We start from the raw sequence: 72,089 nt of genomic DNA on the forward strand, positions 1-72,089 counted from the left end.
ACCTAATGAAACTTAAAAGCTTTTGCGCAGCAAAGGAAACCATAAAGAAGACCAAAAGACAACCCTCAGAATGGGAGAAAATATTTGCAAATGAAGCAACTGACAAAGGATTAATCTCCAAAATTTATAAGCAGCTCGTGCAGCTTAATAACAAAAGAACAAACAACCCAATCCAAAAATGGGCAGAAGACCTAAATAGACATTTCTCCAAAGAAGATATACAGAGTGCCAACAAACACATGAAAGAATGCTCAACATCACTAATCATTAGAGAAATGCAAATCAAAACTACAATGAGATATCATCTCACACCAGTCAGAATGGCCATCATCAAAAAATCTAGAAACAATAAATGCTGGAGAGGGTGTGGAGAAAAGGGAACCCTCTTACACTGTTGGTGGGAATGTAAATTGATACAGCCACTGTGGAGAACAGTATGGAGGTTCCTTAAAAAGCTACAAATAGAACTACCATATGACCCAGCAATCCCACTACTGGGCATATACCCTGAGAAAACCATAATTCGAAAAGAGTCATGTACCAAAATGTTCATTGCAGCTCTATTTACAATAGCCCAGAGATGGAAACAACCTAAGTGTCCATCATCGGATGAATGGATAAAGAAGATGTGGCACATATATACAATGGAGTATTACTCAGCCATAAAAAGAGACGAAATTGAGCTATTTGTAATGAGGTGGATAGACCTAGAGTCTGTCATACAGAGTGAAGTAAGTCAGAAAGAGAGAGACAAATACCGTATGCTAACACATATATATGGAATTTAAGAAAAAAAAAATGTCATGAAAAACCTAGGGGTGAAACAGGAATAAAGACACAGACTTACTAGAGAATGGACTTGAGGCTATGGGGAGGGGGAAGGGTAAACGGTGACAAAGCAATAAAGAGGCATGGACATGTATACACTACCAAACGTAAGGTAGATAGCTAGTGGGAAGCAGCCGCATAGCACAGGGAGATCAGCTCGGTGCTGTGTGACCGCCTGGAGGGGTGGGATAGGGAGGGTGGGAGGGAGGGAGACGCAAGCGGGAAGAGATATGGGAACATATGTATATATATAACTGATTCATTTTGTTGTGAAGCTGAAACTAACATACCATTGTAAAGCAATTATGCTCCAATAAAGATGTTTAAAAAAAAAAAAAAAAAATTTTATCTACAGTATGATCATATTCAAAGAGCATAAGGGAACTTTTTAAAATTGTGTTAAATTAATTCCAGTTTCAAAAGCAGTGACTGCAATATGGACTATGCATGCAATTTTGTGTGATGAATTAGGAAAGGGTGTGGAGATATTTTCAGCTACAAAATGATTAGATTGCTTATAATGCATTAAGATTGTTTTTCTATGGAAATTGTCAAGCTTGATATGATTTGTTTCAACAGGTCAGTATATATATACCTAGCCAAAATTAGAATATATATTTTATGTTTATTTTGTAAAGCAAAAATAGGGAAGTATGATTCCAGCACATTCACTGGGGATGAATGTTAATAGAGTTAATCTCAAAGCAAAGATCTTCATGGTAAAGGAGAAGATACCTGCAGTTGTCAGTGAAGGTGCATGCCTGTGTCTAGGTGCACGTGTATGTGTAGTTTTCCCGTGATTGAGTGAGGGTGGTAAGAAACTAAAGGATAGGACTTCCCTGGTGGCACAGTGGTTAAGAATCCGCCTGCCAATGCAAGGGACACGGGTTGAAGTCTGGTCTGGGAAGATCCCACGTGCTGAGGAGCAACTAAGCCCTAGCGCCACAACTACTGAGCCTGCGCTCTAGAGCCCGCAACCCACAACTACTGAACCCGTGTGCCACAGTTACTGAAGCCCGCATGCCCAGAGCCCGGGCTCTGCAACAAAAGAAGCCACCGCAATGAGAAGCACGTGCACCGTAACGAAGAGTAGCCTCCACTCGCCGCAACTAGAGAAAGCCCACGTGCAGCAACGAAGACCCAGTGCAGCCAAAAATAAATAAATAGATAGATAGATTTATTAAAAAAAAGAAACTTAAGGATATTACAAAGTTCTCAGCATAGCTGGTGGAAGGGACAAGATGGTGCTAACGGAAAGTACATGAGAAGATGACAGCGGGATCCATTGAGAGAGCTGAAATCGCAAAAGCATTTTTCTTGGAACCTTTATTACAAACGAAATAAAATACAACGATTAAGAAATTGATGATGAAGGCATCGAATATATAGAATGGTTCTGAGCTTTAAAAAGAATGGTACAGACCTCCTATGATCAGTTCACGCCTATTCACCAGTCCCCCATTTTCTCTCAATTAATGGTGAGTTTTATGATTTGCACATTACAACAAGGATGTAATGAGATACTTAGCCTTGACATATAACCCGTATTTGTAATAAATTAAAAATGGCTGAGAATTTGTCAGAATGTTGAATCTGATTTCTTTAGAAACCAGGTGAATATAGAATATCAGAAGCCCAAAATGAAGACAGGAGTTGAACTATGTGTTTTTAATCTTTAATAAAAATTTTTGAGTATCAATTCAGGCAGATTGTTGAAGGGATTAAATAATCTGTATTCAAAGATAAGACACAGACACAGTATCTGGGGACTGGTAGATATTTCATAAATTTTAGTGATTATAATTATTAATTATAAGAAGCATAAATATAATTCCCTTCGCCACCAGAGTCACTGTCTAAGGACATTAGGGGAAATGTAGCTTTCCTAAATGTAGCTTTCAGCTTTGCATGCCTGATTCCAGCATTGAGTTCTTGTCTTATTATATATTGAGTTTTATTTCTTATTTAGTAATAAGAATCCTAGTTTCTTAAAACTGAGACCCTATATTGATCTTTTCATTTTTTTGGATCTCTCTCACACCAAAGTTGGAGTTCAGCCCCAAGGCAGGGTCCTGCTGCCAGCTGTTGATTAATTCTTCCTGAACTTTCACAAGATGCCTACTTCCAAACTCCCCTGCTCCTGCTTGAGTATCCACACTCTAGCTCACACTTGACCTCTCTCTGGATGACATGATCTGAATAACAATGTAATGGGAAGAAATGTAAACAAACAAATGAAAAAAACAGAAACAACGGAAGAGATGCTTGTTGCCTTTCTCTGTATTGCAGAGAATGCTGGATAAAAAACTGTTCAAAATGTCAATATAAGCCATAGAAAAGGAATCCCCGTAATTACATTGTTAAAAATTCTATTCCATGAACTAAATGAAAATTAACCGTTTTTAAATAACTCTCATTTTCTTTAGTCCCTGTTCTCTTTCTTTTCTGTAATAAATTGTTGTTTTCTGACATTTGGGACTTTAGGCTCTTTTTTTTCATTTTGTTTGTTTCCTAGAGGCATATTTCTTATATTCATGTCATTTAGACTGCACTTTAATTTTCCTTATGTCAAAGGAGTGATCACAAGTGTTTCTACTGGTCACCTGCAATCCAAAGGAAATCTTTACGAACCAAGACAATCTAAAGAAACTGTCCATCTCAGTGGGGACCCTAATCACCTTTATAAGGCCAAGTTTGCTTTACAGCTCTATGCCCAGGTGGGAATAAAGAGAAGTGATATCTAAATGTAGCTCTCTTACTTATACTGGCTAGACAGTCAGTGTGAATAAATTAATGTACCTAAGCCTGTCTTCCCATTTATATATCATGTCATATTATAGCTCATTAGAAAACATATGCACGCATATTTAAAGTTGTCCTTTGCTTCACTGCACCTCTGGAAGTGACATGGGTCACCTGCAGCTCTCCTGGAGCCAGTCACAAATATATGGCCAGGGGACTCTCTCTTGCAGCATCTACTCAAATCAGCATGATCTGATCTGGAAATATGTCCTCAATATGTGCCCTTAGTGTTTCTGTAAGTAAGAGAAGGATAGAGTCTTCATCAAGTTGGACTAAGTAATCTTCCTCAAATGAATCATCCAGGACATCTACCCAACAACAGAAACAATGCTAGCTCTTTGTACATTAAAAAACCCAAACAAACAAACAACTCCCATCTCCAAAACCCTTCAATTATGAGTATTTTAATGCAAATAGAATATTTAATTAGCTATAGAAATCTCCTTTCAAAATTTAATATTATCTTCTCCACGGATTCATCTTTAAAATGTGTGGCTTATTTTCCCTCATTTATATAAAAGTAGTTATGCTAAAAAAATAAAGATCAGATCCCTTTTGTTCCTCATATGCGATGTTATGTAAATTCAATGTATTACCATCCACCAAAGACCTAGGGCCTACCAACTGGCTAATATCAACCAAAGATCATCAAATTGCTAGATTATTCTTATTCTTTTGCCTTATACTTACTGGCCTTTCAATCATTTTCAATAAAAATTTTATTATTCTGACCATAAAATTAATGCATACTCCTTGCAGAAAAAGTTCAAAGAGAATAAAGAAGAAAAACGTAAGCCTGGTACTAACCAGTAACCAACGTTAACAAATACTTTAACTGATTTTTCAAGCTGCGAAATTCTATTTGCAAGTTGTAAAATGATAGATTGTTTTTTGACTTTTATTTATCCTAAGGCTTATTGACTTTGAAACTTATCTTTGAATATTAATTGTTTCTAATGAGAATACAAAACATTTATAAAATAAACCATTTAGTTGTAAGAGTTAATTTAGTTTCAACCTGTGATCCCAGTGAATACTGACAGACTTTAGCCATGACACATATTACATATAATAAATGTAAATATAAGCTATGATAAAATGTCTCAGAAGTTACAAAACTAAGAAATAACTTATATTCGACAATGTTTTCCTTCACTGTAATTTTACCTACAATTCATTATATTGTTTACCTTCTAACTTTTGTCCCTTTTGATGTTTTCCAAACACTTATTGTTAATTTAGAATCTTAGCCTCACTCCCTCACTTTACAGAGGAGGAAATTAAGACTTAGAGAAGTTTAGTAATATATAAAGGATTAGCAGGACAGTAAGAAAAACAGAACCCAATTCTATTCACTCCTGGTTTACTGCATCACAGCCTTTTGGCCATATCATGCAGGGGAAAATGAAATGCATTTTAATTCACTTGAAACTGAATTTGTTTAATGCTTTTTCCCTCCAGCAGATTTGCAAGGAAGCTTCCTAATTATATTTTATGCAGGCTAAAACTCAAATAAGTTTGCATTCTAAAAGTACACATGAATTAGGTGAATGGATGTGAAGGGAGATAAAGATAGAGAGGATTCTTGTCTGGAAGCCTGCAGATATTTTGGGAAAAGGCCTAGAAACAAGATTAAAGATTCACCATGGGTGATCCATATATATTGCAGACATTCTTGCCTGGCTTTTGTTAATACTTCCTACCTTCACCATATGCCCTTGCTCCCTTCCTTAAACACCCTTTCTCTCAGACTGGATGATAGTCCATGTCTGCAACAGGATGGCCATGCAGATTGTTAATAATTTGTATTGGTTGATTTATAGCTTCACTCCTGAGCCCCCAGGTGCCATTCCCTCATACCTAGCCCCTCTACAGTACTGCTCCATGATCCAGCAACTAAAGGGTTAATGCCTCATGGAAGGGGAACTTCAGTGTTTGCATCTATTTTCATTGTCTGATGCCATATCACATCGCTGTTAGATATATATATATATATTTTTTAGATATTTTTAATATCTCCCTCTATACACCAATATCTGTTTGTCTTCAGTCATTTCATTAGAACTTCTGGGGGAAAAGAAAAATGGATGGAAGGGAAGGTCAAAAAGGAAAGAGGAAGGATGGAGAGGTGGAATGGAGTCTGCCAGGTGGAGAGAGAGGTAAGACAGAAGCTAATGATATTTTTCTAAGGGACTTCGTGTGCTTGTGGGCAAAAGCAGGGCTGCTTCAAGGACCTGGTTACAGAAAAGGCACAAACTTGGGGATGAGGGGCCTTCTCTCAGTCCATGCATAGAACCCTTGACCACTTGTGCCACTGGAAGATTAGAAGTTAAGGGAATTCTTCTTCGCACTTCACCACGATTCTTCTACCACGGGTAAATACCTATTTTGGACAGTGCTAACTCTGCCCTTCCTAAATTGGGTGAGAGAGCAGGGGAGCATCTTTTGTCACAGCTCTATATCAGGTATCTGGTGCAGATCCACGTTCTTCAGGAACACGGCGGCACTTGTTAACTGTCCGCTCAAGCTGCACTGAAGTTCCCCTGTCCCTCTGGACTCTAAGTGACACTGCCTCACACTCAACCACTGAATACTCTGCCAAGCTGACGGGCCCACTAATGAATATCCTGAAGGCTGGTGGTGATAACACTACCCCAGGTAAAGTCAGTGTATTTGAGAAGTAGAAGCCCTGCGCAAACCCAAACTGCACACACCCGTACTCTGGCCACACGTCCCAACCCATGTTTACCTATTCATAGTCATGCAACTAATGTTGCAAAATGGGCCACATTTTTGTTGGGAAGATCCCCTCTCACTCCAGATAAGGGCCACAATCCCCCCCAGCATCTTTACTGAGATACAACTGACATATAACATTGTGTAAGATTAAGGTGTTGATTTGATATCTCTGTATATTGCCAGATGATTACCACCGTAACATTAGCTGACACCTTCATCATATCACATAACTGCTATTTCATTTTAGTGGTGAGAACCCTGAAGATCTACTCTTAGCAACTTTCAACTATATAATACAGTATTATTAACTATAATCACCACGCTGTATATTAGATCCCCAGAACTTACTAATCTTATAACTGGAAGTTTATACTCTTTGGCCAACATCTCTCCATTTCCCTCACCACCACCCCAGTCCCTGGTAACCAAACTGAAATTTCTCTTCTTATACCTTCCACCGGTTGGTCCTATTTTCATTCTTTGGGGTTTTACAGAGAAATCTAATCCTTCTTTAAAGTAATTCTTCCGACAATTAAAAAGTATAGTCCTGTGTCCACAAACTCCTCCCTTGTGGGGAAACACTGTCTAGTTCTTCCATTATTTCATATATGCCATGGTTTCCAGTGCCTTTTTCCTCCTATATCTTGGTTTTGAATTTCCTTTGAATTCCTCTTAAAATGCGGTACACAGAACGTGGCACCATACCACTTAAAATGGCCAGCTCAGAATAGAAACCACCATGACAATCGCTATGTTTTTCAAATGCTGTTTGTCTTGCTCTCTCCCCATACACCTTTCCTTAATTAAACTTTTTATTTTGAGATAATTGTAGATTCATATGCAGTTGTAAAAAATAACACAGAGAAATTTGTGGATTCACATGCAGTTGTAAAAAATAATACAGAGAGATCGTGTGCACTCAACCCAGTTTTCTTCAATGGTAACATCACAACCAGGATATTGACACTAATACAGTGAAAATACAGAACACTTTTATCACAAGGATCCCACATGTTGCCCTTTTATAGCCACATCTGCTTCCTTCGTATCCCCAACTTCTTCTTAAGCCCCGGTAACCACTAAACTAACCACTAAACTGTTTTCCATTTTGGGAGTGTTGTCATTTCAAGAATGTTATATATAAACAGAAACATATAGCATGCAGTATTTTGGGAATTTTTTTTTTTTAATACAAATTTATTTATGGCTGTGTTGGGTCTTTGTTGCTGTGCGCGGGTTTTCTTTAGTTGCGGCGAGCGGGGGCTGCTCTTCGTTGTGGTGCGTGGGTTTCTCATTGGGTGGCTTCTCTTGTTGCGGAGCATGGGCTCTAGGCATGCAGGCTTCAGTAGTTGTGGCTCACGTGCTCTAGAGCGTAGGCTCAGTAGTTGTGGCGCACGGGCTTAGTTGCTCCGCAGCATGTGGGATCTTCCCGGACAAGGGCTCGAACCCGTGTCCCCTGCATTGGAGGGTGGACTCTTAACCACTGCGTCACCAGAGAAGCCGCAGGAATTTTTTACACGCAGCAAAATTTCCTAAAAATTTGTCAGGTTGTTGCATGAATCAATAGATTATTCTTTCTTTTACTGCTGAGTAGTACTCCATGGGATGGATGTATCACAGTTTATTTAGCCATTCACCCACTGAAGGACATCTGTATTGCTTCTAGTTTGGAGCTATTATGAATAAATCTGCCATAAACATTTGTGCACAGGTTTTCGTGTAAATATAAGTTTTCATTTTCCTGGGATAAATGCCCACAAGTGCAATTGCTAGGTTGTATGATAGTTGCATGCCTAATTAAACAAAAATTTTGTTTTATTGGCAGTACCATTTTACATTCCCATCAGCAATGCTGGAGTGATCCTGCTTCTCTGCATCCTCACCAACATTTCGTGATATCACTATTTATTATTTTAGCCATTCTAATAATATGTAGTAATATCACATTGTGGCTTTAATCCACTTTCCCCTACTGGTTAATGTTGTTGAACTTCTTTTCATGTGCTTATTTGCCATCTGTATATCCTCTTTGGTGAAATGTTTCTTCATGTCTTTTACCCATTTTCTAATTGGATTGTTTGTTTTTACTATTGAAGTTTTAATATATTCTATGAATTAGTCCTTTGTTGAGTAAATGGTTTGCAAATATTTTCTCCCAATCTGTAGCTTGTTTTTCATCCTCTTAACAGGATCATTCACAGAGGAAACATTTTTAGTTTTCATGAAGTCTAATCTGCCAGTTGTTTTCTTTATGGATAGTGCTTTTGGTGTCAAGTCTAATAACTCTTTGTCGAGTTCTAAGTCCCTTAGATTTTCTTGTATTTTTTCATTTTATAGTTTTCTGTTTTATATTTAAGTGTGTAAGTTTTAGGTTGAGGGCCTTCTTTGGTTTGTTTGGTTTATATTTATTTTTTGCCTATGACTTTCAAATTGCTAAAGCACTATTTATTGAAAAGATTATCTTTCCTCAATTTAATACCTTTTGCATCTCTGTCAAAAATCAGTTGGGGGGCTTCCCTGGTGGCGCAGTGGTTGAGAGTCTGCCTGCCGATGCAGGGGACACGGGTTCGTGCCCCAGTCCGGGAAGAGCCCACATGCCGCGGAGCGGCTGGGCCCGTGAGCCATGGCCGCTGAGCCTGCGCGTCCGGAGCCTGTGCTCCGCAATGGGAGAGGCCACAACAGTGAGAGGCCCGTGTACTGCAAAAAAAAAAAAAAATCAGTTGGGCATATTTGTGTGGCTCTGTTTCTGGGTTCTCAATTCTAGTCCATTTATCTGAGTATCTATACCTTTAGGAAAACTGCACTGTCTTGATTATTGTACGTATATAATAGCTGATTATACAGCTGATGGGCAGGAGAAGTCCTCCCATTTTAATCTTGTTTTTCAAAATGTTTCAGCTATTCTACTTCCTTTCCCATCTTATATAAGTTTTAGCATAATCTTGTCTTTATAAACATTCTTGCTGGAATTTTGGTAGACACTGTGGTTTTTGTTTTTTGGGGTTTTTTTTTGCGGTACGCGGGCCTCTCACTGTTGTGGCCTCTCCCGTTGCGGAGCACAGGCTCCAGACGCACAGGCTCAGCGGCCATGGCTCACGGGCCTAGCTGCTCCACGGCATGTGGGCTCATCCCAGACTGGGGCACGAACCCGTGTCCCCTGCATCGGCAGGCAGACTCTCAACCACTGCGCCACCAGGGAAGCCCTAGACATTGTATTTTACATGTATATCTTTAGCCTGTTGAGTTAAAGGTTTGAGTTAAACCTTTGATTTCTTTCATCAGCATTTTGTAGTTTTCAGCTTATAAATACTGTACACATTTGTTTATTAGATTTACACTTATTTCATTTTTTTAAAATTTGTAAATGGTATTATTATTATTATATATATATATTTTTTGCGGTACGCAGGCCTCTCACTGTTGTGGCCTCTCCCTCTGCGGAGCACAGGCTCCGGACGCGCAGGCTCAGCGGCCATGGCTCACGGGCCCAGCCGCTCCACGCATGTGGGATCCTCCCGGACCGGGGCACGAACCCGTGTCCCCTGCAACGGCAGGCGGACTCTCAACCACTGCTCCACCAGGGAAGCCCAGTGGTATTATATTTTTAATTTAATTTTTAAAAATTTCAGTATCTACATTCTTATTGCTAGTCTATAGAAATACAATTGATTTTTTGTATGTTTCTCTTATATTCTGTGTTTAGTGAGGGCCTGCAGTAGTCCCTGCCCCCCTGTGTCATGGAAGAGGTCTCTCTCTACTTTTTGTCCCTCCCCCAGGGGGAGACCACTGTTGATCCTGCTAGGCCCTTCCTATCCGTCTACCAGAGGCAGGATGGTTCCCCTTCTCTCCTTTACCTTGGTGGCCTTGGGTGCCAGAGGGACTGCTGCCCCTCCCCTGGTGGCTTCTATGAGTAAACTGCCTGGGGACGTGGGTGATGTTTCACACTTGTGAGCAACTGATCACCTCCTTCCTGTAAGGCACTAGTGGAGACCCACGGAAAAGTGTACGAGAGTGAGTACAAATTCCCTTTCTATCTGGGCTCCCGGATAGTCTAAAATGATATACCAGCTCATGCTCAATGCCTAAGAATTTGTTAAAATTTCAGATGATTTCTTCACATTTGCTTCTGCCTCTTCCTCTTGGGCTGTGTCAGACCTGAAAAAAATTTGAGCTTCCTGGTTTTATTCAAAGAGGCTTGTCACTCTGAAATTAAGTTCATCTGACTGTTGTGCAACCTTAGATCTCTGATGGGTTGAAGAAAGTATATGATTTTGTTAATTATTCAGTTAGCACGGGGGCAGTGTTATCTTGAAGATTTCTAGCTGCTAAGTGGGAGTAGAACTTCTCAGGAAATATAATCAGTTCACAAATCACACTAACCAGAAAAAAAGGGGAAAAAAGATACCAGACTTTATAATTAAAGATGCTTATTTTTGGCAGACACGTTAATAGCATGAATAAACAAGCCAAAGAGTGGGAGATGATATCTCCTACATATATAACCAACAAAGGGCTCAAACCCAAAATATATAAAGAAATCCCACAAATTTATAACAAAAAGAAACAAAAACAAGAGGAATATGGACACGAGTGAATAAGCACTTTACAAATGAGGATATCCAAATAGCCAGTAAACATTTTAAAGCTACATAACCTTATTTGTTATCAGGAAGATGCAAAAGAAAACCACAGTGACGTACCACTATACACACAGAATTGTGAAAGTTAGGAACATTGCATATTGGTATAGCCACTTCAGAAAAGGACTGACATCATCTACTAATGCTGAACATATGACTCCACTATAATCCAATAATTTATCTCCCAGGCATATAACAAATAAAAATGTGGGGGTCAGAGGGTGGTAGGATGAGGGGGGTGTGTGGAAATTCATAGCAGCATTATTCTTAACAGCCAAACTCTGAAAACAAACCAAATGTACCACAGTAGAAAGAATAAATAGACTGTGGTAAATTCATTCTATTGAATATGGTGCACCAGTGAGACTGAACTACATCTATACTTGACAATATAATGTTGAGCAAAAAAGTCAAGCAGAAATGAATATGCCCTGTATAATTCCAATTATATAGTGAAAACTAGGCAAAACTAGTCTAGGAGATCAGAAGTCAGGATAAGAGATAGCAAATGGGAGTGGAGTGGGCCCTGTGGAGGACGGGGGCCTAGGGTGGCTTCTGTTGCACAGGTGCTGACCTATTCATTGAATTGGGAGCCGGCTACATGGGTGTATTCACTTTGTAATATTTAATGAGCTTATCATCTGTGCACTTTTCTCAATGTAAGTTATGCTAACAAACACGTTACTTAAAAAAATTACCCTATTTCTCCCCTTCTTCTGCCCACAACCAGGGATAAATGGCTTTCCACGATGGCCAACTGAAAGAGGAGATTTTTCTGAGCCTCACTTTTGACATATATCCCTGAGATTTTATCAGTGTGCACTGACCATGTACTGAATTCAGTTATTTTCGAGGTGCACTCTGTGATAGCTTTAGCTAGTCGTCCTCTTACGCTGTTGTAAAAATCACATCAAGAGCTGTATCATTTTCATAACACCTTGAGAGTAGCATTTTAAAATTTATTTTCCTCAATTCAAAGTAAATTTCTCAATATTGTGGTTCTAGCAACATACTTCTCCAATTTTATTAACATATTAATGTCCTTGGCATTCAAGCCTGATAAGAGCACAACTTGCCAGTAGGCAGTAAAACATCCAATAAGAATCGCTGCCAGACATTAAAGAGCTCTGGATGAAAGCACTAGGTCACTAGACTCAGGATTTGAGCTACGTATCTGTTTATGAGGTGAGGGAAACCCGAAGTCTGCTCACCCAAATACCCACAGCCCTAAAGGTTTACAGCATGGCTACACTCAGCCAGGGTGCATTTAGTTTTTAAAAAGTTACATTTACATCATATTGGGTGTTCATCATTCTACTTTTCCAATTTAGAAAATCAGCTTAATGTTTCTCTCTCATCTTAAAATCCTCTGTAATATGCCCATGAATGGTGTCATTTAAGTGAAGAAACTTCGAAGATTTGTTACTGGCAATTTGTGTTGTCTTCTCTAAATTATTATCACCGTGTATAATTTGGGGGAGAGTGGTGGGAAAATAGCAAACTCCATTGTATGTGTAAATTTCAATTCAAAACATAATAATATTCATAGCTCCACTTTTTTTTCCAGTTACTGTACTCCAAAAAACAACAGTCAAACTTAAAATTTTTTTTCTACATTTGTTACTTTTTTTTCATCTCCCTTTCCATCCTCAATTTACTTCAATATGACTTTGCTCCCAGGGCACAATCAAAAATTCACTTGTTAATGTGACGAATGACTAGTCACTCACTCTTCTCCTTACTTGCTTGACTTCTAGCAGTTTTTCCTCCATTTGAGCCTTCCTTCCTTCTTGAAACCCTCCCATCTTTTGCATCCCAGAACACTATACTCCTTTAGTCTTCCTCTTACCATACTGTCTGCTCCTTAATTATCTCCTTAGCTGATGCCTTCTTCTCTATCCAAAGTTATATATACACAGCCCATTTTCTCTCCTGAAGACTCAACAAGTTCCCTTAAGTCCAGCTCCTAAATATCTTTGCAATCTGTCTGTTTCTCTCCCTTGCTACTTCTGTCACATCAGTAAAACTAACGTACCCTCCTACCCAGGCAATCTGGGCTTCTGGGCTTCCAGGCTTCCTTACGGTCCCTCCACATCGTTTAGTCCTCTCCAATCCATTCTTCACATTATTACTCAATTGAATTATAAAATGTCGATCTGATGATGCCGCTCCTATTCTTAAAGTCTTTCAGTTACATCCCTGTGTCCTTTAGAATTCCAAAATCCCCAACATAACACACCAGATACTCCATGATACTCCAGATACTCTCTTTCTTCACCTTTGATTGGTTATCTGCACTTGCTATTTAGTATACATGCTTAAAAAATAATAAAGTGCAGGAGATAAGTATTTTCAGATAGAAAGACCACACCATATGTCAAATCCTTGTGGCGAGAGAACAATTTCACATAAGGAAATGACGATTAAAAGTATCACCTTTCGGGCTTCCCTGGTGGCGCAGTGGTTGAGAGTCCGCCTGCCGATGCAGGGGACACGGGTTCGTGCCCCGGTCCGGAAGGATCCCACATACCGCGGAGCGGCTGGGCCCGTGAGCCATGGCCGCTGAGCCTGCGCGTCCGGAGCCTGTGCTCCGCAACAGGAGAGGCCACAACAGTGAGAGGCCCACGTACCGCAAAAAAAAAAAAAAAAAAGTATCAGCTTTCAAATGCCAGGCTTGTGGAGCATTTGACACTTGAGCCTAGAATCATGTTAAGGCTACTGGATGAAGCTTCTAAGCCACCAAGCTTTGGGGTCATGGGAAATTACAGGCTGGGTTTATGCAAAGCATAGGTAGTATGATGGTTAATCTTGTCAATTTGACCTGGCCATGTGGTATGCAGGTATTTGGCCAAACATTATTCTGGCTATGTTTGCCAGGGTGTTTTTGGATGAGATAAATATTTGAAACCACCCAATTTGGAGGGTCCTTATCCAATCAATTAAAGACCAACAGAGAAGAAAATGGTTGACTGGTAGAAAATTCCTTCTGCCTGACTGCTCAGCTTAGGATATTGGTCTTTTCCTACCTTTGGACTCAAGCTGAGTCATTGGTTTTTCTTGAGTTTTGAGCCTGTTGCCTTTTGCACTAAAATTTACACCATTGGTTCTCCTGGTCTATAGGCCTTTGGACTTGGACTGGAGCTATACCATTGGCCTTTCAAGCTCTCCATCCTGTGAACTGCAGACCTTGGGACTTCTCAGCCTCCATGACTGTGTGAGTCATTCCTTATAATACCTCTCTAGATCTCTTGCTCTGTCTCTCTCTCTCTGTTTCTCTTCTGTTGGTTCTGTTTGTCTGGAGAACCTTAATACAAATTTTGGTATAAAGAAATGGGGTGTTTCTGTAACAGATACCTAAACACGTGGAAGAAATTTTGGAACTAGATAATGGGTAGAGGCTGGAAGAGTTTTGAGGTACAGACTAGAAATATGGATGTTAAGGGTGATTCTGAGGAGAACTCAGACAGAAATGAGGAACATGTCATTGGAAACTGGAGTAAAGACAATCTTTGTTATAATGTCACAAAGAACTTGAATTAACTATGTTCTAGTGCTTTGTGGAAGATAGAACTGTGAGCTATAAAATTAGATATTTAGCTGAGGAGATTTCTAAGCAAAGTATTGAAGGGGAAGCTTTGTTCCTCCTGACTTCTTATAATAAAATGAAAAAGGAGAGAGAGGAATTGAAGAAAAAAATGTGAAGCAAAAAGGAACCAGAAGCTGAAGATTTGGAAATTTCTCAGCCTATCCATATTACAAAAAATGAGAATGCTTGTTCTGAAGAGAACATTAAGATTTGTCCAAACAACCATTTGATAAAGAGATCATGGATGTGACTCACTGATTTAGTCAGTAATCTCAGCAGAAGCCAGGAATACAGACTGGATTATGTCAGCAAATGCATTGCTGGTTTGAACTAAAGAAGACAAAGGAAGTGGGATGGAATGAAGTAGGGCTGTTGAACTTCTTGGAGTCTACAGAACTGGACCATAGAACTATTCGGCTGCAAATGTGCACTATTTTTCAAGGAAAGGGAAAAATAACTCTGAAGGCAATTCAGAGATCATCAGGGCTGCCACTGCCACCACACGCCTAAGGGGGCAAGTCTATTTCCTCCTTGGTTCCAAAGGGTGGAGCTGAGGGGATAGGGCCACCCCTCAGAGTTTTGTGAGTGATGCTGCCACACCATTGGGCCTGGATAACAGAGCATCAAATCAAAGAGGATTATTCTTGAGCCTTAAAATCTACTGAGATTTGCCTTTTTAGGTTTTGGACTTGCTTGGGACCCATCACCCCCTCCTTCCTTCTAATTCACATCCTTTCAAAATTCAACGCTGAATGAAACACGTCTTTTCATCTAAATCAAATTGCCTCATGTGCCTCTATCTCTAGACAGGGTGTGTAAGCTAGAAGAAAACTCTACAGAGCCTGGCCATGCTAGCACCCTGATCTGGGACTTCCAGCTTCCAGAACTGTAAGAAAATAAGTTTCTGTTGTTTCAGCCATCCAGTCTATGCTATTTCATTTTGGCTGCCCGAGTAGAGTAAGACATGCAGGAAACAGAGGCTGAACAGTACTGCCATAGTGCTTACATGGAGGAATCTGAAAGCACTTGCTAGAGTTGTTTTGTCCTTTATTGGTTATAAATAGTAAATCTACAGTTACTATTTTTTATTGTCTTACAATGCTTGTTTAAAATTTTGCAATAAATTCTTTTGGCAGCAATAAACTCAAAATGAGAGTGCACGTTTAAAGAAAAATTAAATACTGAATTTCCATTTCTCAAGATAACTAATGATGAATGTGTAACTTGCAAAAAATTTTTGTTGACATTTACTATTTACTGTGATGGATGGTACAGAAGCAGCTACAGAAAGTGTATTTACATACCAATCCACAAAACACGTCTTTTCATCCAAATTAAATTGCCTGTTATTCTAAATTAATGATGTTTCTTTTGATTCCAAGTTTCCTTGAACACACTTGAAACCTAAAGTGATAGTAGTTAATGTCTGGCTTTGTGATCAAAAGACCATCACAGACAGTTAAATGATGCCAGGCTTACATCAGGGTCATTAAATGTTTCAAGGAGAAAATAAGTGAATTCCAATAATAGATTTTTTTTGTGCAATTCATGAAGTCAAAGAAAAGCTTTTGGAGGTCATTCTGTTGAAAGTGAAACATCTGATACTACTGTGAATGCTATTGTAAACTTGATTAAGTTCAAGATTGAACAAAAAATTATTTGTTGTGGAAATAATATGAACATAATACATGTGTGGTGGAGCACAGCATTTTGGTGAAAACAATATGCTTACTAAATTAAGGAACTTATGGGGTAGAAATTTTCCTCTATCTGCTGTGGTGTACATATAAGTAATAATTACATCCAAACAAATAGCAATATCTACTAATCAAAATAGAACCTGTAGATGTCACATTTTACAATTTTGTTATATATATGCACAGATAAACTAACTGGACTATAAAATTGTTGCAATGAGGCAGAAGTTGAATTAATTAGAAAAACCTTCAGCAGAACTGTACATACTTTCCCACGTTGCTGCTCAGCATTGTTTGGGTTTTAGAAATGTTTTAACTTATGAACTACTTTGAAGTCAACCTAAGTGTCCTACAACAATAATAAACCTTTTGTAAATTAAATCATCCCTCTAAATTTTGGTTGCATTTGTTGAAACTCACTTGACTATCTTTAATTAAAGTGTTTAACCAAAGGGCTATAAAAATTCTAATTTTCAAGCTTTTAAAATTTGCAATTATTACAGCCAGGAAGATATTGACAATATCTGTCATACAGAGTGAAGTAAGTCAGAAAGAGAAAAACAAATACCGTATGCTAACATATATATGGAATCTAAAAAAAAAAAAAAAAAAAAAACGGTCATGAAGAACCTAGGGGCAAGAATAAAGATGGGAATAAAGATGCAGACCTACTAGAGAATGGACTTGAGGATACGGGGAGAGGGAAGGGTAAGCTGTGACAAAGTGAGAGAGTGGCACAGACATATATACACTACCAAGGGTAAAATAGATAGCTAGTGGGAAGCAGCCGCATAGCACAGGGAGATCAGCTTGGTGCTTTGTGACCACCTAGAGGGGTGGGATAGGGAGGGTGGGAGGGAGGGAGATACAAGAGGGAAGAGATATGGGGACATATGTATATGTATAAATGATTCACTTTGTTGTAAAGCAGAAACTAACACACCATTGTAAAGCCATTATACTTCAATAAAGATGTTAAAAAAAAATCCATATAATTATTTTGTCAAATGACCCACGTCAATATATAGCATTTTCTTTCTTCCAGGGCAGGATTGAGGATCCAGTGTAGTAGTATTATATTGTATTATTTGTTGCATTAATTATCTATTTCTGCATAACAAGTTAACCCAAAACTGGATGGCTTAACACAATAAACATTTACTATCTATAGTTTCTGTAGGTCAGGAATTTGGAAGTAGCTTGGCTGAGTCGCTCTTGAGGTTCCCGTCAAGGTACTGATGGAGCTGCATGCATCTCTAATGGCTTGACTGGGGCTGGAGGATCCACTTCCTGGAGGATCCACTCACATGATTTGTAAGTTAGTGCTGGTTGTTGGCAAAAGGTCTCATTTTCTCCCCACACATGTCTCCTCTGAGGCTATTTGAGTGGCCACTGGCTTCCTCCAGAGAAAGCAATTCAAGAGAGCAAGGAAGAAGTGACAATGCCTTCTGTGATCTAGTCTTGAAAATTTCACACTGTCCCTTCTGCCATATTCTGTAGTCACACAGACCAACCCTGATTCAGTGTGAGTTGGGACTTTACAAGGATGTTTACATCAGGAGGTGAGGCTAATCGAAGGTCATCTTGAAGGCTGGCTACCAAACTTGCTATGTTTCTTTTTATCTCTTTGAAATGAAAAGACTTACTTAAAAAAATGTTTCAAAGATCTGTTGTATAAGCCCATCAATACAATAAAATAAAATACTCAGTGAAATAAATTATTTAATTATGTTTATTGCCACTTTTTACTCTCAAATATGTCCCAGTTGGGACCGTAACTTATGTGGTCATTTCTAGAAACCATCTCTTCCTAGGGTGTTTTCTGAACTTACCCCAGAATCAATTAATTTCTCCCTTTACAGTCTCCTCTTTTGCCTTGAACTCTTTACACAACACTTATTCAACATTCTCTTCCCCTCTAGAATGTGACTACTACAAAGGCAAAAAGTAGGTTTAAAATGAATAAATGGATTAAATACTATACTAATTATCAAGATTGTTTTAGTATTTGATCATTATACTCAAACATAACTGTACTCCAGGGAAATGCAGCCATATAACAAAATATGAAAGTAAATTTAGCCAATTAAAATGCCAACTACAAACTATTTATGCATTTATTCACTCAACACATGTTTACTGAGCACCTCTACTGTGTGCTATAAGGCTCTTCTAGACACTAGGGATTCAGTGCCTGGGTGTATGTAAGGTTCTTTTTCTCATGAAGCTTCCATTCAGGAAGAGGAACTCAGAATGAGGCAAACAAACTAATAAATAAAAAAAATTCCAGATTGTGATGCGTGCCACATACAATAAAAGACCTTAATGTGATAGGTAGGTGCTGGGAGCAGCAGTAAGAAAAGGCTGCTTTAGACAGGGGTTTAGGGTGACTGCCCTGAGGAGGTGGCATTTGAGCTGAGATTGGGAGAGGAAGGAGCTATGCATTCCAGAAACAGCAAGCTCTTTCTACAGGAAGGGATTGTGTCTGAAATGTAAAGAATCTAATTTAGAAATTGCCTATATACAAGAACAACTAGATATTAAGAAATAGACCCACAGACATAGAAAACAAACTAATGGTTACCAAAGGGGCAGGGGAGGAGGGTTAAACTAGGAGGACTGGATTAACATACACACGCTACTATAATAGATAACCAACAAGGACCTGCTGTATAGCACAGGGAACTATACTCAGTATTTTGCAATAACCTATAAGGGGAAGAATCTGAAAAAGAATATATATATACACATATATATGTGTGTGTGTGTGTGTGTGTGTGTGTATGTATATATAATCTGAATCACTATGCTGTATACCTGAAACTAACACAATATTGTAAATCAACTATACTTCAATTAAAAACAAGAATCTATTTTAGAAGTGCCTATATACAAGAACAACTAGATATTAAGTCATAGGCCATGATGAGAAATTTTCTCAAAGTGCATTTAATTTCCTTAAATGGAAAAGTATTTCTCTGGGTTATTACTGTTACTGTTATTATTACAATATTATTACCTCCTCTATGCAGTTGCTGTTGTCTGGTGAATACAAATGTGGTTACATGATTTACTCATCATATACTTTGTAAATTTAAGCCATCTGTGAGTGCTTAATAACATGTTAATACATGCACCTGGTTGTGTCTCAGCTCATAATAGAGTATGAATCATCATTCCTGGGTTTGAGGGTTTGCAGAAATCCTGTCCTTTTCCTTGAAGTCATTCTGATGTATTCAACCTACTCAAGCAAATAAGATTCTGATATGAAAATACAGCCATAACTCATTCAATTCAGGTCATGTCCCTAAGATGATGCTTTTGACACATGGTGTTCCTTAGCAGTGGTGGACACATTTACTTTATAAACCAATTCTGACATGGATTTTTGTATCAGAATAAGCAAACACTGGAATTTCAGATTGCTGAGTATGCACTTGGGTTTATAAATCTTGATCATGACAGTATATTTTTCCTTATTCTACACTGTATATAATCAAAAGAAACTATCTGGTTGCATTGGGTTGTGCGTCTGATTTTATTATTCCAAATTATTTGCTCTTTGATCCTCTCTAAATATTACATTTATGGAAGTACATTTACACTTGGCTTATGGTATTTTGTGCAACGCATATACTCCTGAGAAATCTTATGCAAATCCAACTATCGTAAATGAAATTGTTTCTAGAAGCATTAGAAGAGCTTGGATTTTAAAAGAATCCTGCAGAATCATTTTTCTCAGTAAGAATCTTTTTATAAAATGATCATCACTTCTTATTAAATCTATAGAAAGGTCAGATTTTCATGGGTTATGTTTTCTTAGAGTACATCTATATACATCACATTTCTTATTCACAGACACTGCTGTACTTTAAGAAACACTTTAATATCTGCATGTAATCTATAAGCATGCAGTCTATTTTAGAAATGATCAAAGATGATGACAAACAGACCCTGTATCTATGGTATTCATGAAACAATGTCCACAATATTGCTCTTTGATCTCTGGCCTTTTCTAATTGATTTTGCATCTGGATGGCCTCAGTACTGCATTCCAAGAAAGTCTGCATGCTATATGGATTCTTTCCCAGCATTTTATAACTATATGTTTCTTGAAGTTGAACTTTAGAGTGTCCTAAGAGTATCATTTTGTTCATATTGGGGTTTTCTTTTGGTCATAGTGCTTTTATTTGACATAAAACAGGTAGTTCTTGATAGCACATAATAGTGCAAAGAACATTGATTTTAGACTCAAAAAGTCCTATGTTTTAATAATGGCTCTTTTTCTTTTAAACTGTATGGTCTTCAGCAGTTTATTTACATTCCCTGGACTCTGATCCCTCATCTGAAAGTCAGGTAATGAAAGCTCATAGGGATTTTTTGTTGATTCAAGGAACTAAGTGGTAACTATCATTGATATTAACAAGAGGTACTATTACTTGAGAGATATTTTTAAAAAACATTCTCCCTTCATATATATGTATGTATGTAAATGTACATACACATATATGTATGTACATCAACGTATATACATGCCTACATTTCTCCCGAAACATGATCACCGGGGGAGAAAGATACCAGATAGTGTCACACCAGAAATTCAACCTTCAATCACCTTTAAACATTTTTTTCTTGATACTTAAAAAAAACTGATGCATTAAAAGAAACATAATTTTAAAATGAGATAATCTTAGAGAGGGTACACACTCTGCATCCTAAATGCTTTAGCAATCTCTCATCAGTTACCAGGATCACTGAGACACTCCATCTTTCTTGGACATAGTTTTATTTCATTAGGATGAAACAAGACATTTGTGGCCATCTACCTCAGCATAACTTACTTTAACCCCTTGCCCTGTGAGTTTATAAATGTCAAGATACTGCCAAAAATTCCCTACACAATGTTTCATCAAATATTTGCCTTAGCTTGTTGAAAGGAGTCTTATAACCATTTTTAAGAGCTACATTCTGCATACAAATTAGAACTTATAAAATGATGCTAAAGGCAACTTTTCCTGTTGTCTCTCTTTCATATCAAATAGAAGAGACTTTAAGACTAAAGTATTACTAGAGAACATAAAGGGCATTTCATAGTGATAAAAAGATAAGTTCTCCACTTTCATAATAACCTTGCATGTAGCTATTAACATAGCCTCGAATATATAAAGCAAAAAGAAGAAACTAAAAAGAAAAATAGACAAAATCACAACTATAAGTGGAAGGTTTTAGCACCAATTTCTCAGTAACCAAAAAATTTAGTAAGGATATAGATGATTTTTAACTATGCAATTAATGTTTTACCTTAATAGACCTTAATAGAATACTGCACACAACAATCTCAGAATACACATCTTTTTCAATTTATTAAAGACTCCTAAGTCTCAATAAGTTGCAAAAGACTACAATATAATAACTTAGAAACTGATAATAATAACTAGAAAATCCCAATACGGACTTTCATTATGGAATTATGGAAAATTATAAATAAAATTCAAAATAATACTGGGTAAAAGAAGACATTAAAATGAAAAACAGAAATAGTTCTGCACTGAATGAAAATAAATTTGAATATATAGATTAAATGGGCAAATTCCTAAGAAAAGCACAACCAACAAAAAACAACCCAAGAATAAATAGGAAATCTCAATAATGTTAAAACTCTGAAAGAAGAATATTTCATTAAAACCTTCTATAAAGAAAACTCCCAGTGGATAATGTCTTTTATATTGAAATATATAGTTTTAAAATTATTGTCTGGTTTAAAACACAACAGTTTAAAATTTGATCCTTTAATTGCAGTCTGATGCAATACTATTCTATGTAAATAATTTTCTAGTAGTAATTGTCCATTACTACTAAAAAGTAATTGTTTTTAATTTTTTTAAAAAACAAATGCCCATAAAAGGCACAGTTACAACTACTACTAAATCATATTACTGATATATTCTTGAATTGTTCAGTTTTGTGAAACTTCACTTAGTCACTAGATATTTACATAGAATATTATTACATCAGTGTGAAACAAACCGAAGTTCAAACAGTTAGGTACCTATAAAAACTACTGAATAGATAGTTGTGTTCTTTTTGTCCTGAAATTATTTGCACTTTTTTTTGGAGAAATCAGTAATTTTGTAGAGAAATCTGTAAAGAAATTTTGTAAGGAATTTCAAGTGAGGTACTAATATCATCAAAAAATAATATTGAGGGACGACTTCCCTGGAGGTCCAGTGGTTAAGACTCTGCAAGTCCACTGCAGGGACCACCAGTCTGATCCCTGGTCGGGGAACTAAGATCCCACATGCCGTGCAGCCAAAATAAATAAAACAAAATAGAACAAAATAGAACAAAATAAAATTATATCCAGCATTTAAAAAATAATAATAATATTGACTCGGTACAATAGCAACAAGAAAATATCCCAAACATAAAGTAGTATAATTAAAAATATTCACATATTAACTTTTTTACTTTTGAAAGGTAATATTTCTTTTGCTCTTATTTTCTTATTTTACTTTTTTCAGCCTTTTATTTTATTTTAAAATTTTTCCCCATTCTCTCTCTCTTTTTTTAACTGAAGTATGATTGATTTACAATGTTATATTAGTTTCTGGTATACAACATAGTGATTTGACATTTTTATTGATTATATTCCATTTTAAAGTTATTATAAAATATTGGCTATTGTCCCTGTGCTATACATTACATCTTTATATCTTATTTATTTTATACACAGTACTTGTACCTCTTAATCCCTTTCCCCTATCTTGTCTCTCCTCCCACCCCTCTCCTCACTGGTAACCACTAGTCTCTTTTCTGTATCTATGAGTCTGTTTCTGTTTTGTTACATTCATTCATTTTATTTTTTAGATTCCAAATATACGTAATATCGTACAGTATCTGTCTTTCTCTGTCTGACTTACTTCACTAAACATAATACCCTCCAGGTCCATCCATGTGGTTGCAAATGGCAAAATTTTATCTTTTTTATGGCTGAGTAGTATTCCATTGTGTATATGTACCACATCTTTATCCATTTGTCTGTTGATGGACACAGGCTGCTTCCATATCTTGGCTACTGTAAATAGTGCTTCTATGGACACTGGGGTGCATGTATCTTTTCTAACTAGTGCTTTTGTTTTCTTCAACTATATACCCAGGGGCGGAACTGCTGGATCATATGGTAGTTCTGTTTTTAGTTTTTTGAGGACCCTCCCTACTGTGCTGGCAGCAATCGCCTTGGTGGGAGATACAGCTGTAGCTGGAGGGGCTAGAGCGAGAGCCAGAGCCAGGTGCAAGCTGGGCCTTTTCCTGTGCTCAATGGCCACCGCCACCCTACTGGGGGCAGGGGTGGGGAGGGGCCTGAGGCGATGGAGCAGGAACCCCAAGGGAATTGAGTGTGATGGCAGTCTCCACCTTGGGTGGGGACGGGCCAAAGCTTGAGGACTTGGGGGTGGTACGTCTGTGCTGGTTTCACTTTTTCCCTCAGGTGCGTACACCTCGGATAGAGGCTGGGTTGGGGCCGGAGGGGTCGGTGCCACACCACTGAACTGGCCTCACCCCTTTCAAGTGTGTGAACCAGAGAGCACGCTGGCAAAGACTGCCTCGGCCCTGATCAGGGGCAGGGCTGGGGTCTGAGCCAGCTCAGGTGCCCCCATGCGTGGGCACTCTCCTTGGCAACGGCAGCCTTCGCCTTAGTGGGGAGCATCTCCAGAGAGAGAGCGGGTGTAGCAGCTGGGGGCGCACTGGGTGGGTTATGGCAAAAGCCAGCCAGAGCCCCAGGTGGTTTTCGACCTGCTGTCTCCGTACTGTGTGCCCTTTTCAAGAGCAGAGTCTTGGTTTCTTAGAGCCTTCTGGTAAGTCCCACTGGTTTTCAAACCAGCTAAGGGGGCTCATCGTCCCGGTGTTGGACCCAAGGGCTGGGGTACCTAAGACGTGGCTCAAACTCGTTGCTCCCCAGGGAGGAACCGTGATCCTGCGATATACCCCTCTTCTTCCCTGTCCCCCAGTAGGTGTGCGGTCCAGACCAGATTGCTTGTCCTCCCTTTCTGCCAGACTCCATGCAGATCTTCCTTTACAGCCTTGGTTTTAGAAGAGCTCTCCTGCTTGTCCCCAGTTGGGTTTCAGTGAGAGTCACTCTATATGCAGTTGTAGTCTGATGTCTTCATGGCGGGAGGTAAGCCCAGCATCCTCCAACTCCACCATCGTGATCTCCCCTTGTATTTTACTTTAATTTTTTTATAGCACAATTATTTATCAAAGTTCAATAAAGGAATATTTTCATGGTCTCATTACGTAAGTTCTTTGAATTACTGATTTTTACTGAAAATAGTTTAGTTTATAGAGGAAGGAAGGGGTGTCAAATGCACTGAGTAAAGGACTGATAATTTTGAGTAATTAATAAGGCCTGCTCTTCCCAAAGATACCATGAAGACAGTGTAAGGTGAGCCATAGACTGGGAAGGGATATTTACAACATGTATAACTGATAGGGGGCCTATATTCAGAATAATAGGGAACTCCTAAAATTCAACAAGAAAAGAACAACTCACAAAGGAAGCTGGCAAAAGACTTACCGCCGCCTAAAAAGGGTATCCGAATGGTCAAATACCATGTAAAATTAATACCAATTACATTCACAGTGAGAATCCCACCACTATCACTAAATTCGAAGAACTGACCATTCCAAGAGTTGATGTGGATATACAGCCAAAAGGAACTTTAATATAATACATTGCTATTGGCAGAGTAAATTGGTGTAACCGCTCAGGAAAAGTTCCGAAGTTGAAGACATGCAGTTTCTATGACCCAGAAATTCCACTCCTAGGTATACTAATACAAATGTGTACCAGATGTTCATAAGAATACCCAAAGTATATTCACAGCAATATCATGCATAGCAGCAGAAAGCTGGGATCAACTTAAGTGTTCATCAACAGTGAATGTAATAAATTGGGATACAAGAGAATACTATATAGGTCTATAAATGAATGAAGTGCAGCTACAAAGAGCGTGGAGGCATGTTGCGATCACAATGATTAACAAAATAAATGAGAAATGGAACAAATCATGATGTGTGACTCTTCTCATAAAAGCAGATGAAATTAAACTGTGGTCCTTAATGATTCCTATTTAGGTAGTAATTTGAATGAAGAAAAGCAAGAGAAGCTTCACTCCTAAAGTCAGGGTAGTGTTTATCCTTGAGGAGAATGAGAGGCTTTGGACAGGGAAGGAACACGTGCGGAGAATGGCACGCTCGTGGTCTTTTAGCCTAGGTGTTTACTTTATAATAATTCAATGAGCTGTATGTTTTTAATTTGTGCACTTTATATGTGTTTTATTTCACAGTAAAATGTGTTTTTTTTCCTTTTAAAGGAAAGAGCTCTTGCTAATATTTTTTGGTTCCTATTTCTTGGTGTTTTTTTTTAATTCATTTTTATTGGAGTATAGTTGCTTTACAATGTTGTGTTAGTTTCTGCTGTACAGCGAAGTGAATCAGTTATACATAGACATATATCCACTCTTTCTTAGATTCTTTTCCCATATAGGTCATTACAGAGTATTGAGTAGAGTTCCCTGTGCTATACAGTGGGTCCTTGTTGGTTATCTTTTTTTTTTTAACATCTTTATTGGAGTATAATTGCTTTACAATGGTGTGTTAGTTTCTGCTTTATAACAAAGTGAATCAGTTATACACATACATATGTTCCCATATCTCTTCCCTCTTGCATCTCACTCCCTCCCACCCTCCCTATCCCACCCCTCCAGGTGGTCGCAAAGCACCAAGCTGATCTCCCTGTGCTATGCAGCTGCTTCCCACTAGCTATCTATTTTATATTTGGTAGTGTATATATGTCCATGCCACTCTCTCACTTTGTCCCAGCTTACCCGTCTCCCTCCCCGTGTCCTCAAGTCCATTCTCCATGTCTGCGTCTTTATTCCTGTCCTGCCCCTAGGTTCTTCAGAACCTTCTTTTTTGTTTTAGATTCCAGATATATGTGTTAGCATACGGTATTTGTTTTCCTCTTTCTGACTTACTTCACTCTGTATGACAGACTCTAATACTGAGTTATTTGTAGTGAGGTGGAGGGACCTTGGTGTTATTTTTGTATCCCTGTCTGAAAGGTAGAGTGACTCTAGCAGCCAAGAAGAGGAGAGTTTTCATGAAAACAATAATTAACTTATCAGTCAACAAAACACCAAACCACAACATCTGGAAGACAGAAACGAACAAATCGGCTCTACAGCTCCTTCTTGTAGAATGCATGAGACCTAGAACAGACCTAAATATTACAGGCATCTACAACCTACTGTGTAAGGTACTGGGGGCATTTGGGGAAAAGATTATAAAAGGTTTCACCTCAAAGCATCCTAGCATCCTAGCTAAACTGGTGTGTCTTGTGAGTCCCTTGGCTGGGTCTGAAGCTCCGTACACATAGCTATGTATAACTACAATCCCCAGTAGTAGAATCTGATGCTCTTTGCAAGTGTTAAACACTGCCCTGGTGGAATAGTTTCCTTATAGGGCCTTTTAGTGAACCATGAAAAAGTTGTTGCTTCCATTCCAATTTAATTTTGTAAAGGCATTTGTATCACTGCTGCAGGACAAATATTATTCTAGAAAGTGGACTCTGGATTATTCTGTGTCCCTTCTTATCTCCAATAGCTTTTTCCTTTATTAATAAAGAACCATTTTCTATGTTTACAAACAGCAGCCCTGGCATTCCTAAACATATTCTGCTTTCCATAATGAAAAAGTAAGAACAATATAAATAATTTTAAAATTTAACAATCAAATTATGGATAGTCATATGGAAAACAAATTAGGGAACTTGGAAAATGATTACACCTTAAATAACATTTAATTTTTTAACGATAGAAAAAACCAAAGAGGGCTTCCCTGGTGGCGCAGTGGTTGAGAGTCCGCCGTGCCCCGGTCCGGGAAGATCCCACATGCTACGGAGCGGCTGGGCCCGTGAGTGATGGCCGCTGAGCCTGCGCGTCCGGAGCCTGTGCTCCACAACGGGAGAGGCCACAACAGTGAGAAGCCCGCGTACCGCCAAAAAAAAAAAAAAAAAAACGAAAGAACGTATAAAAATAATCAGGGCTACAAAATGAAAAAAAAAAACCATAAACATTCTACAAATATCAAGCTCAGAACAAAGATATTTTCTACATCATACTTCAAAGTTTTCTGTAAGCTAATAGTCCACTTCAATATTTCTAGACAAAGCCTTTGATTTACAACCAACGATGGGACAAAATTTTTGAAGAGAGAAAATAGGGATAGCTGCAATAGGAAAGAAATCACTTGCCAAGTAAATGGACAAGTTATTTTTTAAATAAAGGTCCTTTGAAAATAATGACATAAGCTGAATTTTGTTTCAATATTTAAAAACATAAAGAGTCAGTCCTAATATGAAAAATATATACTGTTTTACTATCATAGGCTAAGTAACAGATAAAACAGCAGAGAGAGTCAACAGGATCCAAAGTATTCTCTCCTACTTGATAAAAGTGGTTCCGTTTGCCCACAGTCTGCCAGGATCTCCCTCGTTCCAGGGGCTGAACTCTTGCTCTCCCTCTTCTGTGTGCTTCCTGTGAGTACGGCTTACGTCCCTCACTCATAGAATTTCCATGGTATCCAAATAAAAAACATTTTTCATGAAATAGGAAGATCCCATTTATTTTCTTTTACCTTTGTTCAATATAAAGGGCACATTAAATCTATACATTCTTTCACTATAAACGGTCTTGATCATAAAAAATCAACATGATTGTATTATTTTTATGCCTGTTAGGCCTCAACCGATATTTCTAGCGTGATATTTTCTCCATTTGCAGCTTTGGAAATATATTATCACTCAACCTAAGTGGGTTACTAGCCCAGTCATCTTCCACTCTTGCATTTAAGTGACTATTAGGACATACTTTATAAAGTTTGAAGTGACCCTCTATTCCTTCTCATATAAAGTATCTATAAGATAGCAGCGACAGTCAGATACCATTTCTAGGGAAAAGCTACTGTATTTTCTCCAAGGTCACAATTGTACTAAAGCATCCAAGGGCAATGTTTTCAGACTGAATCCTATTTTTCCCTGAGACATATAAAAGAGGATTGATAAGCCTATAATTCAGAACCCACTTACAGACTTACAGGAAAATTATATATTTATAACATTCTTGATGAAAGAACATAGGTCAAGGCAAAAAGGAAACGGGTAAGAAAAATACAAAGTAGGAAAAAAATCCCTGAGTCTTTCTTGACTGTAGAATACCTTTCTGGGAATGCTAAAGTGCTCTTTTAAAAAATACCGAGGACCGGGACTACCCTGGTGGCTCAGTGGTTAAGAATCCGCCTGCCAATGCAGAGGACGCGGGTTCCATCCCCGCTTAGGGAAGATCCACATGCCGCGGAGCAACAAAGCCCGTGCATCACAGCTATTGACCCTGCACTCTAGAGCCCGAGAGCCACAACTACTGAGCTCACATGCCACAACTACTGAAGCCTGCGAGCCTAGAGCCCGTGCTCCGCAACAAGAGAAGCCATAGCAATGAGAAGCCCGTGCACCGCAACGAAGAGTAGCCCGCGCTCGCCGCAACTAGAGAAAGCCCGCGCGCAGCAACGAAGACCCAACGCAGCCACAAATAAATTAATTAATTAAAAAAAAAAACCAACCAACTGAGGACCTGCCTCAACAGGCGAGCACATGCTGTAACTGAGCATCAGGGTAAGCACTCTATGAGCACTGAATGGACTGGATTTCAAGAATGAAATAAATTGATGAGCTGTGCAAACTAGATTTCAAAATGATATTGCCACAATGTCCATCTTACTGGTCTTAATATAAGTGTCTAGCATTGGAGTTTTCCTGAAAAACTGTTGGTTTGGACACAGAGTTCTCTGTGAATATCATTTCATCTTGCATGCCATACTCTAAATCATTGGAAGTACAAGGACCTGAGTTCATTTCAACTCTTTGGGGGAAGGAGGAGTTCCCTCAAAAGACTTTTATCAGGCTTCTGGTGGCGCAGTGGTTGGGAGTCCGCCTGCTGATGCAGGGAACGCGGGTTCGTGCCCCGGTCCGGGAGGATCCCACGTGCCGCGGAGCGGATGGGCCCGTGAGCCATGGCCGCTGGGCCTGCGCGTCCGGAGTCTGTGCTCCGCAGAGGGAGAGGCCACAACATTGAGAGGCCCACGTACTGCAAAAAAAAGAAAAAAAAAAAAAAAAAAAAAGACTTTTATCACCTTTCTCCATTTCACTCAAGATACCTTTAATATGAGAAAAATTAAGCCATCTATTGTTCAAGATCTTGATTAGGATGATAGTTTCATGGGTGTATACACATGTCAAAGCTTACCTAACTGTATACTTCTTAATGTGCAGTTTATTTTATGTCTGTTTTATTTTATGTCATTTTAATAAAGCTCTTTAAAAAAAAATTAAGCCGGGCTTCCCTGGTGGCGCAGTGGTTGAGAGTCTGCCTGCCGATGCAGGGAACGTGGGTTTGTGCCCCTGTCCGGGAAGATCCCACATGCCGCGGAGCGGCTGGGCCCGTGAGCCATGGCCGCTGAGCCTGCGCGTCCGGAGCCTGTGCTCCGCAACGGGAGAGGCCACAACAGTGAGAGGCCCGCGTACAGCCAAAAAAAAAAAAAAAATTAAGCCATCAAGTGTAAACATTACCTAGTGTCCATCCCTTTGCCTTAATCCGCGCCAACACCATACCTTTCCTCTTTATCCTGGTCACCTTCCTCCAAACTGAAGGTGGTTAGCCCTTCTCCTTGCCAAAGCCAATCCCTCCATCTTTCCCCTTGATTACATCCATTCCCGACTCTTTAGGAATCTTACCCCATCAAGTGTCCTCTCTGGCTCCTCAATTTGCCCCTTTCCAACTCTGCTTTCACTTTTCTTTGTGCTTTCAAAGGGCTCAAGTTTCTCTCACCCTAAAAAGAATTCTCTAGCTGTTGATATATTCTTCAACACACTGCACTGTCTTCCTCATCTTCTTCTGATTTAAATTCTCGAGAAAATGGTGTCTACCTATTGTTTCCCTTTACTTTTTACTTTCAAATTGTGTTGTCCAGCTTCTTGCTCTTAAAAAATTAATCAATTGCTTCCTAATTACCCAACCTATTGGCCATTTTTTACTCAATTTTTAAAAAACACTAATAATGTATTTGACTACCTTTCTGAAACCACCTTCTCTTTGTTCAAACCTTGTATTCTTCTGTCACCTTTCACAGGCAGTTTCTTTTCATGCACTGTAAATTTTCCCTTTAGGAAGACAGAATTAGGTAAGATATCTTCCAAACTCATTTGAAAACTGCAATTTTCTATGAATGACTGACATTTTAGAAGATGTGGAAATGAGACCCTTTGGGGAGAAGAAATTATCAGATAGAATGAGGTGTTTCTGTAAAACAATTATACTTATTTCCCTGAGGAAAGTTACCTGATAGATGCCAATTTCAACAGGTAGTTGAGCAACTGTCACCTGGATGTGAACTTTGATGCTTTGAACTATAGCAATTATCATACTGTTTCTTATTATCACTTAGCTACAGCTCCTACTTTCCCATTGGAGTTTAAAATGAGCCCTATTTCCTAGGAAAGAACCTGAAAAAGTATTTTAATAGTTTTTCGGAATGCCGATAGGACCAGTGAGTAATATTTCTGTGCTCACAACCCAAAAGCTCCATGTTCCTCAGCTGAGATCATTCCATTAGATGCAATTGCTTTCCCGAGCTGTTGCCTTCTGCAGGGAGAAAGAGGCTGACCAAAGTTCGTCTACTAGATTCATTCCTAATGCAAGGCTAAAAAGAGCACTTTAATTGCACACCACAAAGCTAGTCAATATTTTGACCTGCTCTGGAAATTAGCCAAGATATATGTACAAAACTGGAGCTAGTCAGAAAGCCACAACAATGAAGGCCTACACCTTTGGCAGTCCTACAGCAGTTTTTTTTGCTGGTTTCAGTGTCACTCATTTCCATGGACCTTTACCTCCATCCATACATTAGGGATGGAACACCCTGCACTGAAAATCAGTAACACCAAGAAAAGTGCCAACTTAAAGCTTCCAGTAGTTTCATGCTTTGCAAACATCGTTTTTGTTGATGATCTCATATTTGCACAGAAAGAGTTCATATTAATCTTAGTAGTCATATCCAAACCATGAGTTTTAACTAATGTTAGATGCTCTTTCACATGATGGTGTGCCGAGTTAAATTATTTCACTGAATAAGTTAATCAATAAGTGATAACATATAAATAAAATATTACATTTAATATAAAGTGAAATATATATTACAATATAAAGAAATATATATTGAAATAAATACTATATATGTATTTAATGTGTATATGTATATATGATATACTTTAAATAAATTGGAATTATTATGTGAAAAAAGAAAACCAGATATCTGCCACATTTTTATCTGAAGAAAGTACTTGGTTTACAAGAAATTTATGCTCCAGCAGCCTTGTAATAATAAATAAAAATCTGAGGGTTAGAATGTGATTCAGAGATATTCAGGACCTATAATTTATTCCCAAACAGAAGGAGTCAATATAAATCCTGTGAATTTCATTGCTGCCAGATCACCTATTTAATTATGAATAAGAAATGCTTAGAAATGTTGCCTCTTTAGGGATCACAGTCCTTATTCGGAACACAAGACCTTGTAAGCCCTTTAAAAATTACCCATCATAAGTACAACACTGTCATTTTAGTTCAGCATGAGGGAACTCTGCACTGGAGTAACCCCAGGGCTCCTTAGTCTGTTGGAAAAGATGGTCATGAGAGCGCATTGAGGCTTTCTAACATTCTAAGAGATTTTGGTTACTGGACCTGTCTTTAGTTATTTTTTTTTTCACTTGAGTTGACTTGGTGTGATTTCCATACTATGAATTGAATCCAGCTGTTCAAATAGTAAGTGAGACAACACTTCACAGTTGTTTTTTGTTTGTTTTTTACTGCAAAGATATGTCCTGTATACGTTAGCCTACCATAATATGCAAAAGCCATTCAATTAAAATGATGGTATGAGTACAAAGATGTCAATCTCTTTCTGACCCAACTCTCCCAGGTATATTCCAAAAGATGAAGACGTTTCCAAGCTCTGTCCAAGTTTGGAAGATCACGGAAGAGTACAAACATGAGCCTACTTTTATCAGACATTATCTGATGGGTCGGTTTCCCGTCGGTTTCCATGATGGGAAATATTTTCCATGGGTTTAAATCTGTGCTTAGTGTGTATCATAATCAGGATGTATTCAGTCCCAAATTACAGAACATGTCCAAAACTAGAACTTCTCAACTAGTGTGTGACAGTGTGCCATGAATGGGTGGCAGGTGGTTGAGATGCTGATCTTGGGCGCTGTTACAGTGGCCAGGACAGGCAGCCTGAAGCAGCTGAACTCCTTGAGCAACCTGTCCTTTGTGAGGATTCTTACCTGTTTACTCCAGTGCACCATACAAATAGGATCTTATATGTTGCCATGATGTGTAAAGGTTGAAGAGCACTGGCTCAATAACAGACATTTAGTTTTCACTGAAGTAAGACATTTGGAGGTAAGCTTTCCAGGATTGGTTCCAGAATTGATTTCATGGCTCAATAATGTCATCAAAGACCTAATCTCATGTCTTTCTTCTATTGTACCTCACTTTCTCAGCATGTTGACACTTATCTTCAGGCTTATCACCCTGAACGGTTACAAGGGCTGGCAAAGCCCTAGAATTCACATCCTCAAATAAAAATATCCAAAGCAGGAAGGAGAGAAGAGGTCAAAAGCAATCTTTTTTGCATGTGGCCCTCTGTTTTATAAAGGAGAAAACACCTTTCCCTAAAGTGCCCCGCTATACTCCCCTTTACATCTTTACATTGTTTTGACCAGGGGTTACTTTCATATGGATATTGGCGAAGCCATACCATGAATGGCTTGGACAATCGTGATTCATTCATAGGGGTGGGCATAGAATAAATGAGGACTGCAGTTAGCGAGGAATATAGGAGAATAACTGCTAGTTAAGCAACAGTGTCTGTTGCTGAGAGATTAATCAAAAGAAGAAACAGTGTTGCTTATAATTCTAAGAGTGATAACCCATTTGAAGCTAAAGGGAATATGTAATTTCTTAAGTCTAACTGGTCTTTTCTCTAACCTTCAAATCTACCTGCTTCAAGTTTTTACAGCCAATTTAGCATTTTCATTAATTATAAAATATGTTTTAATATATTATTGTAGTCACAGCAATATTTACGAAAATATTTCAAAACAGATATCTGATAAAAGATTTGTGTCTAAAATATACTCTTAGAACTCAACAATAAGAAAGCAAACAACTCAATTTTTTAAAACGGGCCAAGGCTCTGAAAAGACCTCTCACCAAAATAGGTATATGAATGGCAAATAAACACATGAAAAGATGCTCACGCCATTTGTCATCGGGGAAACTAAAACAATGAGATACCACTACACAACTATTAAAGTGGCAAAAATCCCCAAACCTGACAATATCAGCAGCCAGTGATGATAGGGAACAATAGGAACTCTCATTCTGCTATTGGGAATGAAAAATGGTAAAACCACTTTGGAAAACAACTTGAAAATGTCTTAAAAATCTAAATATAGTCCAAAACCCAACAACCATGTTCGTGGGTATTTAAACAACCAATCTGAAAACTTATATCCACACAAAACTCTGCATGCAGACGTTTATAGCACCTTTATTTATAATCACCAAAAACTGGAAGCAACCAAGATGTCCTTCAATAAGGGAATGGATAAACAAGCTGTGGCACATCCATAGAATGAAATACTATTCAGTAATACAAAGGAATCAAGCCGTGTAAAAAAAAAATATGAATGCATTTTAGATGCATATTACTAAGTGAAATAAGTCATCCTGAAAATGCTATAGAGATGGTCATCCAATTAGTGGTTGCCAGTGGTTAGGAGAGGTGAGAGGGTTAAATAGGAGAAGCAGAGAAGATTTTTTTTAGAGTGGTGAAATTATCCTGTATGGTAGTGCAATGGTGGATAAATGACAATATGCATTTGTTAAAACCTATGGAACTTTATAGCACCAAGAGTGAACCTTGCTCCGCAACATATGGAGAAAGGGAAATACAAATTAAAACAATGAGACATCACTATACATCTATTAGAATGGCCAAAATAGAGACACATGCAACCCCAAATGCTGGTAAGGATATGCAGCAACAGGAACTCTCATTCACTGCTGGTGGGAAAGCAAAGTGGTACAGTCACTTGGAAGTTTGGTGGTTTCTTACAAAACTAAACATACTCTTACCATATGATCCAGCAATCACGCTCCTTAGTATTTATCCAAAGGACCTGAAAACTTATGCTCATGTAAAAACCTGCACACAGATGTTTACAGCAGCTTTATTCATAATTGCCCAATCTTGGAAGCAACTGAAATGTTCTTTCCTTCAGATGAATGGATAAATGTTAAATAAACTCTGGTATATTCAGATAATGGAATATTACTCAGCACTAAAAGAAATGAGCTATCAAACCATGAAAAGACATGGAGGAACCTTAAATGCATATCACTGAGTGAAAGAAGCTGATCTGAAAAGGTTACATTCTGTATGATCTTAACTATATGACATTCTGAAAAAGGCAAGACTGTGGAGATAGTAGAAAGATCAGTCAGTAGTTGCCAGAGGTTGAGGGACGGGATGAACAGGTGGAGCAGAGAGAAATTTTAGGTCATTGAAAATACTCTGTATGATATCTTAATGATGTCGTTATATATTTGTCATGTCAGTATATATTTGGCCTAACCCTCAGGATTAGTACAACACCAAGAGTGAATTATATGAACCACAAGGTGATTATGATGTGTCAATAATACAGTCCATCAATTTTAATAAACATGCCATTCTGATGTGGGATACTGATACTAGTGGAGGCTATGCATGTGTAGGGGCAGCGGGTATATGGGCAACCTCTGTACCTTCTGTTCAATTTTGCTGAGAACATAAAACTGCTCTTAAAAATTTGTCTGAATTTTTTTCGAAGAGTGAACTTTAGTATATGTAAATTTAAAAAATCAGTCACAAAATCAGGAAGTCCTGGGACAGAATGCAGACCGTGACAAAAAGAATCTGTGTAAGGAATGTATGAAATAATCTCACTAAAAGAGTTGGACAAAAACGTGCCATCCTAGGTAACTTCCAAAGACAAAAGGAACTGTACATAAGGACTATACGTGAGAAAGCTCTTTTTTTCATAGCAGTACAAGTTAACAATTCTGAAAGAACAATACATGTATACTAGAATTGAGCAATTAAGTAAATGCACAGCAGAAAGTGGGGATAGTTTCTCAATGTTGGACTCGGGTTACAGACAAGCAAGAAGAGAAGGCTGGAATCATCCCTGTGGTAATGGATTAGAGTTGGAGGCATCAATATGAATTCATATTTACCTTGATATGTAGACAGGTGGATACATCCAGAAATATTTAAAGGTATGTGCACAATGGAATATTACTCAGCCACAAAAAGGATGAAATAACGCCATTTGCAGCAACATGGATGGACCTAGAGATTATCATACTAAGTGAAGTAAGCCAGACAGAGAAAGATAAGTATCATAGGATATCGCTTATATTGTGGAATCTAAAAAAATAATACGAATGAACTTATTTACAAAACAGACATAGACCCACAGACATAGAAAACTAAATTATGGTTACCAAAGGGGAAAGGGGGAAGGGATAAATTAGGAGTTTGGGATTAAAATATATATACTACTATATATAAAATAGATAACCAACAAGGACCTACTGCATAGCACAGGGAAATGTACTCAGTATCTTTTAATAACCAGTAATGGAAGAGAATTTGAAAAAAGGATATATATATTTATATATATGTATAACTGAATCACTGTGTTGTACATCTGAAATTATCACATTGTAAATCAACTATATTTCAATAAAATTTTTTTAAAAAATTTAAAAAAGCAATCTTAGCCACTTTCCAAGGAAAAAAAAAAAGCATGTGTATAGACACAGTTTAGTATGCACACACATATATTTTCTTTCTTTGCCAACTGAGAGGGCCTTGAAGCAACAACACTCCAGGAGCAACAAGCACACCTAGTGCCCAGATCTTCGTTTCTAATATCACTCTCCAACAAATGAACTAAGACTTCTTGGAGAAGTGGATGATTCTATAGCTGGGGCTGGGACTATACTAGATGAGTCTGGACCATTTGGAAGTGCCAAAAAGTAAGGAAATGCTCAGACACATGTAACCATGACATTAGGGGTATGTCAAAGGGACATAGGAACCCACTGAAAGAGTTCCAATGACCAAAGCCACAACAATTTGAGCTACAAAATAAAGAAAGTAGTATTGGATTATAACCCAAAATATAAACTAAGTATCTGAGTCCATAATGTTATAAATAAATGGTTATATCAATAAACAAATGGCAAAGAATATTCTCCAGTGCAGAAGATTCTAAATAATTATGTAGGTTCTCCTCCCCCAAGGAGATGGACCGCAGCTCCCTAAGTATGGCCTGTTCACAGGGACTTCCTTTCAAAGAAGGTAGTATGGAAATGGGGAGAAAAGAGTAACTTTACAATGGAGAAATGTAACAAACACTACCTCAGCTGGGTGATTATGAGTAACAGCCACAGAGAAAAGTCACGTTGATAATGTGTAGCATTGATATGATGCGATGAGAATGGTACTTTATCTCTGTGGTCTTCATCCCCAGAACCAATAACCCCAGTTTAATCATGAGAACATCAGTCAAACGTCAACTGAGGTATGGTCTACAAAACACCTTACTAGTACTCCTCAAAACTGCCAAGGTCATCAAAGAAAAGGAAAGTCTGAGAACTATCACAGTGGAGAGAGGACTAAGGAGACATGATGACTAAATGTAACGTGGTTCCTGGATGAGACCCTAGAGGGGAAAAGGACATTAGGTACAAACTGAGGAAACCTGAATAAAGTACAGGCTTTAATTAATAATAATGTATCAGTGTCAGTTCATTAATTGTGACAAAGTACTATACTAATAGAAGATGTTGATGCGGTACTCCCTGTACTATTTTCACAATTTTTCTGTAACCTAAAACTATTGCAAAAATTTTTAAGTTTTTATATTAAAAAGTGGAAGAAATTAGTGTTGCTACTTTGAAAAATGGTTACTTACTGAATTAATTATAAAGTGTTAACTACCCCCCCCCAATCAGATTAATGAATACTGGCAGATAGCATAGTGAAGTGAACAAGACCATTGTTCCAGACCTGAGTTCATGTTTGCCCAAGCTACCTATGGGTGTGACACTCAGACACATCCTTTAGTCCCTTAGGACCTTGATGTTTTCTCCTACAAATTATGGAAATTGGATAAATGATATTACAGGGCTCTTCTAAAACAATGCTACAGACAAGCAAAATACATCATCAAAATCAACAAGAATGCCAATGGACTGATTCTATCATATCACACATAATTTGGGAAGTACTTACTGGCTTCTCCCACTGATAAAATACCAGTTTTACTTCTACTTAATGAAGTCTATTTTTGAGATTTGGATGGTAAGTTATACTGGAACATAAAGAAGAAACAACGCTACTTTATCCTGGTGAATAGTAGTATCTCCTTTAAAATTACTCTTTTCTCTTGAAAGCGTACAAGCTAGGGGTAAAAGGGAGACGACTTTACACCTATTATACTCTTCACATATTCTCAAATAATACCACATTTTAAATAATATCACTTTCAGATCCATAAAATGTACTGCACTGAGAAACCATAACTAAGACACAGGGGGTAAGAGCTAAGTGTATCATCCGTTTTCAGTACAAATAAAAGATTAGGTCTGCCTTTTTCTTTCAAAGAGGACCCTGATGGAATGGATTGGATGAAAGTCTTTCATGACTCACCTCTAAATTTTGTGGTCTGTACTCCCAGGGTGATTGCAAGGCCACGGTTAAGAGGCAGGAAGTGGAAGGAAGTAGCACCAGCAGCCCAGAATTGGAGTCAGGACACCTGCGTTCTAATGTTGACCCTTTCATTACTTAACTAGCAGTTTCACTTTGAACAGATAATTTTAATCTTGCTGAGTTTCTTATTCGAAAAACGAGATGTTGGATCAGATGCTACATTAAATGAATGGAACTAAAAAATCCTCTGGATTTGCTCCCTTCTTTTGAAAAGCAAGGGCTAGGGATGGAGCATTGTCTGTTCAGGGCTGGCTGAGCTAACCCCTGACCTCTGTAGTGAGCAGTGTGGTTAACACTGCAGACGTGGAGAGGCCACAGCCCACCTGAAGGGCAGAGGAAATAGTCCAGGAGCAATTGTTTCCATATGCATTTCCAGAGCTGAGACACAGGAGTGCTTTGGAGCTGGCAGGAAAAGGAAGCAATTTATCCCCTTTCACATCCTTCAGAAAGCTTCCTGGGGAGTTCATGACCTTGGTCTATCAAACACCTTACTCAGTATTATTTCTTGAAAGGGAGGCCAGAAGCAACCTTAAGAGTTAAAGACTTTTCATTTTGAATTTTACTATATAAACCTTGTTTAGAAGCCCAGCTTGTAAACCAATCTCTTTGTACACGGGTTTAACAAAATCTGTTTAAACAGAACTTGGAAGAGTAATTTTGTGATGATATTATTAGGCAATGCATATTAATGCCATAAAGAATGAAGTGTGTGTGGTTATTCTATTTTGCTTAGTCACAAGTAATGTTCATTCTGGTAACAATTTTTGAGGCTGTGCCCATTGTATTGTTTAGTTCAGTTGCAAATCAGGTAAAAATTAGCCATGCCTTTGTTTCTTCCATTAATTCCATAAGAATATCCAACCAATGTTATGTCTAACACACACAGAGGAACATTCATTTCCTGACTTTTCCTTATACTCTTTTCCTGGACACATATCAACCCACTCCCTACCAACATAGAGAGGGAAAAAATTGAATTCCCATTAATGATACATATTTTTAAAAAAATTCTCACAATATAAGTATAAATGTACACTGAGAAAAAAATAAGGTAATGGCCAGGGATATCCCATTGCCATCTGATATTTTTCCTCATCCCTCAATTACATTGACTTTTGATCATCATTTGGGAAATTTATTTTCAGTGGTACCTGAAGCCAACAATTATGTGTGTTAAATAGTGTACTTTTTTTTTTTTTTTCGGTACGCAGGCCTCTCACTCCTGTTGCGGAGCACAGGCTCCGGATGCGCAGACTCAGTGGCCATGGCTCACGGGCCCAGCCGCTCCGCGACATGTGGGATCTTCCCGGACCGGGGCACAAACCCGTGTCCCCTGCATCGGCAGACGGACTCTCAACCACTGCGCCACCAGGGAAGCCCAAATTGTGTACTTTTAATACATAGCCCTTCTCCTCACACATCTCAGGCTGCCACCAAGGGTTCTGGCTGTTCCTGTCTCCAGCTTGGTTACATGGGCATAGCATAGGAGCAAAGGACTAACACTACCATTTCCATCTCTGGAAGACATGCCAATATCCCACCTTGCAAATATAACTAGAATGTCCCACTCAGCAGCTCAGTGTGCGAATAAGTGACTGCTACATAACAATACATTATAGATTTTGTATGGATACAATTAAAATTGTGGATTAGTTGTTTTTAAGGCTCAATGCATATACCATAGGGAACACATAAAAAAACAGTGGCTTTGTTTCTTCAATTGCAGCTTAAGAGTAGACTAACTAGTATCATATTTAATACAGGAAGGGGCATTTTCATCGTTTTCATGTACACAAAGATGTGTGTGTATGTATATATACATACATAAACACATTTCATATTTCATATATATATACATTTTCATCATATATATGTTGGAGAGTTAGGAGCTACCTTCCTACTGCGCTTGAACGTCTTTAAGTAGAGGTTACTGAATTTCCATAAAAATTGTTCTTTAGAATGGGAAAGCACTGTAAGCTTAAGCTTCGTGTTACACAAATATAAGAAAAAGGGTATCATGAGAGAGATTACTATAAAACTAAAATTATATAAAAAAGGCAACAAAACCCCCCACAGAGCTGTAGTATTCTAACGGGTAGCACACAGTATTCCAGTGCATTGCACACAGTAAACGTCTTCTGGTACGCGGGCCTCTCACTGTTGTGGCCTCTCCCGTTACGGAGCACAGGCTCCGGACGCACAGGCTCAGCGGCCATGGCTCATGGGCCCAGCCGCTCCGTGGCATGTGGGATCCTCCCGGACCGGGGCACGAACCCGCGTCCCCTGCATCGGCAGGCAGGCGGACTCTCAACCACTGCGCCACCAGGGAAGCCCAAAACGTCTTCTTTTGAACGGGTTCCTGGAATGAATCCCAGAGGGACAAGACATCTCCGGGGAGAGTAGGAACCTGAGAGAGCTTCTGCTTACATCTGGGGAATGATTCTCAGGAGGCTGCAGGTTTGCCACTGAGCTCCTCTTTACTCCTGGGGTTTAGACAGGAGACGTAACCAGGTGTAGTAGCCTACAGTCTTTAATAAAGGAAAACCCAAGTCTTTTAATATATTTTAAACAGGATGTTCCTTTCCTAGACTGAGCATGTCATGTACGGTGAGAGGTACATCTTTCTCTCCTGTAAACAGACTTACACAGCAGGGTTGCTGAGAAAAGAGGTAATAGGGCCTGACAACTGGAGAACTGGATTGCCTTTAGTTACCAGATGTTCAGATTCTTCAGTGTGCTGGTTCTTTAGAAGATCAGAATTATGTCTAAGAATTGGATCATCGTTATGAGAATGGCAACAACCTGATTCTGTTGGAATGGTTCTCAAAAAAAACTGCTGGGCTTCCCTGGTGGCACAGTGGTTGAGAGTCCGCCTGCCGATGCAGGGGACACGGGTTCGTGCCCTGGTCTGGAAAGATCCCACATGCTGCGGACTGGCTGAGCCTGTGAGCCATGGCCGCTGAGCCTGCGCGTCCGGAGCCTGTGCTCCGCAACAGGAGAGGCCACAGCAGTGAGAGGCCCGCATACCGCAAAAAAAAAAAAAAAAAAAATTGTTAGTTATCACCATTTGGGAAGCTTACTAAGTCCTAATAATAAAGGTGAAAGTTAAAAAGTAATGATACAAGATAACATTGAGAGGTGACTATAGGTCAAATATATTGTTATTTGCTTGAAAGATACTCTCAGCGACTTCATCAGCTCCCTACTGAATACCTGGATTCAGGTACTTACATATGATTTCATTAAGTACTCTAATATTCGTCATCTCTCTCTCTCTCTCTCTCTCACACACACACACGCACACGCACACGCACATCCATAAATACATCATAATATGATGCTGAAGCTAGATAAAGGCACTTTCCATTTTTCTAAAGAAATCCAGGAATCTAGGCTCCTACGAACTAAGTAAACTAAATGGTCAGGCTGTGCTATTAGAGACTCTAAATGACTATAAGCATTGAATTCATCATAAATATGTTATGCTTCATTTCTTGAAAAAGAAACAAAATTCCAGTGCATTCATTAATGTGGCAGCTTACTAATACATAAATGCAATCACTATGCAAAACTGCTTCAATGATTTGAAAGGTATAGTTGGAAAAAAACAAACTTGTCTCTGGGTTCTATTTCAAATCAATTGTCGTGATTTAAATATAAATAACCGGGGCAAGTTACTGAGGAATCGAACTGTATAGTATATTTCAAAAAGTGAAAATTCACAGAAAACAATTTCAAAAGCTTCTTTTCTTTATATTTGCCATTTGAGGAAAGATTCCTTTTGTCTGGACAATGTTAATAATTTCTTAGTCTTTACTCTAGTTACATTCATAACTATATTGATCAGGGCATTTTCACTAGCCAATCTCAAAGTTAAACAAAAAACAGATATTATTCAAAAGTACAGAGAAACCAGGTGGGGCTGGGTACTCAAGTTTGCTGCATCAAGTCCCTGAAACTAGCAACTAGCTCTCTCTCTCTCTCTCTCTCTCTCTCACACACACACACGCAGTTCTACTTATCTTTCTATTGACATTATCCTTAGGAAAACTTTCCCAAGGTGGCCAGGCTAGGCTAGCAAAGTGTGTTTCCCAGAACAATTTCCAGATATTATTAACAGGGTGAGGTGTAGTTACAAATAATCAAATAATTTTAGGACATGTTTGGTTTAATCAAAGTTAACTTGCTCCTTTACCACAGGCTTCTCTGAGCCTTTAGTACACTATGACTCTCCAAGAGGGGGTAGAAATCATACCTGCAGCCGTTGCCAAAATCAACTGCCCCCAGAATCTTCTTTTCCCTTTTACTGAGGCAGATCACCTAGCCCTAGTGTGACAGGGAAATAAATCAGGAAGCACATGATAAACTGTCCCAGAAGAGTTGCTCTGCATCTCCGTTCCATGCCTCCATTTTCCTGGTTGCTTGGCTTGTTCTTTGAGGACAGTCATACAGTTTGAAAGGGCCTCATCATTTGAGCCCTGAAGGGGAGCCCTCAGCCCCATCACTCCTTCCATCAGACCCTCCAGGCTTATTTCCTTTTAGGATCTTGTTAGAAGAGTATGGGGTGGGGAAGGGGGGGAGGCGGGGAAGAGGGGAGAAAGGATGTCTGAAGATTAGTGACCCACCTGCTTGATCTCGCTAAGGGAGAGAAACCATTGGATATCAGCTATTGCTCTGACCATGTCCTGCTCACTATGCCAGATTTCTCTCTCTTGGTAAATTTAAAAATTAAATAGAAAATGTATTGCCATACAGATATTTACTTTAGGAACTAGCTAGCATACATACTAAAACTTGTGTCTCTCTCTAAAGGGAAATTGCATAATAATATTTTGTAGGGAAAATCCCAGGATACAAGCTGACATTACAACTCTCCTCCTCACCCAAATTAGATAATCATAAACAGAGTATTAAGAAATTTCCTATGTATGAAGGTGAAAGAAGCTCATTTGAAATAAAACAGGAGTTGGGGAAAATTGGCTTATCTTTCTTCTTAATAGGACCTTTCAATCGCATCAACATTTTCCCAATGAACTCATAGCATTCTATATTATAAGTTGCACGTTGTTTGCATAACTTGTTTTGTATCTCTTGGCAAGCTCCAAGCCATCTCAGTTTTGTGTATTTGCATGTAACTCTGATCACAGGGAATGTGTTTTGAGACAGAAGGTATGGTTCAGTAAATCAAGGTGGGAGGGTTAGGCACAGAATTTACTGTGAGAGTGGCCACTGATTCTAGAATAACTTTCTGTTCTATGCTTAGTAGAATTCCTGGCATTTAGTAGAACTTAAGTTAATATTTATTGAATTAATGGAAGATCATGTAAAAGCAACTGATAATTTTTCAATGTTATAAACTTTGGATTTTTGATTTAAAAAACAGTCTTTCAGTTTGGTTCAGTTGGGTTCAGATTCTAATTTGTCGTGTAAGTCTCCTAATGGGTATTCACTATTGTGGATTACGTACCTTAACTAGTAAGTAAACAAACAAAAACCTAGGTCCCTGGTAAGCTAATGACAGATTCTGAGAACTGAAAAGAAAGGTCTCCGTGTACTTGATACGCTACATAATGCTGGTAGTTAGGTTTTACTTTACAACTAATAAGTGAGACATTAAATATATGCATACCAATTTACGTTTCATTATATGCTTACTGGAGAGAAATGGTTTAACAATGTTTTATCTATGTACCCACTCTCCCAATCGCCATTCAGAATTTTACTTGTGGCCTAAAATCACATTCCAAGCCTACCAATCCTTGGAATCTCACTTTTGTAACATATTTCCCTGATATTTATTCTCTGTAGCATATTTATTTCAAATTCCATTTAATATTTTCTATTCTAGGAATTTCCCTTTCTATGGTAAAGTTTATTTTTATGTCTACTGATTTTAATGTCCCTAAAATATTCCTGAATTTTCATTACTGACCTCTAGTCCTATGTAAAGTATTTAGTTTTGGTATGTCATTAGAAAAACATTATCAGAGGGCTCCTTTATAAGTCTGGCCAAGCCCATTGGAAATGCCACAATTTGTACTTCCAGGCTCTTAGATTCTTGCTACCCAAAGGGTAGTCCTGGGACCACCAGCATAGGTATCACCTGAGATTTTGGTAGAAATGCAAACAGCCAGGACTTGATCCAGATGTACTGAATCTGAATCAGCATTTTAATGATATCACCAGATAACTCGTATGTATATTAAAGTTCAAGAGGCATTGTCTGAGAGCATTTTTAAAGAGTCATTAAAAATAACTGACTACATGGTTCTCAGAAACATTTTTCAGTACGTATTTTAATGTCTCTACCATTCTACTATCCGAGCTCTTAGAGAGGAAGAGGCATTAGGCCAGACTAGCAAATTTATCCCTTGTCTCTATTTCCCTAAAGCCATATCAAGTTGAATGATACTCAGATACAACTCTGTCTTTGGAGGCTTCTTCAAATGGCCAGTTATAATTCATTCAGGAAATAATCTCCAAGTTGTCGTCTTGTTTCCCTTTTGATTGAGTGTTACTCGTTTTATGTTTAACCTGTATTCACTCCAGCAGCATTTTATTTATGGTTGAACTAAACTTCCATTCTTAGAACGATTTCTTCCCCACTTTGCGAGGTCTGCTGGTATGCAATATGCAAATATAAACATTCAAAACAGTAAGGTGTGGGATACACATGGCATAAAAGAACTGGGGTTGGTGCAGTGCCTTCGAACACCCAGCCTTCTCTACTTTTTAACTGTTAAGTAAACAGCGCTACATATCGTTGTTTGTTATTTATGTGAATATGTGTATGTATTCAGTAACTAACTATAACATCTATGAAATCAGAGAATCTCACCTGTCAATCACTCCAGTGGCTAGCACAGTGCTTTGTACAGAGTACACACTCAAAAAAAAAGAGGTAATGATATTATTCTCTTTTCATTCTAAAACAAAGGATTAAAATACGCCAAGACAGAGCAGAAGTAATAAGTATTTTGCAGTTTATGATACCTGTGACCATAACAAACTCAAAGATCTTTGGATGGCACTATTACTTTATACTGAAAAAAGTCTTCTGAGGCACAAAAATAAGCCTGGACATAGCGAGTGGAGGAACAGTTTTGCTAATTGCTTCTCCTTGACATTGAAACACTAACAATACAGCCAGGTAGTGAGGTTAGGAAATATCAAGTTTTATCTTTAAAAATATAATTTCCTCTCATCCGGAAAGATCACATTGGAGAAGTGAAATAGAATGTACTTCAAAACCCAAGTGAGTCAGCAGACATCAAATAAAAACACCCACTAACACTGATGCAGATCCCAAACCCCCAGCTAATAAACAAGGTTTAAAGGCCTTAACAGCCTCCAGCAGCTGGAAGGACATAGGGGATGGAAGAAAAATGCCTCCCTTTCCCGTCACCCTGCTCTCCAATAGCTCCCCACGCTGCCCACCCACTCAGTTAATTTACTAAAAGCTTACTTATATGGAGGACAGAAATAAGAACTTCTCAGTGCCGTAAAACTCAGACACTGATGAGATTAGAGGAATAAGCAGACTTTCAACAAGAGGTATGTGACATTTCACACTTCTGAAAAGTCTTCAGCCAGGTAAAGCACCGTGTTTCCTCTTATATTGGCTTTGATAGCACCCAGCTGGAGCTCAGTGAAATTCACACATCTTCCGGGGACAGCGCTGGCTTTGGGCTACCTAGGCTGAGCCTTTCACAGCTGGAAATACTGTAAACCAAATATAAAATGTAGGTAGGATTACTAAGAAATCCTTTGCTTTCACTCATTTTATCTCCCAGATATGCCCTGTCCCCATAACAGATTATCCTAGTAGCCTGGCTAATCACCTCCAAGCAGCCAGAGAAATCCCAAAGACATCAGTATGTGTTTTATTGCCCATATTTCTACTGAAAATCCTGCCTAGGTAGCAGTATCGAAAAATACTCCAAAACACTGTTGCTTTTTCGGAAGAGGCATTCTGAAGAGTGCGTCTGTGCAGTGGAATGTCAGAAGGATTATTTTGCCTGTTCTGTTCATTAAGGTCAATTTTATTTATGTTCAACATCGCTCAGGACACATAAGTGCATAAGTGTGTTTGCAACTCACCCTGGAAAAGGCAGGACAGGAAAGTAATAACTCGTAGTCCCATGGCATTTATTTTCCTCTATTGATATCAAAGGGATTAAACAAAATGACCTAATTCCGTAGTCTAATGCTCCTGTGAAAGTAATATTTTCCTTTTTTTAAGGTAGGGAGGGCCTGAATCTGCTCTTATTTCAAATTATATCCGTCATCAGGTTTACCTGTGTGTCATCTTCCCGTACGTGGACTCACTTATTCCCCTTCTAAGCCAATTTAAGGGACTGGATCTTGTTTAAAAGAATTTTTATCATTTTTCTTGACTCCTTGCAATTTCTTAACAGAATGTTTTATCTTTTTTTTCCCTTTCTTTTCAGATTGTTTTTCTACTGCCATCCCTCACCCCCATTTCTGATTCTGGATCTCTATTTACTGTGAACTTCTAAGCACTTCCAGGCTTTGGCACCTTTGCCCTCTGGCTAAATGCTGCTCACTATTCCACTGCGAATCAGACCTTGACATTCAACACCTGGAGCTAATGAGAAAAACCTGTTTTGTAGAAAGGACTACAAGTTAATGAAAGTTTTAAAAGGAGTCATGCAGACAGAGTGCTTGTTATTGTTGAGTAAACCACATGGCTTTAGCATCCTCTTTAAGAATTAGGCCTTTTGTGGGTTCCAGGAGGGAAGAATTGGTGCAGCGAAAAGAAGGCATAGTAGTGCTTAAGATCAAAGCTTTTCATTTTACCTAGAGATAAGATAACCTAAAGTCTTATTCCCTTAGTGCTCCTTTATTTAGTTTTAGAAAATATCATCTGCAGTGCAAAGAATAACCTATCTCTTGCATTCTCAGTTATCTGTGTGGCCTATTAACTAGGCTGGAGTGCCTCTTGTAATGATTATATTAATTTTCACTTCAGTTCAATTAAGGGCACTGAATATCTACAAAATGCAAAGCCCACACGATGGTGTACCAAATCAACCTAGTCTTCAAGAAGCTTTTGGTCCGATAAGAGAGGCAGAGGAATCCACCCTGGAGGGCAGTGAAGGTGGGCAGGAGTTTCTATCAGGAGTTTGGTTTTGCACTAATAGACCTGCGATTATTTTAAAATTAATACTGATTAAACAAACTTTTATTGATTACTATGTTCCAGGTATTAAGAGGCTATAAAGGTCAACAAAAGAAAAGCCATGATGAGATGAAGATGACAGTGATGACAGCAGAGGTGGTGATGATGATCTTGAACTTTGGTGGCCATTATTCTGCCCATCACAAGTGGTATAGGTAAAGGGGAGCCATGGCAGAGTTTTAGGAGTGTTGTAGGGAAAGTCATCAGTGTTTATGTTGGATTAAAAGAAGCAAAGTCAGAGGCCACTGGGAATCTAATCTGACAGTCCTGGTGGGAGGTAACGATAATCTATACTCAAGAAAGTAGTCACAGAAACAGTGGAATAAATTGCATTCTCTTTGGGAATTAGAATATGTCCTGCAGTTTTTGAGAATAAGATATCCAGCCATGCACCTAAACAGATGGGAAAATAGATAATGAGTCTGCACTGGATATATCTGGGCTTCACTTCTGGTTCTGTCACATAACTATGTAATATTAAACAAGATAGCTTACTTCTTTGCGCCTCAATTTCTTCATCTATAAATATAACTAGTTATATCCATACCATGAGATCATTTTCAGGACTAATAATTATGTAATAATTATATAGCATGGTGACAGACATTTAGCAAGTTCTCAGAAATAGTAGCTATTATCAGTCTCATGCTGTGGCTTTTATTCTCATGTGTTAGCTTTGTAATATCGGCACTAAGACGGAATATCTAGATTGGGATAAACCTGTCTTACAAATGGGTCTCACATATCTGTTCAGATTATTAGCCAGAGGATTTGTCATATGGTTATGTTAAAATCAATTACTGAGACAAGTGAAATGAATAGATAGGAGAGATACAAGATCTGAGTCCCAGAATTCAGTTGCTTCCAGGGACCAAGCAGGTAAAATGTGAGTGTAAACTGAACCAGATGAAACTAAGATTAGATGGTACCTAAAGAATGTGTGCCATAAAAAATGGACTTCAACTTTAAAATGTCTGCAGGATCCTGGCTTGCAGTTCAGAGTGTAGTTATTTAGAACAAACTATTTTACTGTTATCCACAGTAAGAAATAGATTTTAACACATCACAACAGCACATGTGTAGATATGCATAAAACAAAATTTCTTAATACTTAAGAATCTTAATACTTGTGAATCTTATTGGTATTCTCTATCCTATACTGATCCATTCCATCCCACTCCGTTTCTTTACATTCCTTTCTATCTCATTGTATCCTATCTCGTTCAAATAAATCCTGGGCCAGATCTTTTAAATTTATTTTTCTAGCCACCAATGGGTCACAACCCACAGTTCATAAAACTCTAGTTCATATCAGCAGATTAAAATATTTTTTGGTTTACCTCCACCAGTAAATTTTTTTTTTTTTTTTTCCAGTACGCGGTCCTCTCACTGTTGTGGCCTCTCCCATTGCGGAGCACAGGCTTAGCAGCCATGGCTCATGGGCCCAGCTGCTCCGCGGCATGTGGGATCTTCCCGGACCGGGGCACGAACCCGTGTCCCCTACATCGCAGGCAGACTCTCAACCACTGCGCCACCAGGGAAGCCCAGTAAATTTATTTTTGAAATAAAAAACATATACGGGGGGGGGACCTTCAAGATGGCAGAGGAGTAAGACCTGGATATCACTTTCCTACCCACATATACATCAAAAATACATCTACATGTGGAACAATTCCTACAGAACACCTACTGAACGCTGGCAGAAGACCTCAGACTTCCCAAAAGGCAAGAAACTCTCCACGGACCTGGGTAGGGCAAAAGAAAAAAGAAAAAACAGAGACAAAAGAATAGCTATGGGACCTGCATAACTGGGAGGGAGCCGTGAAGGAGGAAAGGTTTCCACACACTAGGAAGCCCCTTCAGTGGTGGAGATGCAGGTGGAAGGGGGGAAGCTTCAGAGCCACGGAGGAGAGCGCAGCCACAGGGGTGCAGAGGGCAAAGTGGAGAGATTCCCACACGGAGGATCGGTTCCAACCAGCACTCACCAGCCTGAGAGGCTTGTCTGCTCACCCGCTGGGGTGGGTGGGGGCTGCGAGCTGAGGCTTGGGCTTTGAAGGTCAGATCCCAGGGAGAGGACTGGGGTTGGCTGCGTGAACACAGCCTGAAGGGGGCTAGTGCGCCACGGCTAGCCTGGAGGGAGTCCGGGAAAAAGTCTGGAGCTGCCGAAGAGGCAAGAGACTGTTGTTTTGGGGTGTGCAAGGAGAGAGGATTCCTTCCCCATGTTCCCACAGAAGGCAGAGCACCGCCTAAGCGAGTTCCAGAGACGGGGGTGAGCCATGGCTATCAGCTCGCACCACAGAGACGGGCATGAGACGCTAACACTGCTGCTGCTGCCAGCAAGAAGCCTTTGTGCAAGTAAAGGTCACTATCCACAACCGCCCCCCACGAGCCTGTGCAGCCCGCCACTGCCAGGATCCCATGATCCAGGGACAATTTCCCCAGGAGAACACATTGCGCACCTCAGGCTGTTGCAATGTCACGCCAGCCTCTGCCGCTGCAGGCTTGCCCCACATTCCAATTATGACAACCATACCTTCCCTCTCCCTGACCTGAGAGATCAAGAGCACCCTGAGAGGCTGCGGCTTTAACCCCCTCCTGTCTGGGTGGGGAACAGATGCCTGAGGGTGCCCTTACATGCAGAGGTGGGGCCAGAACCAAAGCTGGACCCCAGGAGCTGTGCAAACAAAGAAGAGAAAGGGAAATTTATCCCAGCAGCCTCAGGAGCAGCAGATTAAATCCCCACAATCAACTTGATGTACCCTGCATCTATGGAATACCTGAACAGACAATGAATCATCCCAAAATTGAGGCGGTGGACTTCGGGAGCAACTGTAGACTTGGGGTTTGCTGTCTATGACTGATTAGTTTCTGATATTTATCCGTATTTTAGTTAAGTTTTTAGCACTTGTTATCATTGGTGGATGTGTTTATTGGTTTGGTTGCTTGCTTCTTTTATTATTATTATTTTTTAATTTTAATCATTTATTTTTTAAAGTTTTATTTATTTATTTATTTCTCCCTTTTCTTCTGAGTCATGTGGCTTACAGGGTCTTGGTGCTCCGGCCTGGTGTCAGGCCTGAGCCTCTGAGGTGGGAGAGCCGAATTCAGGACATTGGACCACCAGAGACCTCCCAGCCCCGCACAACATCAATCAGCAAGAGCTCTCCCAGAGATCCCCATCTCAATGTTAAGACCCAGCTCCACCCAGTGGCCAGCAAGCTCCAGCGCTGGATGCCCCAAGCCAAACAACTAGCAAGACAGGAACACAACCCCACCCGTTAGCAGAGAGGCTGCCTAAAATCATACTAAGTTCAGAGACACCCCAAAACACACTGACAGACACAGCTCTGCCTGCCAGAAAGACAAGATCCAGCCCCACCCACCAGAACACAGGCACCGGTCTCCTCCAGCAGGAAGCCTACACAAGCCACTGAACCAACCTCACCCACTGGGGGCAGACACCAAAAACAATGGGAACTACGAACATGTAGCCTGTTAAAAGGAGACCCCAAACAAAATGAGAAGACAGAGAAACATGCAGCAGAGGAAGGAGCAAGGTAAAAACCCACCAGAAAAATGAAGAGGAAATAGGCAGTCTACCTGAAAACAAATTCAGAGTAATGATAGTAAATATGATCCAAAATCTTGGAAACAGAATGGAAAAAATGCAAGAAACATTAAACAAGGACTCACAAGAAATAAAGAGCAAACAGACAATGATGAACAACACAATAAATGAAATTAAAAATTCTCTACAAGGAACCAATAGCAGAATAACTGAGACAGAAGAACAGATAAGTAACCTGGAAGATAAAATAGTGGAAATAAATGCTGCAGAGCAGAATAAAGAAAAAGGAATGAAAAGAATTGAGGGCAATCTCAGAGACCTTGGGAAAACCTTAAACTCACCAACATTTGAATTATAGGGGTTCCAGAAGAAAAAGAGAAAAAGAAAGGATCTGAGAAAATATTTGAAGAATTATAGTTGAAAACTTCCCTAATATGGGACAGGAAATAGTCAATCAAGTCCAGGGAGTGCAGAGAATCCCCCACAGGATAAATCCAAGGAGAAACATGGCAAGACACATAGTAATCAAACTACCAAAAATTAAATACCAAGAAAAAATATTAAAAGCAGCAAGGGAAAAAGAACAAATAACATACAAGGGAATCCCCATAAGGTTAACAGCTGATCTTTCAGCAGAAACTCCACAAGCCAAAAGGAAGTGGCAGGACATATTTAAAATGATGAAAGGGAAAAACCTAAAACCAAGATTACTCTACCCAGCAAGAATCTCATTCAGATTCGATGGAGAAATTAAAACCTTTACAGACAAGCAAAAGCTGAGAGAGTTCAGCACCACCAAACCAGCTTTACAACAAGTGCTAAAGGAACTTCTCTAGGCAGGAAACAATAGAAGGAAAAGACCTACAAAAACAAACCCAAAACAATTAAGAAAGTGGTAATAGGAACATACATGTTGATATTACCTTAAATGTAAATTGATTAAATGTTCCAACCAGAAGACCCAGGCTGGCTGAATGGATACAAAAACAAGACCCATATAAATGCTGTCTACAAGAGACCCACTTCAGACCTAGAGACACATACAGACTGAAAGTGAGGGGATGGAAAAAGCTATGCCACACAAATGGAAATAAAATGAAAGCTGGAGTGCAATTCTCATATAAGACAAAATAGACTTCAAAATAAAGACTATTACAAGAGACAAAGAAGGACACTACATAATGATCAAGGGATCAATCCAAGAAGAAGATATAACAATTGTAAATATTTATGCACCCAACTTAGGAGCACCTCAGTACATAAGGCAAATGTTAACAGCCATAAAAGGGGAAATCGACAGTAACACAGTCATGGTAGGGGACTTTAACACCCCACTTTCACCAATGGACAAATCATTCAACATGAAAATAAATAAGGAAACACAAGCTTTAAAAGATACATTACACCAGACAGACTTAATTGATATTTATAGGACATTCCATGCACAAACAACAGAATACACTTTCTTCTCAAGTGCTCATGGAACATTCTCCAGGATAGATCATATCTTGGGTCACAAATCAAGCCTTGGTAAATTTAAGAAAATTAAAATCATTTCAAGTATCATTTCCAACCACAACGATATGAGACTAGATATAAATTACAGGGGAAAAAAAACTGTTAAAAAATACAAACACATGGAGGTTAAACAATACACTACAAAATAGTCAAGAGATCACTGAAGAAATCAGAGGAAATCAAAAAATACCTAGAAACAAATGACAATGAAAACACAATGACCCAAAACCTTTGAGATGCAGCAAAAGCAGTTTGAAGAGGGAAGTTTATAGCAATACACTCCTACCTCAAGAAACAAGAAAAATCTCAAACAATCTAAACTTACACCTAAAGCAATTAGAGAAAGAAGAACAAAAACCCTCCAAAGTTAGTAGAAGGAAAGAAATCATAAGATCTGATCAGAAATAAATGAAATAGAAACAAAGAAAACAATAGCAAAGATGAATAAAATTAAAAGCTTGTTCTTTGAGAAGATAAACAAAATTGATAAACCATTAGCCAGACTCATCAAGAAAAAAAGGGAGAAGACTCAAACCAACAGAATTAGAAATGAAAAAGAAGAAAGAACTGATACTGCAGAAATAAATATGAAGGATCGTGAGAGGTTACTACAAGCAACTATATGCCAATAAAATTGATGACCTGGAGGAAATGGACAAATTCTTAGAAAAACACAACCTTCCAAGATTGAACCAGGAGGAAATAGAAAATATAAACAGACCAATCACAAGCACTGAAATTGGAACTGTGATTAAAAATCTTCCAACAAACAAAGGCCCAGGACCAGATGGCTTCACAGTCGAATTCTATCAAACATTTAGAGAAGAGCTAAGACCCATCCTTCTCAAACTCTTCCACAATATAGCAGAGGGAGAAACACTCCCAAACTTATTCTACAAGGCCACCATCACCCTGATACCAAAACCAGACAAAGCTATCACAAAAAAAGAAAGCTACAGGCCAATATCACTGAGGAACATAGATGCATAAATCCTCAAAAAATACTAGCAAACAGAATCAAACAGCACATTAAAAGAATCATAAACCATGATCAAGTGGGGTTTATCCCAGGAATGAAAGAATTCTTTAATAAATACAAATCAATCAATGTGATACACCATATTAACAAACTGAAGGGTAAAAACCATATGATAATCTCAACAGATGCAGAAAAAACTTTCAACAAAATTCAACACCCATTTATGATAAAAACTCTCCAGAAAGTAGTCATAGAGGGAACCTACCTCAACATAATAAAGGCCATAGATGACAAACCCACAGCCAACATCATGCTCAATGGTGAAAAACTGAAACCATTTCCTCTAAGATCAGGAACAAGAGAAGGTTGCCCACTCTCACCATTATTATTCAACATTGTCTTTGAAGCTTTAGCCATTGCAATCAGAGAAGAAAAAGAAATAAAAGGAATCCAAATTGGAGAAGAAGTAAAACTGTCACTGTTTGCAAATGACATGATACTATACATAGAGAATCCTAAAGATACCACCAGAAATCTACTAGAGCTAATTGAATTTGGTAAAGTAGCAGGGTACAATACTAATGCACAAAAACCTCTTGCATTCCTATACACTAATGACAAAAAATCTGAAAGAGAAATTATGGAAGCACTCCCATTTACCATTGCAACAAAAAAATAAAATACCTAGGGATAAACTTACCTAAGGAGACAAAAGACCGGTATGCAGAAAACTATAAGAAACTGATAAAAGAAATTAAGGACGATACAAACAGATGGAGAGATATACCATGTTCTTGGATTGGAAGAACAAACATTGTGAAAATGACTATACTATCTAAAGTAATCTACAGATTCAATGCAATCCCTATCAAACTACCAGCGGCATTTGTTACAGAACTAAAAAAAAAAAAATTCACAACTTGTATGGAAACACAAAAGACCCCGAATAGCCAAAGCAATCTTGAGAAAGCAAAACAGAGCTGGAGGAAGCAGGCTCCCGGACTTCAGACTATACACAAAGCTATAGTAATCAAGACAATATGGTACTGGCACAAAATCAGAAATATAGATCAATGGAACAAGATAGAAAGCCCAGAGATAAACCCATGCATCTATGGTCAAACTAATGTATGACAAAGGAGGCAAGGATATACAATGGAGAAAAGACAATCTCTTCAATTAGTGGTGCTGGCAAAACTGGACAGCTACATGTAAAAGAATGAAATTAGACTACTTCCTAACACCATGCACAAAAATAAACTCAAAATGGGTTAAATACCTAAATGTAAGACCAGACACTATAAAACTCTTAGAGGAAAACATAGACAGAACAATCTATGACATAAATCACAGCAAGATCCTTTTTGATCCAACTCCTAGAGAAATGGAAATAAAAACAAAAATAAACAAATGGGACCTAATGAAATTTAAAAGCTTTTGCACAGCAAAGGAAACCATAAACTAGACGAAAAGACCACCCTCAGAATCAGAGAAAATATTTGCAAATGAAGCAACTGACAAAGGATTAACCCCCAAAATATACAAGCAGCTCATGCAACTCAATATCAAAAAAACAAACAACCCAATCCAAAAACGGGCAGACATTTCTAAATAGACATTTCACCAGAGAAGATATACAGACTGCCAACAAACTCATGAAAGGATGCTCAACATCACTAATCATTAGAGAAATGCAAATCAAAACTACAATGAGGTATCACCTCATACCGGTCAGAATGGCCATCATCAAAAAATCTATGAACAATAAATGCTGGAGAGGGTGTGGAGAAAAGGGAACCCTCCTGCACTGTTGGTGGGAATGTAAATTAATACAGCCACTATGGGGAACAGTATGGAGGTTCCTTAAAAAACTAAAAATAGAACTACCATTATGACTCAGAAATCCCACTACTGGTCATATACCCTGAGAAAACCATAATTCAAAAAGAGTCATGTACCCCAGTGTTCACTGCAGCACTATTTACAATAGCCAGGACATGGAAGCAACATAAGTGTCCATCAACAGATGAATGGATAAAGAAGATGTGGTGGCACATATATACAATGGAATATTACTCAGCCATAAAAAGAAATGAAATTGAACTATTTATAGTGAGGTGGATGGATCTAGAGTCTGTCATACAGAGTGAAGTAAGTCAGAAAGAAAATAACAAATACCGTATGCTTACAGATACATATGGAATCTAAAAAAAAAAAAAAAAAATGGTTCTGATGAACCTAGGGTCAGGACAGGAATAGAGACACAGATGTAGAGAATGGACTTGAGGACACGGGGAGGGGGAAGGGTAAGCTGGGACGAAGTGAGAGAGTAGCACTGACATATATACACTACCAAATGTAAAATAGATAGCTGGTGGGAAGCAGCTGCATAGCACAGGGATATCAGCTCGGTGCTTTGTGACCACCTAGAGGGGTGGAATAGGGAGGGTGGGAGGGAGATGCAAGAGGGAGGGTATGTGGGGATATATGTATACATATAGCTGATTCACTTTGTTATAAAGCAGAAACTAACACATTGTAAACAATTATACTCCAGTAAAGATGTTTAAGAGAAACATATATAGAATGATATAGTTACACATCAACTACTAATATTTTTATTAAATGTCAAGAAAACTTTCTCTTATTTTTTAGGTGAAAATATAAATAGAAGTTACATTGTTTTTCCTCAGCATCCCTTGGTGAGGTCTAAGCCAACCTCCCCACCTGACCTCTTGTGTGACTTTCAGCCAGTTAGTTAAATCTACAAGCTCAGAATTTCTTATCTGTTAACTGGGACTGATAGGATCTATTTCATAGATTTGTTGGGATAATTTGATTAAATATTGTGTCTAAAGCAAGTAACCCAGCACTTGACCTCCTCACAAGAAAATGTTATTTTAAAATTAATATTATTTGAGTAAAGTTTTATTGGCTATTTACTATGTTCCAGGCACTGAAAGGATTCAAAGATCAATAAAAGATATGACGAGGAGGAAAAGGAGAAGGATGATGATGATGATGATGACGTAGAAGGTAGATGATAAAGAAGATGATGAAGAAAAAAGAAGATGAAGAAGAAAAAAGAGATGTTATAATATAGTAGGAAAACCATCTTATATAAATTTTACAAAATGAGCCAGAATACAAGTGTCTTTATAGCACTGTGCCTATCATTCTGTATGAAATAAATATTTCTGAGTACATGCATGTTCATGAATGAATGAATGAATGAATGAGTTCCAGCTTTGGCCATTGTCCTGTGTCACCAAAAGGTGTGACATATTGCAGACCCTTCATTAACGGCACTTGGCCATCTAAAATAATAAATAAAGGTGAGTATTGAATTTCTCATAGTAACTTCTGAAATTAAAAATGCCACATCAGGGCTTCCCTGGTGGCGCAGTGGTTGGGAGTCCGCCTGCCGATGCAGGGGACGCGGGTTTGTGCCCCGGTCCGGGAGGATCCCACATGCCGCGGAGCGGCTGGGCCCGTGAGCCATGGCTGCTGAGCCTGCGCGTCCGGAGCCTGTGCTCCGCGACGGGAGAGGCCCGCGTACCGCGAAAAAAAAAAAAAAGAAAAAAAAAAATGCCACATCAAATGTGTGAATTTCTAAAACAATGATTAAAAGAGAATCACAGTTCTTTATATTTTGAACAGATTATTTTATTTGCATCAAAATGTTATGGAGAGGAAATAACTGCTATTAAACTTCTTTTCTTCTTACTCAGTAATTTGAGAGCAGAGGCATCTTACTACATACCAGCTAAGGAAAGCTATGGTCGTATATTAATAACACAACAGTTTTCTTCAAATAAACTGAAAATTAGTTTAAACATTTTATAGATAACTCACTTTATAAATCAGCAGACAAGGCAACTGTAACGATATTACTAGTTCTTTTCACATAAATATTAAAGGGCCATCTTCAAATATATGTTCATTTTAAAATTTTCTCTCACCACTTCTTTTCTTTCAAAAAGCCAATAGAAAATCTTCTTCAACAGGTCTCATGTTATGGAGAATGTAGAAATGAGTTTCAGATTTACTTTTTGATGCAGTAAATTATGTTTTATCGTTCAGAGGATGCAACCTATAAGGTGACACATTGTAGCCAGATAGAGAAGTGACATTTTTCAATTGCTATTGGCTCTAGTTCTGTTTTTATTAACCCTCTTGCCGTTAAATCTAAATGCAAGATCTAAGGAATCAGATGTGAAATAATAACTTTCTTTGGTGCCATTCAGGCAATGGAGAATGATTTTCCATTTGCAGAAATACCATCTAGGAAATAACCTGCAATGGCAATTTGTCAAGGAAAGAAAATCCATCACCAAACTTGACAACACTAGTAGAGAGTGAGGCATGGACATAGTTTCACAGTTACCATTTGACCCTAGGTATCCCCAGGATTATCAGTCTCCCTATGTTTCTCCCATTCCTCTGTCAGTCTCTCAGCCTCCACTCACCCTTCACCAAAGGGGCAGTTGTGTCTCTCTATTCAGCATTTGGAGTGCACATAGCTTTCAAAACACTGTCCCAAATATTCTCTCATTCAATACAATAATCCTGTGAGGTCGACAAGGTAGGATCTTTATCTCTATTCTATAAAAGAGGAAACTGAAGCCATGATTAAGTGACTTGTCTAAGGTCATGCATCGAGAAAGAAGCAAATACGTGAATAACACCCCTTTCAGGATCATTGCTCTTTGGCACCCTGATGCTCACTGAGGCTCTAGGGCAAAAATGAACAGAGTCATAAAAACCAAGAAGCCTAGAGCCCACAAATACTGTGCTTCACTACTGTCTTATTACTTAAGTAATTATTTACTTAATTATTTTTGAGCAATTGATCAATTTGTTTTATAAAGTATACCAATCATCTATCGCCATAATAATGCTGTGTACAAACCTCCCCCAAACTCAGAGGTTTAAAACAACAAGCATGTATTCTGGATCATGAGTTTCTCAATCAGCTGGGTGGTTCCACTGATCTCAGCTGAGCCTACTTGTGAATCTACAGAAAAGCCTTGAACTGGACTAATGGCTCTGCTGATTGTGCCTGGATTCCTTTCTATGTTTGGATGTTGACTGGACATAGGTTGATTCTGAATGGTGTCAGCTGGGACAACGGGATTCTCCTCTATGTGGCCTCTTAGTGTCCAGCAGATTAGCCTTAGTTAATACAGTGGTGAAAGGGTTCTAAGGGAGTGAGTGGAGGAGGAGAAGACCTCTTTAGGCCAAGGCAGAACTAGAATGCTATCACTTTCAGCACACCCTACTGGGCAAAGCAAATGACAAGGGCAGCCCAGGTTCAAAAGGTGGAAGAATAGACTCTATGTCTTAATGGGAAGAACTATAAAGTTACATAGCAAGGAGCAAGGCTACAGGGTGAGGAGCCATTGGGGCCATTTTTGCAATCAATCTAATAGAGAAACAATCCCTCATCATCTCCAAAATAGCAAGGGTTTGGAAATACAAAAATGACTAAAACTACTCTCTTTAATATGTACACATTTATAGGCTGGTATGAGAGACAAACGTGTAAGAAGGTCATTAAAACACAGAAAAATAGAAGTATAGTAGGCATGAAAACAAACACTGTGATCTACAGAGCTCAAGAGCAGAAGACATGTAACTTTCTTAATTTTTCTGTAGCCAAATTAATTTGTATCTTGAGTCCTACTTTAATCTATAGCCAGATTCAATCAATTCTAGGTAACAGATCAATTCCAGTTTTCCTAAATTAATTCAGTGTCTTCTCAGCGAGGTCAGTTTCCCACTTTCCCCCTTGTCATGGCACCAGGGGCCCAGACCTTGTCCTTAATTGTGTCTCACTGGTATCCATGGAGATTTAGTATCCCACCTGGTCCTCATTTTAAATACAGATCCTTCCTCATTCCCTAATGAGTTTAGTGCCTAAACTCAGCCAAATATATGTGACTCCGTAACAAATGTTAGAAGACACAATTTAGCGACCTGGAGAGTAAACAGATAATAAAGAAGCGTAAGTTTTATTTTGCACCAATATTTAAAAAGTAATATTCACGGATATGATAATTTTGATATAAGCACTGTTTCAGAGTGAAGAGGATATTTATTTTTTAGAAACCTAAACAAAATTGAATATGGAAAGAACACTGATCTGGGAGTTGAGAACATGAATCCCAGCCCATATTTCATCACTAATTAGCCATGTGGTTCCAGCAAAGTCTTTTCGCTTCTCTGGTCTCAATTTCCTCATTACTTTATTAAGGGAGCTGGGCTAGAAAAATATCACAGTCCCTCTGAGAATTCAAATCTCATAGTTCTTACAAAATTGAAAAGAGCCATTTGTGACATTAAGGAGAGAGAGAGAGACAGAGAATCAAAAGAAAAATCTAATAAGATCACAGATTACAGGACATCTGAGGATGATTTATTAAGCTAGCTGAGCTAATAGTCATGATTGAGTAATATGTATTTTAATATTATATAGGGATATTTCCTGTTATGATAGGAGAGTTTTAATAGTCAAAATACTATATACTCCCTTATGGTATGAATATTCAATTGCAAAGTAACATAGTTCATTGTAATTGTCTTAATTAACAACGTCCTTCTCTGCAATGTCCATCTCCTCAATGTTAACATAACTGTCAATGACTAAAATATAGAAGGAAAGGAAGTCACTTTTAAACTCCCTAGTAAGAAGCATAAATGCCAACACATTCTAATTCAGAATAATATTATTATTATTTTATAATATAGTTAGTTATGAATCATTCCTGACAGATTTACAATCATTGAAGTGATCTATCTCCTAATTAGGGAGGCATTTCAATACTGATAAATGCTACTTGCTGACCATATGATTGGTTTCTCAGTTTTAATATTATATCAATATTTCAAGAGTATTTGGTAGCCATAATTAACAATAATCCAAATGAATTAGACTGTGGTGAGTGCTGATTTAATGTAATCATAAGTAAATCAAATTTCTAGGTAAACTTGACAGAAGACTTTGGGCAGAGGATATCTCATGTTACTGAAACTGATGTGAGTTCTCTGCTTAGACTCAAGCTACACAACTTATAATCTCATGTTGAAAAGCACTAATTCTGAGTTTTTTGGTAACATGAATCTTGAAAGCAAACTACTGCTCATGCTCTAGTTGTCAAATAGTAAGTCATACAACCCCATGCCTTTGAGATTGACCAGTTTCAAACATCCATGGTCCATTTTATTTAGTCGGTTGCCAGTGTCAACCAAGTCAAAAAAAAAAGTTATAAAAGTTAATTATCAGACATAGTTCTTACTTTTGTAAAGATATTAATTGCCTTGTTAAGGATGAGGAAAGCCAAGTACCTTTTACTATTTCTGCCTTCAAGAAAAGCTAACAGTCTAGCAAATTGGTGTTGCAGATGGAAGAAACCATTTAACACTGACATACACCGTTGATTCTTCAAATGTAAAAGATGTAGACATAAACATCCTGTCTTTTCCCGCATCCCCCCAGCCACTGCCCAATAGCAACAATCTGGGAAGGGACTAGGTATTGCCATGCACTTGGCAGACATTCAATAAAATTAGAAAATAATAAAATATTAACAATTGGTGTTATAAAAGGTACTCCCGTCCCCCAATGCGAGGAAACAAAGCACGTCAACCCTGATAAAAGTCATTTAGCTCTGATATCATGAACTTACTTAGATAACGCTGCCATTTGTCTTCTTTTTATTTTATTTTTCTCTCGCCTTCTTACTTCCCTTGGTTCTTTAGGCTACTCTGCAATGGTCTCGGGTGTTTGAGTCTGTTGGGACCCTTGGCCATCCCAAGCCTGCAGTAGAGTAAATCAAACAGGAGTTTCGAGTGCCACAGGGGACATGCCTCTCAGTAAAACAGTATGGCATCCTGCGAAGCTTTAACTCAGAAGGGCTCCACTGCTAGGAAGGAGTGATTGGCTAAGAGAGTTGAAGCTTTTCTCCCCAAAATGGGTGTAGTCACACAAGCTTCCTGAAAAATAAAATGGGTGGAAGTGGGTTGGTGGTCCATCCTTCTCCATATGTCGGTTCGTATGGAAACTGCCCATGCACAAATGCTGTCTGTCAAAGGTAATGTCCTCTGAGGGGCCCATTCAGATTCCCTGGGCTGCAGAGGTAAGCAGATTGCCTCTGTCTCCTGCATCTCTCTAAAGGCCTAAAGCCATATGGTCTTTAGAATGCTTTTAAGCAGAGACAGGTTAAGTAAACCATAATAAATCCATATAATGGATTACAAGGCAACTATGAAAATTCATGAGGTAGAAGGCTCTGTATTGGCATGGGACAGTTACTGATCAATTGTTAAGGCTACAAAAACTTTATTCAATGATGTGATATTTTTGTAAAAACTCTAATAGACCCATGGCATTTATATTTCCTCTTACTTAGGGTACATCATCAATTTATTCTAAATATTAATTATACGAGTTATTCTAATTGAAGAAAATTTTAAACTGAGGTCAAATATATATATTAGAATTAAGGTAATGTTATTTGATGTATATTGCATGTTATATGTTTTTATATTGAATACTACATATTACATTGTAATATACTATAGATTATGTGGCAAATTGTCTATGCTATATGTTAAACAATATGTATTATAGTTGTATTAAGTATTTTGTTATATGTTAAATGTATCTTACATTTTATGTAAAGACTGGCATGAAATCACATTTGAGGGTTTCTTGTTTGCCTTTTTCAGTGTTTTAAAATTTGTTCTACTTTCCACAGGTACTACTCTTGCAAATTAGGAAAAAGTGTTTAAACTTTAAAAAAATGAAAACGTAGGCAGTTAAATAAATCAGATAGCCAACAGGCTTGCATTTTTGTCTCCTCTCCTGATTTTCTATTTCCCTGACGATAAAAAATGAGACAGAAGGAGAGTGGGAGTACAGCCTAGACCTCTACCTTGGAAAACCTACCCTCTGGGGATCTGCAGTCTGGCGTGTTGTCTGCATAGAGTTTTTGCAGGGAATGGAGAGTGGGTATGATAAATCAGGAGGCAAATGTGAAACAGGCACAGTGGCCAAAATCAGGCTGTTTCCCCACGAATGGAGCTTGGAAACCTGCCACGGTTGCGTTCGGGTCCACGCCAGCCACTATCTCTGTGGGCAGTGTCAACGCCTCTGGGAGCGAGCAATTCTCACAGGTTGGCTGTCCCTTTGTCAGTGGCCTTAATGGAGGCAGCTGCTCCCTGGCCCTGGCAGCTGGCCCCAAACTGCTGACTGCAGCGATCTGGGCAGCTTCTGAAGCACAGTCAGTCACGTCTCCACCTTTTCTCAGAAATACAACTACAAGGTCCAAATGGGAGAAGTCAACAGGAAGCCTGACCGTCACCTCCAACTTCTTAGAATGTGGACAGCCGGAGTACTTCTCTTCAGACAGACTGCCGGACAACAGCTGGCCCTCTCTCATCTGCCTCCCCCCCCATCTCCTTCCTTCTCCACTCTGCCTTTTGTCCACTGGTAGGCCCCCATATCTTTTTCCAAATTGTATGACTTTGGAATTTATCATTACCACTTCTAATGGATCTGAGTAAGTTTTACAGAAGGGGAAAAAATAAAAGTACAGACGGAAGAAAGGGAAAGCATTTAGACGTGGTATTGGGCAGATATGTAATTTCAGAATTGGGACTGTTGAGCAAAAAGGCTGCTTTGGCTTCCACTGCATTGTGCTTATTGAGGAAATTGTCAAAAAGCATCTGAGGAAACCTTTAGTTTAGCAAGAGTAAGACCAGAACCGTGAACTTGACTGCTAGTATTGGATGGCCGAGATGGAGCTGCCCAGGCAAGGCCAGGGAAGAAGCCCGGGGAAGAGGAAGAATTTCAAGTGGTTTCAAGAAGGCAAGTGTTCAAGACCAGAGAAAGCAGCAGAAGATAGCCTCCGGCAGATCTCTGAAAGTTTGACACCTACACAGGGCTTCGGCCTTCATGCAGTCAAGGACAGAGATGTACGAGCGAGAAGGGGGACTCCATGTACACAGGGTGGGTTGTGCGGAGAGGAGAGTGGGAATAGCTGATCCAGGACTGACCAGAAGGAGAAGACCCAAGATGATCAGCAGAGGTCCCAGCCAGCAAAGGAAAGTCAAAGATAGAGAAGGTGGCCAAAAAGATCACAGGGAAGAAAGAGGAACAACGTGGCTATTAGAGCAGAAGAGTAAAATTAACATCAAAGGGAGCAAGGAAACTGTCATTTTTTTCTCTTCTCTATTAATACGAGTCTGAGATATGAAGGGGGGGTTTAAAAATGAACCAGGGAGCAAGTAGAAATGTGTCACAGATATGAGAACCTCTCCATTTTCAGTCCGAAAAAGTCTGAGGGAAGGCCCACAACTTGAACTCTGGGAAAGATGATTCAATTCTCCTCCCCGGGCCACCCCTCACCAACATGGGTAGAGTGAAGAATTAGCATCCGTTGAAACTTGATGGGCACAGAAAATGTTGACTTTCACATGAAACTACCAGTGATTCTTGGTATGTTTTCTTTGGAATCTTAAAGTTCTGTTTAGAAAATTCTGTTAAAATCACTGTTGTATATTTCAGATATTCCAATAATACTGTGAAGTGGAGGAAGGAGATTGGTAGGACAGCAATTAATTTAATTTATGCAATTTCTTTTCTGGTGGGAGTATTTAAACTGGTGACTCACGGACAAAGGTATTATGCAAGGATTTCTTCATGGGAATGAAAAGAAAGGAGTGAACTGTCTTTAATTATGGACAAGAAGTGTCAAAGGGCATTTAAGAATTTTCACATAGCGATAGGATACAAACATTTGGAAGAAAGAATAAGAATTAAATATTCAAGTTAAATCAATTTCACACAGTTATTTATCTAATACCTGCTATATGCTAGAACTATATTGGGTGCCAATCATACAACAGTGCATACAGTGTGTCCTTACACTTTTGGCATTCAGAGTTAGTGGAAAACAAAAGCTTGTGAAAGCAAAAAATAAATGCCACACATTGTGACAGGTTCTCTTTAAAGTTAAGAGCATAAGGTAGCACAAAGAAAGGGATTCTCAACTGCAGTGTTTACTATTTGATTTCAGTGATAAAGAAAATTTGAGTAGAATTTCAGGAAGGAAAATAAATTGAATAGCTTTGATAGTGTTAACACTGAGATGCTTCTGACTTTTTACATCAGTCTAATGAATAAATTCCAGTGGACGTAACCTATTCAACCTATTTACGGTTCCTCTGACAGAAAGCAAACTTACATATTTTTTCTTAGTAGCCATTTAAATGTTTATCAGATAAGCTTGCAAATGGCATATGGTTTTCTATGACTTAAAAGATGTCTCACAATTTATCCTGCAACCTATCATTTTCCTACTTGTACCCTCACCTCCAGGGACCTGGAACAGATATTCCTTAAATGTTTTATTTTATATCCATTTAAAAAACTACTTTGCTTATTCATGAAGACTTGCCCCTTGTGCAGCTGAGTTGCTTGAAGCCAGAGAATGATAACGTTCTAACCCACGTTTCAGGTTGAGTTTGAACTTCAATGTTTACCAGTCCCTCTGTGTTTAACAGAATACCGTAGTAATCATCACCTCTTGCCAGACCTTTTGAATAAATGAGTGATGTATTCTCTTGTAGTTAAGTCCCTTTGGTTGCTTTGAATAGCTCTCTCAAGCTTTCTTCTTTCTTCTGTTCTTTCCTTCATAAATACTTTAGAAGAAAATACCATGAAAACACATCACTTTCATCACAGACAACAGAAAAATAGTTACTTCTCTGTATAAAATTCACAAGGTTAATAAAGTATTACAATAGCTCTCTCTCTTTGTTAAAAAAGTATTAGTCTAAATAGTCCTTTAATCTAGGATTATAAGAATATTTTAAACTACTAATATATATCTCGGAATGTTAATAGAGGTCTAATGATTATACCAACCTGCCCATTATTATAACAAAGTAATAGGAAAACTTATATAAGATATAAAACACAGATCCAGGTCAGTCAACAACTACTAATGATTGTTAATGGGTTGCAAAATGCCCAGGCCTTATGGTGTTATTCAGGGTCCAACATGTGGGATCATGAGCTGTAAAGATTTGATAGAGGTGACATTACATGAAATGGAAATTCTCTAATGGCACTGAGACACACTAGATGTATTAAAATATCACAACAGTAAAATGATCCATGTAATGATTGGATTTTCTTCCACAACTAACAGTTTTCTTGTGGGTAGAACCTAAGAATGTTTGTACATACACAGCAGGAAATAGAGATAAGTAACAGTGATGATAGAATTGAAGAGAAAGGAAAGGAGATTTTCAAAAGAATATAAGGAAGTGATACTTTTTAATTAAGAGATTTCCAAAGGCATACAGGAGGCAATAGTTATCACTGATGGTATAATATGCTATCATACTAAAATTTGTAGTATTAAAACTATCTCTGGTGCCACGACAAATGCTGGGTTATTCCTCTCTTCAAAGAAAGGAAGTTTCTTTCTTAAATTTTATGACTTGCTAGAAGGGTTCAGTTATCATTTATTGTATTTCTAAAAATTAATTTTTACAACATCTAGTTTATAGTATGAATAAACTAGATACAGTATGAATCTCAGTCCGCAATCTCAGGTGTGTGTGAAATGTGATATTGTAATTTTATGATAATAATTTAATTTCTATTTCAAGCTACCATTTCACTGGATGGTAGAAAATTAATTTCTTAAGATTCTACATAATGTTGAGGCATAAGGGGTAGGGGTATAACCAGTGGTATGCCACTAAACCAGCTCTCTGAAAAAAAAAAAAGGGGGGGGGAAGAGCCCTAATTAGTGCAATTTCCATAGTGTAACTACTCCTACAAAGGCCATTTTATATTACCTTTCCCATCACTGAAGGCGTACAGCTGGGAAGGAATGTACACAATTGGTTCCCGCACGCCAGGGTTAACCACTGCCCACACAACGCTGGCATGTATCTGGTCCTAAATGTCATCAGTTATTCCCTTTCCAGCTTGATTTCCATCTCTAGGTCCCTCCCACTTGAGGCCTCTCCTGATCTTCCGCTGCTTTGGGTTAGGTCCACAATGCTCTCAGTTACGCAAGAAATATCCTACTAGGTACTGTGAAATTTTATGAGGCCTGGGCACATGAAACAGACATTTTCTCTTCTCCAGCACTAGGATGGGAACTGAGGGACGGCTGGTTCCATGGCTACAGCTCTGGGCTTTCAGTCTCAAACCTATCAGCTGTTCCCTTGTCTTCTCAAGGCAATGGATCAGGAGAGAGACGCCTGCCAATTTCTCGGCTGTCTTTGATTGTGGGGCGACTCCTTCTAACCTTCCCCTTATCCCAAACACCCTTTACCCAGTTTCAGGAGAGGTTAAAATAGTCACTGTTTCATTATATGGTCTGCCAAATGTTTTTGTTTTGCCCTGAATCCTAGGTTTTGGATATTCCAAAGCCAGGAATTTTAATCCTTTGTCATCTGCATTCTTCTGTGACACAGTGTACTTTAGATGTCATAGCTGGGGAAAGTCCATGGGGGATGGGGATGTATGGAGACACAGGAGAATTTACCTGTTAATATTTTTAAATATTCCCCTCATCTATTTCCTCTTCTATTAAGCTTGATTCTGAGCACTCTAAGTAAATGAACATAATACACATACACATATATTTTATATATATAGGCATATATACACATATAGAGAAGCTGCATATATGCAGAAATACGTGTGTTGTGTGTATATATGTATGTGTATATATATATGCTAAGTTAATTTTTTCATAACTTTCATGATAGATTCATTTTTCCTTGAAGATCATGCATTGCAATTCCTTCTTGATTCAGGAGTCTCTCTTTCCATGCACATTACAGATTGTCACACCTCCTGTATTTCAACTATGTTAGAAGAGTTAGTTAGAAAAAAGAAATCTAAATATTATATGGAAAAGAGGTCCGAAAGCCGAGCCTCTCTGAATTTCTTCTTTGTCTCTATCCTGGTTTTTGTTTCCACATGGTGAATGCAGCTCTCCGGTATTCTCTTATTCTAATCCTCTATGGAATAAATATTTTCCAACTTTTAACTGTTCCTTGTATATTATCAATTTGAGATCCATCCCCTTCCGGTTCTCTCCTTCAGTCACATTTCATTTGGCAAATACTGTTAGAGGGCAGCATGGGTATAGTGCTCGAAATGTGGTCCAAGCACCACCAAGCAGCCTAAATGTACAATAGGACCCTCTCTTCTTTGGATTTAGATTTTACATCGTTATTAATCAACTTAATTTATGTCATTAATTCCTACTCTTATGCTTCAGTCTACTGTACCCCTAAGATCCTTTCTAAGTGAGCTACTGTGCAGAGAGCCTAGGGTAGTGAAAGAGCATGGGCTCTAGGGTCAGGCTGGCCTGGGCTCAAGTCCCAGCCACGTCCATTGCAGTCCATCGAGTTATCATTTACTTAGCCTGTCACAGCATCTCTGATCTATTAAGGCAATTCTTGTGAAAGCACTCGGCACAATATGTTCACTTAGCAAATGTTCTTTCCCCCATTCTCTTTTTCCTGGATTTTACATTTATCCCTGTTAAAATTTCTGAATTTTACCTTGGGTTTGGCTCACATGTGCACATTACTAGGAATAGTTTAGAATCTCCATCTAACTCTTTGTTCACAACTTATTTAGGTTAAATGAAGAGTATCTGTTGTACATTCACTGCATGCAAAGCAATGAACTAGCTGCTAAGAGTAATGGAAGATGCAGAAGGTAGTTCGTATATATAAATACTAATGAAGCATGGTCCCTCCTCAAACGGTTTAGAAGCTACTGGAGGACACCTCTATGAAAAGAACACACATGGTGTAAACAGAACAGAGGTGTATGCATAGTTGTGTAGGGACACGCAGGAGGAAGTCATCATATAAATTTGAATAGAGCTGTTAGAATAGAGGAGGCTGTTTTCAAACTGATCCTTGAGCGATGAATAAGAAGGAGGGAGACATTTCCATACTGGAGGAAGCTGGAGCACAGAAACAGAGGTTAAAAGATTAAAGTCTCTCCAAGAATTGGTGATTAAATTGGATATTATTACATCACAGGCTGGCTGGAGGGGGGTGTGGTGCCATCTTTAAGCTGATGACCAGGGCTTAATTCGTCTCAGTCACATTTCAAGAGATGAACTAAGATTGCTTGTCTCCAGGGTTAGAGAGCAATTTTCCGATGACACCTAAAATGAACTTCTGCTTTCTGAAAAAATCAGTTCTGCATAGTGCAAATGCTCCGTAGCCCCTCCGTGCAAACTTGGATTTTTGATTTTCTGATGTTTTCCTTTTCAAGAAATTAGTTTAATTTAAAATGTGACTTTAAAAATTGTCCTTTAATTGACCAGCAGGAGCCCTTTTAAGCTGGCTCCTTATTTACTGTGAAACAATTGCGTTATTTTTTATGCACTTCCTTAGTTTATAGCACAAGATTTTCTAGGCTCTTCTTTTCCCTTCCCTGCTGCAATCCCAAAATAAACTATGGCTAGTGGGAACTGATATTCAGAAACAAAAATCTAGATGTTTAAACATCTAGGGATGTTTATTTTTATTGGCGTGTCCTTGCTTTTAGGCCTTTTCAGCTGACCTAGTAAGGGAAACAAGTTACATACATATATATATGGATATATATATATATGGATATATATGAATATATAATTTATATATGCATGTATATGTATTTTTATATATGCATACATTATATATATATATACCATGTATATACATATAATCATGAGTTCATACTAATTGAAATTTTAATCTAACACTACAGCGTTCTTAATCAACTTCCTTCTTTCTGTGTATATATCTTTCTTCTCCCACAGTGAGAACTCCAGCTTTCAAAAACCGAGAAAAGAAAACTACAGACCAATGTCCCTAATGAATATAGGTTCGAGAACTCTCAACAAAATATTAGCAGACTGGATTCAATAGCACATTGAAAAGGTTATACACCAGGATCAAGTGAGATTTATCCCTGAGATTCAAGGATGTTTAACATATACAAATCAATAAATTAATAGATTGAAAGATAAAAATCATATTATCATCTCAACGTGTGGAGAAAAATATTTGACAAACTACACCACCCTTTCATGATAAAATGCTCAACAAAGAACATACCTCAACACAATAAAGGCCATATATGACAAACCTACAGCTAATATCATACTCAATGGTGAAAAGCTGAAACCTTTTCCTCTAAGATAAGGAACAAGGCAAGGGTGCCCACTCTCACCACTCTTATTCAGCATAGTAGTGGAAGTCCTAGCCAGAGCAATCAGGCAAGAAAAAGAAATAAAAGGCATCCAAACTGGAAAGGAAGGAGTAAAATTTTCTTTGTTAACAAATGATACAATCCTAAATAAAAAAATTCTAAAGACTCTATCAAAAAACTCTAAACTAACCAACAAATTCAGTAAAATTTCTGGATACAAAATCAACATACAGAAATCAGTTGCATTTCTATACACCAACACCAAAACATCTGAAAAAGAAATAAAGAAAACTATCCATTCACAATAACATAAAAACAATAAAATACTTAGGAATAAATTTTACCAAGAAGGTGAAATACCTGTACACTGAAAAGTACAAGACTTTTTTTTTTAATATATAAATTTTATTTATTTATTTTTGGCTGCATTGGGTCTTTATTGATGCGGGTGGGCTTTCTCTAGTTGTAGCGAGAGGGGGCTACTCTTCATGCAGTGAGCGGGCTTCTCTTTGCGGTGGCTTCTCTTGTTGCAGAGCACAGGCTCTAGGAGCACGGGTTCAGTAGTTGTGGCACGTGGGCTCAGCAGTTGTGGCTCATGGGCTCTAGGGAGCAGGCTCAGTAGTTGTGGCGCACGGGCTTAGCTGCTCTGCGGCATGTGGGATCTTCCCGGACCAGGGCTTGAACCTGTGTCCCCTGCACTGGCAGGTGGATTCCTAACCACTGTGCCACCAGGGAAGTCCCAAAACTACAAGACTTTGGTGAAAGGAATTGCAAATGATACCAACAAATGGGAAAATATCTACGAAACGTGAAGTCACCCTGGATGGGAGGACATGAGGTTTCCAGGGAAGAGACCTTAGAGTGAGAAGGTAGCCAGGGGCAAATCTTGGCAATAGAATTAGTAGAGAAATAGGAGATCGAGAAAGGTTCTTCAAGACAGTAAGAGGTGAACTGAAGTGTGACCTACTATGAAATCAACTAGAGAGAGAGGAAGGGGAAGGTGGAGAAAGGCAGGATTGGGACAGGAAAAGGAGGAGCAGTGCCTGTCCCCAACCCCTAAACCCTGACCCCCAGCACACCTTGTATCATCTCTTTTTCTGCTGGGCTCCATAGCCAGGCCAATGCATAGCCATAGATCTGATGAAGCCCTTCTGTGTCTGCTGAGTTTCCTGCTCCTCTATCCCTGAGAAGAAAATAAGCATTTTGAGAAAACCCCAAAAACAACCTCTAAAATTCTTCCCTTGACATTCTTCCTAGGAAAAACAACCACCACCACAAGAACTTTTTCGCAAGAAAGAAATTCCCATACTTAACCAGAATCAAATCCACGTTCACTCAGCTACTGGATATTTTAAGCTTTTCGAAAAGCCTGTTTAACTGCAAAGTCAATAATTTTTTTCTTGCTAAAATGAGCCAAATGGACCACATTAGATAAAACTTCTCACACCATCTCCTCACCTGAAAATTGTTTCCCAATGACACTGTCCACTCAGCTCCTGTTTGGGTGTCAATGTTAAACATTAAGGTGAAGTTTGTTTACAGTTAGGGACCCTGAAGTATTTGTAATCTGCCTTGACCTTTCTTTCCTGTGGACAGCCCCTAAGATACTACACACACAAGGAATAATTTTTAAAAAATAGGAATCACAGAGCCACTTTATTATTACCTAAAACAGCACCCAGTGCCTCAACACAGGGTCTCTTTGGTAAGGTATCTGAGTATATCCTCAAATCAGTTTTGACTTGATTCCAAAGAAGAGCTGCCCATTTTCCCCTTTCATACAAATTTTAGGACCAGCAATCCCAGGTGTACCTGGAGGCTCAGAGAAGGAAAAATGGCTCTGCTGGTTACTTGGAAGGTAGAAGACTGAAGGCTGATGGTTGAAGGTGAATGTTGGGGAAGAAAAAGGGGGAAAAAAAGTCACCTGGATGCCTTGAGTAGACAGTCCTGACAAGGTCTGCTCCCACATGGTCACAGGGAGTGCCAGGGAGGACAGTGGGGTCTCAGTTTCTGCCTTTCAAGTGGAATAATCCACCCTACTAGCAAAACATAGTCCAGTAAATAGCATGGGCTCAGGATAGGCTGGTAGGATAAGCAACTCATCCTCCCTTAGGAGAAAGCCAAAAAGAAGCATGGGTGGAGCCAACTTGCCTTGGAATGAGGATCAGTAAAATCCTCCTCCCTTACCGAAGCTACTTGCTTTTCCCATTGACAAGTCTTTTTTGCCAGTTAGAAAAAAAGTTGCTTTAATGACAGACAGGAGAGATTTACGG

The sequence above is a fragment of the Globicephala melas genome, chromosome 18, assembly GCF_963455315.2.
Source record: "Globicephala melas chromosome 18, mGloMel1.2, whole genome shotgun sequence".
Taxonomy (NCBI): domain Eukaryota; kingdom Metazoa; phylum Chordata; class Mammalia; order Artiodactyla; family Delphinidae; genus Globicephala; species Globicephala melas.